General features: G+C 48.0%; 2 protein-coding genes, 1 long non-coding RNA gene and 2 pseudogenes across 8 annotated transcripts; 3 read left to right on the forward strand and 2 right to left on the reverse strand.

Annotated features, from left to right (window-relative positions):
* Window positions 1–5,208: 5,208 nt before the first annotated feature.
* On the forward strand, window positions 5,209–7,014 carry LOC136463134 (uncharacterized; annotated as a pseudogene).
* Window positions 7,015–15,814: 8,800 nt separating this feature from the next.
* LOC136463137 (uncharacterized) lies at window positions 15,815–17,330 on the reverse strand (annotated as a pseudogene).
* Window positions 17,331–17,434: 104 nt separating this feature from the next.
* LOC136463135 (uncharacterized) lies at window positions 17,435–20,778 on the forward strand. Of its 4 annotated transcripts, none has more exons than XM_066462166.1 (4): window positions 17,435–17,631; window positions 18,384–18,925; window positions 19,004–19,517; window positions 20,487–20,778. In XM_066462166.1, the coding sequence occupies exons 2-4, from the start codon at window positions 18,389–18,391 to the stop codon at window positions 20,537–20,539; spliced, it is 1,104 nt and encodes a 367-aa protein (XP_066318263.1). In that variant the 5' UTR covers window positions 17,435–17,631; window positions 18,384–18,388; the 3' UTR covers window positions 20,540–20,778. The 4 variants fall into 4 exon arrangements, with proteins under 4 accessions (XP_066318263.1, XP_066318262.1, XP_066318260.1 ...); XM_066462165.1 differs by lacking the exon at window positions 20,487–20,778 and adding an exon at window positions 19,617–19,878 and having other exon boundaries at window positions 17,436–17,631; XM_066462163.1 differs by lacking the exon at window positions 20,487–20,778 and having other exon boundaries at window positions 17,440–17,631; window positions 19,004–19,878.
* Window positions 20,779–27,211: 6,433 nt separating this feature from the next.
* Window positions 27,212–37,602, reverse strand: LOC136463138 (uncharacterized). 3 transcript variants are annotated; one of them, XR_010760920.1, is made up of 5 exons: window positions 37,360–37,602; window positions 37,138–37,269; window positions 36,605–36,694; window positions 35,042–35,137; window positions 34,561–34,898 (listed from the first exon to the last, which is right to left on the reverse strand). It is a non-coding gene; the product is annotated as an uncharacterized lncRNA (long non-coding RNA). The 3 variants fall into 3 exon arrangements; XR_010760921.1 differs by lacking the exons at window positions 34,561–34,898; window positions 35,042–35,137 and adding an exon at window positions 27,212–28,175 and having other exon boundaries at window positions 37,360–37,601; XR_010760919.1 differs by lacking the exon at window positions 34,561–34,898 and having other exon boundaries at window positions 34,907–35,137; window positions 37,360–37,600.
* A 14,923-nt stretch (window positions 37,603–52,525) lies between these two features.
* LOC136463139 (heat stress transcription factor C-2a-like) lies at window positions 52,526–54,099 on the forward strand. The gene is made up of 2 exons (XM_066462167.1): window positions 52,526–52,954; window positions 53,051–54,099. The coding sequence occupies exons 1-2, from the start codon at window positions 52,721–52,723 to the stop codon at window positions 53,648–53,650; spliced, it is 834 nt and encodes a 277-aa protein (XP_066318264.1). The 5' UTR covers window positions 52,526–52,720; the 3' UTR covers window positions 53,651–54,099.
* Window positions 54,100–71,015: the final 16,916 nt, after the last annotated feature.

Raw genomic sequence — 71,015 nt, forward strand, 5'->3', positions numbered from 1 at the left:
TAGGAAGTGCTAGTTTCCTTATATGCAAATCCTCAAGTAATTTGTTACAGCCACAAAGAAAAAATGTTCATTTTATAATTATTCCTCTTAACCACTAATATAATGGACTTTTGTAGGCTTGTTAGTTAGACATTATATTTTATAGGCACAAATGCTCCATTAACATGTTTGTCGAATGAAATACGTGTTTTTCTTGGTACACCAATCCAACAAAAGATACAATTTGAGTTGTTATGCATTAGAGAATGCGTATTAGCACTTAGCTTGAGATGTCTACACTAATGGAAATGCGAATTTCCTTATCGGCGGAAAACATATAGAAAAAATACCACACTGATAGAAAAATATTTTTGTGATGGCGTACCGTCAGAAACCTATCGATGACGGCAAAGTTTATATCAAATTTGTAGAGTTCGAAGAGATCTACATCTTTGTGTTTGATGACCTTTTCATTTGAAATTATTTAGAGTCCAAAAGTTACATTTTAAGTTATCAGAGTTTTGAAATTCAATTTTTTTGAATTTTTCAAATGACCTCCCCCCCCCCCCCCCCCCCTCTCCTGTGTGTGTCCTTGGTGGTAGGTAGAAATACCATAGGGTCATCAGCCCTCAAGAAAATATATACCCTTAGTGGTTGTCATATTTCCTTGACATTATGAAAAACATGACTTCGTCTTTGGCGTCTAAACTCCTAAGAAAATCATTTGTGGCGGCTGCCTCCAAGGTAATTGAATTTTCTTGCTCTCTAATCTTAGAGGTCCTTCCTTGAGGGTTGTTCGATAGAAATAATTTCCTTGACGGTTTTCATGGCTTTCTTGATGGTTTTTGGCCCTCAAGAATATTTTGTTTTCTAGTAGTGATAACTTGGTACAAACAGAACTCCAAGTGTCATGTCATTAACTACTCAAATTAATTTCAAGTGCCCTATTTTTTTTATCTATATCGAGTCAATTAAAAAGTGTAAAGAGCTGAGTGAAGTTACACAAATATTTAATAAGTCTACGAAATCCAATCGGCATGATACATAGAAAGTTTACACGCAAGCTAGGTCTGATATAAGTGAAACACTAGTACAATATTGATTTTAGGGGAGACAACTTATTTATTTACATAAATGGTCTAAAATTGTCCATGTCTCCTAAAATATCCAGTCAACTTTAGAGGTGTGCACTCTGTTTACAGAGATAGTCTAAAATCAATCGTCTCTATAAACCTATTTGTAGAGGCAGGCCACTTAATAGGATTGTCTCTAGAATTGGAGCCTATTTTCATAGGTGAGCCCCTTAAGAGGCCCGTCTCAAAAAATAGGCCTCAAAGCCCAGCAGGCCAAGGGCCAACCTCACATACATAAACACAACACTAGGGTTTGCGTTGTCATTCTCTCACCCTCTCTTCTCTCTCTTCATCGCTCTCTCTCTCACTCTCACCCCTCTTGGCTTGACTCTCTTCTCTCAACACCGAGGGCGCGACGACGCGCGCGGTGGTCTAGACGATAAAAATATGAGATGCACCAACATGAAATGCAACATACATTAATGTTGAATGTATTCATGCTGTGCATTTGTGCTCGTTCTTATATGCTTTTCCTTGCAAAAAAAAGTTCCAAAACATATTTATGTATCAATTATAATGTTTTTTTTGGGAAATTTCTTTATTTTTAAAATATATTTTTCTCATTTCCTAGAGCTAAATCCACTTTTCTAGAGTATCTAGAGATATTTTCATAGGTTCTAAATATATTGATGGACTTGTCATATTCCTATCTATCTCTAGATTTTTTATGAAAATTTTTAAAGCTTAGAGACATTTTTTATAGGTTCAAAATCTTATCAAGTACTTACTCTTTTATAACTAAAAAAAGGATAAAACTGACTTCAAAACCACACAAAACTAGGGCAAGAAGTACTTTGACTGGTTTTAAAAAATTAGGATATAGAATATTTAGTTTTGGGTAAAACCGGACTACGACGGTAGTTCTTCGGTACCTTGAGTGGGCGGCCCGATTATAATTCCATGTTCTGACTTCAGAGTTGTTTCATTTCTTATATACTGTCATCGCTCCAAATTATAAGACGTTTTGACTTTTCTAGATTTATAATTTTCTATGCACTTAGATGTACACTATATCTAGATATATAATAATTAAAATCAATGTATCTTGAAAAACTAACACGTCTATAATTTGGAAGGGAGAGAGTAAGCTGCAAAGCGGTGAATTGATAACTATGCTATTACATGACCCAAATATCTAACGAGACCAGTCTGGCCCAAACGCTCTTGAGCTCGTCTTTTTCCACGAGCGAGTTTCTGGGCCTAGGCTTGACTTGTGGGTTGGTAACACACGTGCCATAGGGTACGGTACCTGGGCTGGGCGGCACGGGCGGCCTTCCTCGTAGCCGCTGTGGCGAGGAACACGTGCCTGTTTCTTTCTGACCTCTCTTGTCTCTTATGCATGCACAGACTGCATAGAGTTGCCTTTGCCTGTACGTAGTAGTCAACTTTATTTAACCGCAAACGTGCATTGATCAACCAATCTGGGAGAACGGGTCACGTTTCTTGAGGATCAGAGGACATATATACATGCTAAATTCTCGCATTGCTTCAAAAGTTTCAAGGTCCAAGACTGTAACAACACGCCACTACTGAGTACTAAGCACGAAGCTGCTCAGTAGTGTGCTTGTGATCGAAAGTGTGCGCTAGTATGCTGGCTAAAGTTCCAGCGTTTTGTTGACTCCCAACTCTCAATTTTTCCTTCTCGCACGCAGTGGCGGGTAGGGGGGCCATTTGTCAAATCCGAAATAATATATAGAGAAGTTCCATAGAAATAAATTTTGGTTCTAAACTACATGATCTATGAAACAGAGCCGAACGAGCGTGGGTGTGGGGGCGCCGCCGCCCGCCGGGCGGGGCAGATGATGAGTCGGCGAGTCAACTGGGAAGGCCACCGCGAGGCATCGACAGCTCCAGCCTCTGGCTTCGGGCTCGTCGCCTTATCGTTGTCTGTGAGCCTCCACCGGGCACCGGCCGTCTTGGGCACTCGGTGGATGTGGATTATTTTTCTTCTCCTTTGCTTTGCATGTTGAGCAATGCCAGGTCCCAGGTGCCACCAGTCATGTGGCTCCTGCATGCATAATGGGCTGGCTTGCATGTGGCCGGTGGCCCATCGCCTATGCCTTGTGGACTAAATTAGCTAGCCTAGCCATCCAGACTTGCACAACAACACAGATACGCTGCACAGCGGCATAGATCTTCATTTCTTTTTTGCGTGGCAAGGGGGGGCCGGAGCCCTCTATGGCCATAACGTGGCTCCGCCGGTGCTCGCACGTATAGGTCACTAAATGCCAAGAGATAGTTTGAATTAAATCATTCTCCACAGGGATTGAAGAGATTGTCGGTGCCAAGCTTGCGGAGGAGAGAAGGGGCGTCGATAGAGGGGGAGAGGACTAGGACTCTAGGAGGCATGCGCTAGCGAAGGGAGGCCGACCTGCCGATGGGGTACCGCGCCAATGAGAGAAGAGAGGAGACAAAGCACGGCGGCTAGGGTAGGGCTGTGGGAGGCACGCCGATGGAGAGAGGGGGCGGAGATGCGCTTGCAGGGAGTGGGGGAGGCCCGTTGGGGGGCGCGGGTGGCAACATGATCTGAGATCTGGCATTGGCAAAGTCGGAAGATGAGGGAACACGCTGAGTAGAAGGAGAAAACAAAGAAAAATATCAAAATATATCATCTCCACCGACAAATAAGTCCCACGTGCAAGAAGAGTTATTGGAGAGAGTTTTCACTCTATGGCAGGATAGCTCCCTCAAACCTCGAAAAGGCACTTGAGGCGGTTCTCTAATATCTTTTCTTAGGCAAAATCGTCAGCAAAGTACTGTCCTTCTACTAGAGATGCTCGAATTTCATTCCCCATCGTTCATGAGAAAGCTCCATGACCGGAAGGGTGAAGGTAATAAAAAGCCTCATAACCCAAAATGTCAGTGAAATATGACTCAATGGCAGCATTATTCAGAGAAAATCATTTTCCCAGCATTTAATCAACAAAAACCTGGTGATTAAAATCTTTAGACATGAACAATAACAAAGTTGCTACTACACGCCGATTTACAGTTCATACAACCCTCAAGTAGAAATTTAATTATATATATATATATAAGAAGTCACCGCTAAAAGAGAGACAGAGAGAGAAATAATGCATATATAGGATCCTCAATCACTTTGTGAGTCTCAGCATGCATCTGCAAAATAGAATGCACCTAGCGGAGATTGGTGTACGTACGTGCTCTCTAATCGTCGGTACACGAGCTGTCTATATATGTAATTTAGGCGTAGATCACCGTGTGGAGCACACTGAACACGCCTCGGTTAAGCGTAGCCGCACATGCCGTAGGTGCACGGGAGCCCGCGGGCACAGGCCCGGCCACACGCGCCACAATTCTCCGCGTCGTAAGCCACCGCGACGCACCGCCCGCCGCAGCACAGCCGGCCGAACGCGCACCGCTTTCCGCACGCGCCGCAGTTGCTCGCGCTCGCGAGCACGTCGGTGCACAAGCCGCCGCAGCACTTTAGCCGCCGTCGTTCGCCGGCGGCTGCGCCACCGGCGGCGCCGGAGCACGCGCCAGCAGGGTACCCACGGCGGCACGCGCGACGGCCAGCCGCGGTGCCGAGGAACCGGCTGGCGGACATCCCGCGGTTAGCGCCACCGCCAGCCTGATGCTGATGAACCGAGCCGCCGCCGCTCGCCGGTGCGTTTGCGGTGGCGGCGACTACTGCGCACAAGCTCGTGGCCGCCGAGGCGGCGATTAGGACGGCGAGGAGCAAGGAAGTTGAGATCACTCGGGCGGTGCCGCCTGGCGCCATGCTACGTGCGTGCTCCGCTTCTTCGCTCGTGAGTGACCTGTCTTGTTTTATGCACTGCACAGACTGCATGCCAGAGAGTTGCCTTTGCCTGTACGTAGTCAGCTTTAACTGGGAGTAGTTAATTAGCTACTACAACAAATGTGAGGCTTTTACCTGTGTACCCTTAAAAAAGATGCCACACTCCTGCGTACCCCTCAAAAGTTGGTCGTCACCTACATGCCCTCGCTCGAACTTTTCTTTTCCCTCACGCCATTCCGTCGGCATTCTGTTAGGTTTTGGCCGTTTGGCGGCTCTGACATGTGGGACCGGGCTAGAAAAATATCCTCTTTGCCCTCCGGTGCACTGGTACGGGCTCGGGCCTCGGCGTTCCCAGCCGCCTCTCGTCGTGCCCCCAGCTCGGCAACTCCCCATCGGCTGTCTGCCTTTCTCTACCTCGATCTAGGGTTTGGGCACCCTCCGCTTGCTCACGGCGCCGACCCCTCACCCTGCGCCTCCATCCCCCAAAGCGGAATCTAGGGCCCGCGGCGTCGTCTCTCTTCGGGCGCCATGGCGGCGACGGGGCACGAGGAGGATGACATCGACCACTACGAGGTGCTCTGCCTCCCGTCGGGGGAGGAAGGCGCGGCGCTGACCATCGAGCAGATCGAGAAGGCGTACCGGACGCAGTCGCGGCTGCGCCACCCCGACAAACGCCCCGACGACCCCAACGCCACCGCCGACTTCCAGCTCCTCTCGAGCTCCTACAAGCTCCTCCGCGACGAGTCCCTCCGCCGCCAGTTCGACGCGCGCCTCCGCGGACGCCGCGAGGCCGCCGCCCGCGCCGCTGCCGCGGGCGTCAAGCGCCGGAAGGCCGTCTCCGACCTCGAGGAGCGCGAGCGCGCCGCCGCCGCGGGCCATCCCGCTGACCCCGAGGAGCTCGCCAAGCGCGAGGCCAAGCGGATGGCCGCCGACATTGAGCGTGAGCTCGCAGCGTTCCGCGCCGCCAAGCCGGTTTCTGCATCAGGTGCCGCATCGACTTCGGTAAGTATCTCGAACGATTTCTCCTTCGTATTTTCCGTGCTCTGGAAAACTGTTCAGTTAGTTTGTTGAATGAATTGGTCAGGATGCATAGCGTCTTGCCATGCTAGATTAGAGGGGAAATTGGTTGTAGTTGTACTTGTACCTATCTGGTCCATGCTAAGATGTGCAAGAGGCTGGGAATTGGATAGAATGCAGTCTTGCCATGCTATTGTTTTTCCATTTCATTGGATTAGAAATTAATATGTTCTGGATCCTGGGTGTCGGGAAAATTCCTGAATTGTGACTCATTTACATTATGGTTCACCTGAAGCATCACATTTCTTCAAGGCTATTGGTGAGTAGTTTGATCAGAGGGGAAATTGGTTGTAGCTGTACCTATCTAGTCCGTGCTAAGGCTAAGCAAGAGGTTGTCCAACAGAGTCATTGATATTTATTGGTTAACAATTTCCACAATTTGGTTATGTGTTCAGGCGCATGGAGATAAGAAGGGTGGAACCATTTCTCTCTGTTTCCATTAAATGTTGCTCCTGTTCAAGAACCATTTCTCTCTGTTTCCATTAAATGTTGCTCCTGTTCAAGAATCGGGTGGATTATCAGCGAGGTCAACACAAACACATGAATCAAGGACAAGCAATATTGATGGAACTGGATTTAATGATTTGGAAGCGTCGGTGTTCCGAAAACTTCAAGAGGTAATTAGCTATGACTTGTGACTGGTAGTGTGCCTCCATTTGTGGACAATAAAGGATCCATTTTAGAATTCACTAGCTTTGTATTTGCTTTATATGATAGACAATAACGTAAAATGTTTCAAATACATGGAACTAATATATGCTTTTCCATTTTGCAGGCCCAGGAAAGGAAACAATGTGGTTAATTGCTTTTTTCTGATGCATGATTCGGTACTATGTATATGACATGTCACACAGCAGAAAACATCTGAGGATCGAGATGGTTCACTGAGTTATAGAAATCTGAACTACACATTCGTTTAGTTCAAGTCTCGTCCCAGATAATGTTCTCTGAATCATAGCAATGGCAGATCATTTTTTCGGTCGCTGTACAAACTGTACCATGTTTGTATGAATAGTTTGTAACCACAAATTCATGCATGTCCTGTCAAGACATGGTGCAACACATCTTTTGCTGAAAATTGGCCCCCTCACAAGTCCTGCGTAGACCCCGAAGCGCTCAGGCAAGGAAACCAAATACACAACCGCAGACAAGAAATAATCCCAACCGCAGACGTCAGCCAGGGCACCGACGGAAGTCCGGGCCCACCTGCCAGCCAGTGTACAGCGGCAACTGGTCCTTCGGATGCTTCGTCGGAGGTCCCAATTGGCCTGGCAATGGCACAGAGGAAACGAAAAAGTTCAGACACCCATACAAGTCCAAGGGCAATTGAGTCATTCTCCAGAGCCGTTACCCACCGTTAGGAGCAAATGCCGACGGAATGGCGTGAGGGAAAAGAAAAGTTCGAGCGAGGGCATGTAGGTGACGATCAACTTTTGAGGGATACACAGGAGTGTGACATCTTTTTTAAGGGTACATAGGTAAAAGCCTCAACAAATGTGCATTGATCAACCGATCTAGGAGAACGAGTTACGTTTCCGTGAGGATCGGAGGACAAACACGCTAAATTCGCGCATTGCGGAAAGACTATGACAGCACAGGCTACTGGAGTACTGAACACGAAGTAGCTAGGCAGTAGGCCAGCAGTGTACTTGTGATCAAAGGGATGTGCATGTGCCCGCTGAACGACACGTGTACAAGTGCGCGCAAGGGCTACGGCCGGCCAAGCTTAGAGGGAGGAATATTAGAAAGCGAAATGCTAACGCTTGATGATGGCGGAGTTCCAGAGTTTTGTTGAGAGCTTCAACTCACAGAATTTTCTCTTCCTCGCACGCGTCCCTACTGCAAAACGGAGAGGGAGAGGAAAATGGAATTTGCCTGTTAGTTCAGTGAAAAATTAAGTTTCATGTCGGTCCTTAATAATTTTCATCCAACACAGAACATGCGCTCATCAGAGTGATTCAAATGATGTTATCAAGTCGGTTGGCTCGCTCGCCAGGTGTGCCAGTAGTCGGGCATGAGTTCGATCCCCGGGATTGACCCTCGCGTGCCTCATGGGGTTTTTCCCCGATAATAAAGTTGCCGGTCCTAGGTATCTGCAGCCTCACACGTGGATGCGCCACAACGGTCAGAGTGACGTGCCCGTCACGTGCGAAACCCGAAAGACTTCGGATATCTCTCAGCCACGTGCAGCCTCTTCGTGTAGGTATAGGTCTAACTTACGTACTAGTGTGTGTGTGAGTTTATGTGCGTGTGTTGGTATGAGTTGATGCGTGAGTTCAAATACTACAACTTGTACTCGAAGAGTTGAGGCATAAAAAAAAGTCAATCAGAGACACCAATACCAACAATGTCGGTAAACAGCCAATGCTGGTAAGATATATACTACGAGTGTGCGTGGGATTGGTTCACGTACAAGCCTTACCTGCCTCGCACATGAGAGCCAGGCCTTCCATCAGCCAAGCTACGCGCATGCAAACCAACCCAGGACATGCTAGCGTCCGGACGTCTGATCTAAGGCGCCAGCATCGGATGGTGCCGCGCTCGCAAGAGAAGGAGCCCACGCCGTCTATTTTTCGTCTGCCCCACCGTGTGGGCCTCACTTCTGCGCTTGGTTTCTCATGCGCCCGCTCGGCAGCGCCCCAGCAGCGGGCCCGCACAAGCCCAGACATCACCCAACAGCTCTAGTAGGTGGCTGCAATAAGTGGGTCCCATTGCAATATATGCAAATATCATATCTATTTTTGCAACATTTAGATGAAACACTTGCAACATACGTCGGAAAATAGCTGAAACACTTGCAACATACATCTGAAACACTTGCAAAACACGTGGAAAAAACACTTGAAAGTCATTGCAAACATATGCAACATCCAGATAAAACACTTGCAACAGACATATAAAACACCTGAAACACATGAAACATACGCTTGCAACATGCATGTATATGCAACATCTAGATCTACTTTTGCAACATACAGATGAAAACACTTGCAACATACGTCTGATACAGATGACAAATTTGGAACATACACTTGAAACATACGTGTATAGCTATTGCAACATGTGCAACATTCCGATCTACTTTTGCAACACCGATATAAAACACTTGCAATATACCTCTGAAACACCTGAAATACTTGAAACATGCGTTTGCAAAATGCTCTTTCAGCGCAAACATCTCTTTGCTGCTTCGACGGATGGAGGTTCGTCGGTGCGGAGGTCACTGGTGTGGAGCTGGGCGGCGGCTCACAAAGGGCATGTGTGGGGGTGACATGGGCGGCGGTGGCACAGAGGGCGGGTAGGTGGCGTGTGGTCACCGGTGTGCTCGCTGGTAATACGGAGCTGGGCGATGGCGCAAAGAGAGCAAGGTAGGAACGGCATAGGCAGCGGTGGCACAGAGGGTGAATGGCACAGAGAGTGGGTGGAGCGTACATACGTCGGACGCTCGGGTTAGAGTGTTTCGGTAGCAACTATGTATGGCTGCCTAGATCGACACACGCTAACGCTAAAAGGCGTTTTTCAGCTAGCATGGATTGTTTTGGTATCCAGCGAGCCAGGCCTAGCAGTCACTTTTGCATCCTCTTGGCCTGATATGCTCCCTCGTCTTGCCAACCAATCAATCAAACGATTTTTTTGCATCCGTAGAGCCTGGACTGACCGCATACAATATATTAACACACGCTCTAATGAACTGGATGCTAGATAAACTACTAAACTAGAGTCCCCAAAAGGAAAGGACGCAGAAAAACCTACACCAAGCTTGAAACCTCATTCTGCTCAAAGGGGTTTGAGTCAGAGGAGGCCGTAGAAAGGAATTAGGAAAGCATTACATTTCCTAGTTTCCATTTGTTTGCACGAGGCACGTTGCTCTAAATTTTATTTCTAATCTAAACGAGGGCTATGTTTGGATCATGAGGCTAAACTTTAGCCCAGGGCTAAAGATCAGCCCTTAGAATGAAGAGGCTAAAGATTAGCCTATAGTGCTGTTTTGGATCCAGAGGCTAAAGATTAGCCATGTACCCTATAATAATTTATTTGCTCCTAATTAATACTCATGCACGGGACTAAAAGGGGTGGGTGGGAGTAATATACGTCTTTTGTTATAAAGGGACTACTTTTAGCCCTCTTTAGCCCACCTTGGAGAGGCTAATAGAAAAGGGGTCGGCTAAAGTTTAGCCCCCCACTTTTAGCCCTTCTGTTTAGACATGAGGGCTAAAAGGTGACTAAAAGGAATGTGTGAGCCTAGGTTTCCCGAATTTGGATCCAGGTATCGTGCACCAAACATCCAAATCGAAAACATCTTCTTCTTCTTTTTCCTTTGCACCGAAATCCAAATACCCATCGCTATTTGTTGTTCTTGGACGACTTGCACTACATGCCTCCTTTGAATGCCACAGCTACCAAAATGGGCTCATAATAACTAACAGGACTACAAGACCCACCTACCACCGACAAACTACACCCCATCCGTAGGATCACCAACATGAACTTCAGCTGAAATAAGCTGCCCTCCAGGCGTTCACCCCACTCACCGAAGGAACTGCACCGTTCAAAACTGGCGGCCACAGAGCAGCAGCAGCAGCAGCTAACGCCGTCTGTCCCCGTCCCTGTAAACTCTCTGTCAGGCTCCGGCAGATCCACGAGAGATCACATGGCATCTCAATCCCTTTCTCAGCGCCAATCCAATCAGCTTTCACGCAAGTACAGCTGCTGCTGGCCTCGCTGCGCCCTTGTGCTTGGCTACCTCCCTGATTGCAAGGCAATCTGGTGTCAAATCAATTTGACTTCTCATCCAGTTGTGCTTTCATCTGCAACTACTGCAAATGTTTCTGAAGTTCTCACGTGAACAGGAGCAGGAGCTTGCAAATTGTTCCCATGTATACTGGCGGTCATTTCTGAGTTCTGCATATGAGTTGGTGGATGGATGCGGCAGCAGTGCACTGCTAAAGCATATACGCACTAAAAGCTAGGCAGATGCAATCAGAATAATGAACAGAAACGCAGAGGACTAGGCAGCACTATTCTGAGTGAGCATATTTGACCATGCAACAATAAAACTACAGCGAAAATCGGTTCCAAAGAAATTACCAGGTACACCTCTGAAGATACTAGACTAGTGACATCTGGCCAAATCCTGTGCATTCCAGTTGGACCACAAAAAGCTTCCGCTGCTCCACAGTATCAGAAGAAACTCAAGTTTTATGGAATCTCTCATGTTTCCATTAATGAGTTTGACAGATTCAGTATTTCAATTCAGGCCATGTTTAGTTCCCATCAAACTCCTAACTTTGACATGTAGCAAAAAGAAGATTCCCCATCACATCAAACTTATGGTACATGTATGGAGTACTAAATGTAGATGAAATCAAAAACTAATTGCACAGTTTTGTTGAACTTTGCGAGACGAATCTTTTGAGCCTAATTAGTCAATGTTTGGACAATAATTCACAAATACAAACGAAATTGCTACGACGTTTGCCGTCATATCAAACACTGTGCAAATGCCGATTCCGGCGCCAACTAAACGTGGCCTCAGAGATAAGATCATCGGATCCAGCTCGAGGTGTAGGTAAGTCAGTAAGTGCACAGAGTAGGTGGCAGGCGCCGATTCCAATTAACTCTGCAGGACTGCAGGGAAGAATTCACACTCTGTCCAAAGGAAGCCATTCCAAGATTCAGAGAAGCTCTGAGACCCTGTTTAGATTCTAAAAATTTTCACCCCAAAGTGTTACATCGAATCTTATGGCACATGCATGAAGTACTAAATGTAGACGAAAAACAAAACTAATTGCACAATTGGGTGAAAAATCGCGAGACGAAACTTTCGAACCTAATTAGTCCATAATTAGACACTAATTGCCAAATACAAACGAAAGTGCTACAGTAGCCAAAACCAAAAAAAGTTTGCCAACTAAACGCGCCCTAAGCTACCCCAACTTTAGTTTCCTTTCAATTTTTTGGCACAAGATTTTGAAGAAAAATATTTGTGTTTAAAATACTCACAATGTAAGGACTTCATTGCCTCGACAATCTGGACAAACCAAGATCATTAAATGGTGGTCAACCACCTAAGCAGTGTGATGAACATGTACAGAACTTTGCATGCATTAGCATAATTGTAACTGTACAACACCCCCTCACTCATGTGTATATATATGAGCCCGAAAGGAGCTAAGTTCAACAACACAAGCATCTCAAGCTTCTCGGCCAGTTCAACAACACAAGCATCTCAAGCTTCTCGGCCTGTCTTGTCTGTAGACGATTTTTTGAGAGCAAGATGAGCAGCAGCAGGGTTCTTCTTGTCAGTGCTGTCCTGGTGGGGCTCGTCACCCTGAGCTCATGCAGGAGCCTGGGAGGGTTTTCTGAGCTGAAGACCTACTCTTCTGCTCCCAGCTGTAATAATTTGCTCTGACCCCAATGTTTTTAAGGCGTCGCTTTGGCGTCGCCTAATCGGCAAGGCGCTACAGGCGGGACGACTTGGCGGACGACTCGCCTCAGATTGGTATGGCATCCACCTTCCTACCATGGCGTCCGGAAGTCGTCGATTTGGCGTCCGATTCATCGAAATCGAGCAAGGCGGGCGCCATACGGGGATGGCCACGGTAGGAAAACGCGGGCGCGGGAGAAAGGACGGGGAAAGTGCAGGCGCGCGGGAAAGCATCGCGCGCGCGGGAGATTAGGCGCGCGGGGAGAGAGGAGCGCAGGAGAAATCAGAGAGCAGAGAGAGGAGCGCTCGCAGGGAAGACGGACCTACCTGCTCGCCCGCGCGAACGCGTTGGCCCGCGCCGCCGAGGCTCCGCCTCCCCCTCCCCGCGGGACGCCACAGCAGACAACTCGCGTTATGGGGAGGCCTCTGTTCTGGGCGACGGGAAAACGCGTGAGAAGGATTGGAAACGGCGGGGAAAACTAAGAGAGAAGGGGTGCGCAGGAGAAACAGAGTGCGCCGGAGGGAGAGAGAGCGGGCGCGCAGGAGATTCACCAGCAGGAGAGCAGGAGGGGAACCAGAAGCCGCAGCTCGCCCGTGCGGACGCGTTCTCCCGCGCCGACGGGAGAAGTTGCTGCCCGCCCGCCGCCGAGCCGTGCGGCCGCCTGTGCGGGCTGCGGCCATGTTCCCCCAATCGGCGCTGACCTACAACATCTTGCCTCCTCTGTTCCTCCATCAAGCTGCAGCGTCCAAAGCCCTTCTGTTCCTCCGTCTATCAAGCAAGACGAGCAGCACATCTAGAGGTTTGAGGGAAGCAAGAGGCAGAGAGGGGCGGAGGCGGAGCGGCAGTGGAGAACGAGAGAGAGAGAGAGGTGCGGCGGCGCTGGAGAGAGAGGATTGGGAGTTCGAGAGATGAAGCAGGAAGGTCAGAGGAGGGCTGGGCCAGACTACTTGCTCCTTCTCCTTTCTTTTTCCTTTTTTTGTTTTTCTTCATTATCTACCACTCTAAGCTGTTCTTTTAAGATTCCCTTAAGATGTTAAGGCGTCGCCTCGCCTCACGCCTTAGTCGCTTAAGCATAAGGCGGTAGTCAGTCGCCACGCCTCGCCTTACCGCCTTGGAAACATTGTCTGACCCTATTCCTTTTGTCCAGCATATATTTATCTGATCAGCTTTCTTAGCAGGCCTTTTCAATAATGTGAATTAGTGAAATGCTGCATTCCAAGTACTTCACGAATCATGGATGCCAATATTTTAGCTAACACAGCATACAGCACCTGCTAGATAATGCAATTACCAAAAAGATTAGTTTCTCAAACATAAACTGCATGCTTTCTGATTTCTGAACATCAGAGTTGTGGAAAGTAAAAACAGTCAGCAACATTATCCTTGAAATAACAGCTGCTGAACTACATCTTATTACCAGATGGTGGCTCCCCAACTCCTACGTACGGGTCAGGAAGAGGCCACGAGCCAACGCCAACGCCAACACCATCTTACGGCACAACACCAACACCATCTTACGGCACAACACCAAGCACCCCAAGTACACCTACTTATGGGGTCCCTGAAATTCGATGGTGCTGCTTCCTCCTAGGCTGGGACTTTCAAGGCAAACGAATGCCACTACTAGACCTGTCTCCTGCCTAAATTGTTTTCTTCAATTGATGTTATCCTTTGTTTCTTATCCTTGATGAATTTCATGTTTTCTATTTTGGGTTCGTAGTGTAATATCACCTCTAAAACATGTTGACGAATTTCTTATAATTTGTTGGATTGTAATGTAAAATAAACACCTAATATATATTGATATTTTTTTTCATGTACTACCACTGTCTGAGATATGCTGGATATTGTAAACCCTTTGCTGTAATCAGGGCTCGAATTGAAACTTCTTCCTAGTTACCACAGTTAAGTATACAGTAATCAGGACAGCATAGCAGGGTAAGTAAGTTTGATCAGAAGAACAGTCCTGCCCCAGTTTTTATAATACTAGATTTTCTTGACCACTGACTGTTTTGTTGTCTATACACTGATAAATAATTAGCTTAGATCAGCAATGAACCTATTAATAAGTCAACAATGTAAGAGAACCGAGCTGGGCTCGGGTGGCTAGCTGAGCCAGGTGTGCTCGCTGCCGGCGTGAGTTCGAATCCTGGATTCGACTCATGTCTCTCACCGGGATTTATTCCCAGAAATTATCTACAGCCTCTATCGCTTGGAGCCACAAAGGGATTGCGACGCGCCCGTCGCCTACGATGCCATTGGTGGTTCCGGTGATCTCAAGAAGGACGCGGTCTTCCTATCTGCGTGTAGTTGTAGACCTGGTTGTGTACGCGTGGTGTGTGTGGGGTGTGCGTGGTGTGTGTGGGGTGTGTGTTCGTGCATGAACAGATTCTACAGCTGTACCCAGATGAGAGGCTATCAAAAAAAAAAAAACAATGTAATCGTCACTTCAAATAACATTTTTTTCGAACAGATATTAACCAGTCATGCAAGTTGGGGAATCACAAATGTGTCTTACTAGTCAGTTGCAAGTGGTGGCAGGTCACAGGAGCCATTACCAGCCTATCAGCCTAATATTCGATGTCAGGTTCCAAAATCCAAATATACAGCAGTTAGCTAATTCACCAAGCAGCAAAGGCCCTTATGTCGAATGAATATATTAATCTGCTGCTCTGTTTTCTTCAAACATCTTTGAAAGTAAACCCAGTACCAAGTTACTAGAGGCAAAACATTTCAAGCAAACATCTCAAAATTATCCTGTGGTGAATTGATGCTGAAGAACTCAGTTCTACTTCTAATCCTCTATGGCTCTACCAGCCATTCTAGTGCATCCTGAATTATTGTATAGAAGTATGTTTAAATTAATTATATTAAAGGCAAAAACAAATTGGCTAAAAGCATTTGAGAAAAAAAATGCACTGTGGGTGCTTGTTCATAGTGTATGAGACCTAACTACTCCATAAGTCACATGGGAATGGGATGATTCAGCGTCAAAGTTATTTTATCACAGATTGCACATATAACTTTTGATAACCAACTTAATGCGCATTTTGGTGATGAATCATGAATGCAAGGATTGTTAGTTAGCAATGAAATGAGGCGCTTATATGCAGGATATTTCAGGGTATAGAGCATGGCTGTTGGTTAGGACTACTTCATACTATTTATTAGAACCAAGCAATACAAGATGTCATACATCCCTTGAAAGTCCTAGAGAAAAAAAAAAGTCCCAGAGGAAGTGCTCTGCTGAGTAGTGACCGAGTATTTGATTAACCAGGGTCTTTCTCATAAAATACACCCATGATCCCTTGAAATACAAGATGTCGTACATAGTGAGGTTTTTAATATGTTCTACACTTAGCCAAATCAGATTAAAGATTCAGACACTAATCACTATCACATGATATGCCAATCTATGCAAGTCCAAAGGAAGTCTGGAATCGCAGATTTACACATTTTATTGCTTTCCAAAAGAAAAATAGTACAAGTACAACAATAATGAGTGTAATCAACACATTTTCTTGCTTTCCATAATTTGCACTAAGAAGTAGTAAAGAGAAATACAATCATACCAGAAAGGCAGAAACTACGAGTGGAAGTTGTAAACTATAAGCTGTGAGCAGAAGTCTTACACAAGGTCTTGCTCTAACTTTCCGCTATTGTAGATCATGGTCAAAAGTTAATCTTCAAATAATCAGCAAATTACTCGGTTCACTATGGTATGCAAGCCAGTTGGGCTTCAGTCCTAATGATTCATATGGGACTCAAACCATTGGAAGATTTCAGTATTCTTCAGGCTGGTGAACTCATGGTACGCATAGGCAACATTAAGCTCCTCGGTGACATGCCTCTCCAGACCGAACCCCTCAGGCAGCACCTTAGCCTCCTCAGCCGCCTCCTTCCACAGTGTTTTCCTCCCGTCCTTCTTCAGGAACCCCTTCTCATCCACGAATCCCTTCCGGCGAAGCACGTCCACCAGCGCGTCGGCGAAGGTCCGGGTCAGCCCCGGCACCCTCCCCGCCAGGAACTCCGCGCTCACGGCGAAGTCACCGCACTGGATCTCCCGCACGTCGACGTGCTTCTCCCTGAGCTTGCCCATGCTGTCCGCAACCAACTGCGCCCTCTCGGTGTCCTTGGGCATGTGCACGAACAGCGCCGGCGGATACCCGGTGGGGATCTCGGCCATGGCCCCGTACACGCCCTCCGCGATCATGACGGCGACGCTGCTGAACTTAACCCTGGCCGCGAGCGCGGAGAGGAAGTACCCGCCCGAGGACGCGCCGATGCCGACGAGCGGAAGGCCCGCGAGCTGAGAGTACTTCTCTGTGGTCCACCACTTGATGATGGACTGGACGGCCGCGAGCTCGCTGCCATCCTCCCCGCCGCCTCCGCCGGCGTCGTCGAAGGGACCAGCACTCGGCGCGGCTGGAGACGGCGAGGACGGCGTACCCGCGGCTGAGCGCGGCGCGGGTGAAGCGGCGCTCCTCGGGGAGCCCCGTGCAGCGTGGGCAGCCCGGGGAGGCGTCGAAGAAGTCGGTGGCGCGGATGGTGCACCCGGGCGCCGCGAACAACGCGGCTCGCAGCGGGGACGACGGGGGCGGTAGCTGCCACAGCACCTCGTTGCCGTTCTTTCGGGTGACGCGCGCGTCGAGGCGGACTGCGTCGGCGTCGGCGTCAGTGGTCAGCAGCGGCGCCGGGGTCGGGGCGCGCGGGAGGAGCAGCGCGGTGGCGAGGAGGAGCAACGCGCACGTCGAGGCGATCAGCACCGCGGGCCGGAGGGACTGCGGGATCCCGGCGAGGATAGCGTGCATTTCGCGTGTCATTAGTCGGCGCCGATGGATGGGGATTGGGCAAGGGGAGATCCGAATCCGAGAGAGATTTTGGGTGGGGATCGGCGGACGGCATCAGAGTGAAGGCGATTTTGACTTGTCGTGCTACAGTGCAGTGAGCGCCGTTGACTTGGTTACAAAGATGAACTAGGCCCATTACAAATGTGGGCCGTGGGCCGCACCTGTAGATCTTATTGGGTTTTCTGTAGCCACTGCTGCTTCATTCATCCTCATCTTGTCTTGGTTGCAAGCCGCAAAGGTTTGCGCCGCGTGCCATCCGTCGTCAGCTCGTCGCCGGCGTGTAGGCTTCTGCCTTCCCCGTCGGCCGTGTCGATCCCTCTCCTTCGGCGAAGGCTCGCTGGGAAGTCCCAACTTCATCACCTTCGCTTCCTCCCGGAAAAGGCGGCTTCGGTCAGCCATCTCAGGTAGCTCACCACGCCTCCACGATCCCAAGTTCCCAACCACCAAATCCTCCCCTCCTGCTTCCGGTTGGGGATGTTTGAAACTATTGCTCGATTCGCTTTAGTTTTTTGCTGTGTATTCATTGCTACTCACCGTATTGCTAGTTTTCATCTCATCCATTCCGCTGTATCGTCCGATGTCCGTTAGATGGCAGATTGTTGTTGCTAATGCTTTTTGCCATTGTGCTAAGGACTGCACTAACTTATTGGCAGGAAAAAAAAGGAATGCACAGTTTTTTGCCTCGAACTATGAAATAGCTATTACGAAGGATTATTTGGCATTTTACCTTTTATTCGAAACCCTGAAATGCACCCTTGTCCTTATTTCTCCCTGTACCTTGCCGTATGCCCCTATGTTCACATATCTTACAAGAGGTTTGGGTTGTGCAAACCATGTCTAATAAGGCAGGAACGGAGAGAGAACATAGGAACCCAATTTGTGCCCTGTATCATAAATTGTGCATGTCAGATATGAGGTTTTAACTATTTTTCGCGTGAAAATTACTTGTAAAAGCGGTATTTTACCGATGTGCAATTCTAACACCTGTGCTTACTTTAGCAATGATGGAAATCCCTGATAGCATTCTAGTAACACTGATTCTTCTCAATTTCAGCCTAATTTTCCTTTTCAAAACTGCACTTGTTCTTTTAACATGCATATTTTGCCTGCAATCCTTCATTTAAATTTGGTTTTTCTTCGTTGCTACTACATTTAGAGAAGATGGATCCAGAAGACTCTAGTGAGTTTGAGGAGGACGAAGAAGAAGATGATGACTTGATGCTATTCATCTTACCAGCACTATATCTAGCATCTACTGGAATTGGAACTCTGGATCAAAGATCGATGGTTAGTGATGGTACTGTAATTGAAACTCCAAGTCAAGTATCAAAGTTTAATGACGCAGAATGGATTTGTAAAGTGCTCGAAGATGACCGAGGCCAAGGCTATGATAAACTTCGTGTGGAGCCACATATTCTCCTAGAACTTTCGCGCTATCTGAGGTCAAATGATCTTTTGAGAAATACCAGAGGTGTTTCTGTGGAAGAGAAAATTGGCATGTTTATTTACATGCTATCTCGAAATGCTAGTTTTCAGAAACTAAATGACAGATTCAAGTACAGTACAGAAACTATTCATAGACATATCAAAGTATGCTTTGATGCAGTCACACCAATGACTGCTGAATTCGTGAAGCCACCTTTAATTCAAGCCCACCGGAAAATATCATCTGATACACGTTATGGGCCTTACTTTGAGGTCAGTGTAACTTTTGGTCATATACATTAGGATTTTCTGCCCTTTTCTGTTACCTTGAGGGTTTATTTTCCCTTGCAGAACTGTATTGGAGCAATTGATGGAATTCATGTCCCTATGACAATATCAGACAGCGAAGCAGCTCCATACCGAAATAGACAAGAATCCCTTTCCCAAAACGTGATGCTTGCTTGTGATTTTGATTTGAATTTCGTCTATGTTTCTTGTAGCCGAGAAGGGTCTGCATCTGATGCAGCAGTCTTATACTCTGCTATAGAATCTGGATTTGAAGTCCCAAGAGGAAAGTACTACCTGGTTGACGGGGGTTATGCGAACATGCCATCTTTTCTTGCTCCTTATAATGAAGTCCCTTACCATACTGAAGAGCAAGATGAGAGCAATTTCCAACCAATGGACTACAGAGAGCTTTTCAATCTTCGTCATGCACAGCTGCACAGACATATTAAGCGTGCTGTAGGCCTACTGAAGATGCGATTTCCAATTCTAAATGTCGCAACATCATACCGAAAAGACACTCAACTGAAAATTCCTTCAGCAGCAGTTGTTCTACATAACATAATTCAGAGACAAGGAGGTAATGAAGAGTTGTTATGTGAGCAAACAATCCCATTTGCTTCCCATAAAAGAGTGAATCTTCCTAGTGGTGATGATACATATGGTTACGATGTTTCAGCTTTCAACAGTGAATGTGACATGGGTAATGCTTTGAGAGATGGTATTGCACTGAGGATGTGGGCAGATTATGAAAGTAGCATGTGTCTGATTTCAGAATAGAACAGGCTAGCCTAAAAGAATATTGAGGCAAGTAGAAGACTGCTTACTTTCAAGCTGCACTTGGTGTTGGTCGTTACATGCTGCATATGGTTTTTTATGACATCCAGATCCTTGCTCCTGATGCATTTGCTGATGTGATTATTCAAGTTTTGAACTGTGAATTAAGACTTCTATGGCTTCTGGTTGAAAACAAAAGTAGTTATGCTTTGTTGCTTACCGAGTTGATTCCCACCTTTAAGTTGGCTGCTTCATATCCTGCATCTGTTAACTAAACTAGATGTCTAGATATATGTAAATGGGAGAGCTTTATTAGGAGATGCAGTTGCTGTCGTACTTATGATCCATAATCAGGTGCTTGTATTAGGATTCTATGTTGGTACGGAAATCTAGTTTTCTTGTGCCATACAGAGCAACGATTTTCTCCATTTTGTGAATTACGTACTATTTTGTTTGAAAGTTCAGGTAACCTGCTGTTTTTCTTTCTTTGGCCAAGTCAGAAGTTAGGCTTAGTTCGGTTGAGTTCAGTTCCTGTCTGTGTGGAGTTCAGGTTATTTTATTTGTTACAGAGGTATTAATAGTGTTTCTTTTCTTTTTGCTGATCATGTAGTAAGACAACGGAATTAATCCCTGTTTGGAACAGTATGTGTAAAGTTGTTCATTTGTCTGTCAATTTGTCAACGCTTTGCTACACGGAGTGATCCTTTGCTTTTCTCATTGTTGGTGCACTTTTTCTCCAGCGTCTGAAAAGTGGACCATCCATTTTATGTAGCCACTTCGCCTGCAAAGCATAAAAGGGCATCATGGCACCCTTCTGGAAGATAGAAGCGACTCGACTTCAAAGTGCTGGAATGGCACATTTCCTACACGCCACGTGAAGAAATCCACTACCCCAGCTAGGAAAACTCACGAGTCTTGACGGCCACCTATGGCACGGCAGTCGGTTGGTGGAGTCTAGGTTCACGAGTTCCCTCATGTCTGCTCCTTCGCTTCACCACTCCAATTACCCTTGGGTTCACTAGATGGAGGTGTACTAGTACCACTTGTCAAAATAGACGAAGCCTGTTCGCTGGTTGGTTTCTGAATTGATAAGCCCGGCTGGTGTTGGTTTGTTGTGAAAGGAAAACACTGTATCGTGGCTGAAACCAACAAGCGAACAGGCTGTATGACTTCTGTGATGCGTTGGAATTTATCCTACCAAAACAAACCATGCATAGGGAACAAATGTTTATAAAATAGACCATTTTGTTTAAACAGACCATGGAACTAAGACTAGAACTTGTAGGGCCCTATTCTACTGGGAAACATCTCAAAACAGTAGTAGTTTCTAAGAAAAAATAGTTACCACTAGTGCAAGCCTAGGGGTTATATTTTTAAACCCTTATAATATCTATAAAAAAACTGAATATTTTGGGACAAATTTGTATTAAATAATCAGGGTATATTATTTTCAGCTTGTTCGCTTGGTCGTTGTCGACGAAATATGGTCGGCAGTCCACCGAGGGGGGTGCCCGTGGTGGTAGATTATCGGTAGACGGTGCGTGTAATCAGGAATCAGATGGTGACAAAAGGCGCAGAGACAGCGATTTAGACAGGTTCGGGCCGTCTGATCGACGTAATACCCTACGTCCTGTGTCTTTGGTGTATTGTATTGAGATGCATACAGATTAACTTGTCCTCTAGGAGACCTTTGTCTCTCCTTATATACTCCGAAGAGACAAGGTTACAAGTAAAGTATCCGATTTGGTACTATTACAATATCTAGTACAACTTATAATCTTACTATGCACGCCTTGATCTTACGGGCCGGGCCATCTCAGATGGTGCGGCCCATGTACCATCTTGTGGTACCCGAGGGTATATCCCCCATAGCTAGTCCCCAAGCGCCATGTATTCTGATGCGACACGCCATTTTAACCTTATCTGAACAGTGAGGCTTGAGTTCTTGACATCTTCGACCACCGTTGTCGCCGGAGAAGTAGGTTGTCCGAAGAATGTAAGGTGCTCTTAAGAAGAAAGAAAAAGATTTCCGTCCTGGGAAGTGTGCCCACTTGTATTTCTGAAAAGAAATGTAAGTGCGTCTTGAAGCGTAGCGTCCTTGATCATCAGAGGCGTAGGGGTCGAAAAACAAACACATTCACCGCAAGGTGAAGTGCGCCCACTTAGTCCCCGAGCCTGGTAGTAGGTAACGTAGGCACGTGGTGCCAGGGTCTAAAAAGAATTCCCAGTTAAGTTGAGAACCCAATCGTCGTACAGGCGATACGAGATGCACCGGCAGGTGCATCGCACCGATGTAGTCCCCGAGCTTGCTGAAAGGCGAGGTATGAGCCTTGTAGCAAGGTCTAAGTGAGAAAAAATATCCCAACTATATGCGAGTTGCCAGTCACATGTAGTCGAGACGCAAAGTCCCCGAGCCGTGGTCGGAGAGTGATCGAAGCAGTCCCCGAGCACAGGTCGAGGAGTGAGCGACGGAGTCCCCGAGCTGTGGTCGGAGAGTGATCGAGACAGTCCCCGAGCGAAGGTCGAGGAGCGAGCGACGAAGTCCCCGAGCCGTGGTCGGAGAGTGATCGAGGCAGTCCCTGAGCGTAGGTCGAGGAGCGAGCGACGAAGTCCCCGAGCCGTGGTCGGAGAGTGATCGAGGCAGTCCCCGAGCGTAGGTCGAGAAGCGAGCGACGAAGTCCCCGAGCATAGCTCGAAATTCCTGCAATATAAATATGTAGAATGGTAGTACATGATGTATAAAATAATAAATTATGGAGAAAAATCAGCGGTGAAGAAATAGCGTATGACGCTCAGCAGTCATTTGCAAATGAGCATGATGTGATAAAGCAGTTGGTGCTTTGTAAACATCAGTGTTAATGTGAAGTTTGTGTTTATACTTAATATAAATTGCCCGACTAGTTAGTATGTAGCTGAGTCTCCAGCCCTAGCTAGCCCGTTAACCATAACACGGGGCGCGGAGCCCGTGCACGTGTAGGAAGAACAAAGCGTAGCTAAGGAGCCGCTGCCGACCACCCATAACGCAGAGGGCAGACGCTCGTGCACGTGTAGGGAGGAGCCGGAAACAGGACCGTCTCTGGAGGCATCGAGCATCAACATGACTGGTCGAGGATTTGCATTAAGTATAGTTGTATGTTATATTTAAGATAGTATACATGGACAAACGTTATTTGAAGAATAACCATGACAAGGACGTTGTGGAGAAACGTCGTAATGAAAATTGTATTAAATATTAGAAGTGTACTTATCTTTGGATAGAAATCTGGTCGGTGGCGATGAAGTTGTCCGGTCCTCGAGCTTTTCGGCCTGTTGTGACGGTGGTCGCGGTTGTCATAGCGCCGTTCTTCGTGGCGATCATCATTGCGGCGTGGTCTGGTGGTCGACGTGGTCGGAACTCAGCGGAGCCGCTCGGGACGTGGTCGACGTGGTCCGTGGTCGGAGCTCGGCGGAGCTGCTCTGGATGTGGTCTGGTGGTCGAGGTGGTCGGAGCTCGGCGGAGCCGCTCAGGACGTGGTCGACGTGATCTATGGTCGACGTGGCTGCTCGATCAGTTCAGTGGTCGGAGTTCAGCAACGTGCGGAGTCGTGGCGTAGCTTGACGAAGTCCAGAGCACGGGTTGAAGTTGTCGGCGTCGATCCCGTTGGTGTCGAAGTCAAAAAGCGTCGAAGTAGAACTGTGTTCCTGGGGCGAAACGCATGGCCTCGACGTCCACTGGTGGAGAGACTTGGATAAAGACGGCTTGCTTGTATGATCCATGGTCTTCGTATGCATGGTGCTGTAGATGCACGTACATGCAAGCGTTCATGTATGAATACATACAACTCCTGATACTTGCATGTCGGATTGGGTCATGTCGTGTAGACGTCGGAGCAGAGGCAATCATTGCAGAAGCCAAAGCCCCCGTCGTGTCTGAGTTGGAGTCGGATGTGGTTTGGATCTTGGCGATGTCAATCCGTGTGGTGCTGTCGTAGAGGTATATAGAGCGTCGCTTGTATATGGACTCTTCGCTGCTTTCTTGTTAACAGATGGAAACGCACGCACCCTGGGACGTGTACATCTTGGATTTGGATTGCTCAATAGCTTGCTTGCCTGCTGAAGGTAGACTGATGCGGCAGTGCCCGTGCAGAGGCAGGCAAGCCGCTGCATGGCGCCGTACGTGCCTCACGTACCCATGAAGTCGACCTCAATGAAGTTGTGCTTTAGATCTTCCACAGTTTTTACCGCCGTTTGTGGATGGATTCCGTCACCAGGAGTTTCTCGGAACGACGACCGGATCGAGACGTCAGTCCGCAACGGAAGTTGCCGAGTTGCCGTCGTAGCAGATTGATTCCATAGCCGGTTGGATCTTGTAGATGCGCATGTGCTCTTGATTGCTAGCTGGTTGATTAATCGTCTTGCCTGTATGGTGCATGCATACATGCAAATTGGCTTGCATGCATGGTCTTGTACGAAAGTATCAGATGCTATGTAAGAAAACGGTGACATATACATGTATACGCACTCCATTGATGCATGGCCCTGTATACCACGTATATGCTTCCTTGGTTGCATGGGCATGGTTCGATCGTTGATGTGGCCTCTGATCGATGTGGCCTCTGATCCTTCTGGTGATGATGCACGTAATGACCAGCACCGCCCGCGATGTCGGATCAAGGCCTATCACGTGGCAGCGGTTCCGTCGCTAGATTTGTTGAAGTGCAGGCGCCACTCTTCGTCGCGATGCTGATCGTCGAGGCCACCTGTTGATCCCGCGACAAGTTACCTGGAGACACCACAGTCCCACGACAGGAAGAGCGCCGCCGTCGGATATCATTGTGGGACGACGCTCGCAGGACGTCGATGGTTGTTGCCGCGATCTGACGAATTCTCGCGGACTATGTTGATGATTTTGAGGTCCATCTGGTTCGCCACAGATCAGCGCGCACACCCTCTACCTGGCACGCCACTGTCGACGAAATATGGTCGGCAGTCCACCGAGGGGGGTGCCCGTGGTGGTAGATTATCGGTAGACGGTGCGCGTAATCAGGAACCAGATGATGACACAAGGCGTAGAGACAGCGATTTAGACAGGTTCGGGTCGTCTGATCGACGTAATACCCTACGTCCTGTGTCTTTTGTGTATTGTATTGAGATGTATACAGATTAACTTGTCCTCTAGGGGACCCTTGTCTCTCCTTATATACTCCGAAGAGACAAGGTTACAAGTAAAGTATCCAATTTGGTACTATTACAATATCTAGTATAACTTATAATCTTGCTATGCACGCCTTGATCTTACGGGCCGGGCCACCTCGGATGGTGCGGCCCATGTACCATCTTGTGGTACCCGGGGTATATCCCCCACAGTCGTAAACGATCGTAAATTTTCATCTAGAACAATATTTTTCTCTCACACCAAATCAGCCAGCAGTAATAATACATGATCGTATACGATCGTTTCAGCCCCAGCCGAACAGGCTGTTTATTCATAGCATCGTACTTAATATTTTGTGAAAATAGGCCTGCCCAAACATTTATAAGGTAAACAGATACCCTATATGCATGTCCTAAGGTCGTGTTTGGTGAGTTTGTTAGAATTTTTTTTAAACACATTCGAACATAGGTCTCACAGGTCCAAGTTTAAAAATCTGTAATGGAAAACCGTAACGTATACACCATGGGCTGTTTTCACTTCCTTGGCCCGTTGCGCCTCTTCCATCTGGCCCATCCATTTCTGCCCACCGTCTCCTGTGCCTGTGTTCCTCTGAACGCTATGACGACAGATACCCACCGGAGTCCACCATCTCTTCCTGCTCCTTCTCTTTTGATTCCTAACTCATCTCTCTTTGTTTTGTTTAGACTCTGTGCTTTTATACAAAGGTCGGGATTGTATCAACTTGGTGTAACAATTGTAAATTAAGAAAATCCTTCCTTTAAAAAAAAATCCTTCTCACACTTCACCACACTTAGTTGTCGAGGTGCTCTTGACTAACATGTCTTTCCTAGGAGATTCAATTCTTTGGGATGTTTTCTCTTGGTATATTAAAGAAAATGTTTCTAGTTAACGTTTAAAGAATAGCCCTCTAGTCAGCTGGAGCACGGGAAATTGGAAGAAATCATTGAATTGAAGGTTCACGCCGTTTTCGCACTCGTGAAACCGAGCTCTACATATATACTTGCCTCCGTTTGTATTTACTTGTCAGCAATTTTTTATTGACCATCTATTTTTTCTTATAAAAAATTCTTAGATACTCCAATGTATATAACACTAATGAAGTATGTTCAATAAAGAATTATATATGTGAAAACTTGATGTATCTAAAAATCTTTTGCTGAAAAAAACATATGGTCAAAATTGCTACAGTTAGTTGTTCCCTGTACAACTCTTGCTATTTCAGGTTTCACCTAAGGATTGCATAGACTATACGCTCTTTTCAGATCACTCCTGCTGCATAGTCCACGCCTGCATTGCGACTCCTTCCGTAGCAGGTAATAGTTTTTCCATCCATGATTGCTTCATAGTATCGTCCACACCATCTAACAATACAAGACTCTGTTGGTTCCTTTTAACTTTTCAAGGACACAGACCCAGTTCCTAAACCTTTTGGTAAATACATATGTACTGTTGGTGTTCTTGCCATTGTCATTTGTCCTTCATAGTGCTAATAACATTATTGTTGCTCAGCCTGTTCGCTTGTTGGTTTCAGCCAGGGCTTATCAGTCAGCCAACCGTGTTTTTCTCTCGCAACAAACCAGCACCAGTCGGGCTTATCAGCCCAGAAACCAACCAGCGAACAGGCCGGCTTAATGAAACTTTGGTGACGTCTAATTTGTAGTAGATGCCTTCCTCATAGTAAGGGTTACACAGGTTTAGGTTTCCTGCCCTATTTATATAATCATGTTCCTGTTTGCTCCATAATCTGTAGTATTGCACCACTTTGTCATCAGGTAATATGCCCCCTACCCACCCAACCAAAAAAAAAAAACTTTTCTCGGTACAATGTTGTGTTTGTTAATCTCTGTTACTTTTACTACCAAGTCTTAAGCCTCCTTTTCCATCTGCACACAGGTTTCAGTTGCTTCAAGTGGAAGGAGTAGGTTTGTGTGCTTTTGTTCGGCACATATGCAAGATCAGCATCTCCCCACCATCGACTGCCATCGAAGCACCAAAACTTCTTACTTTCATAGTCCTATTGTCCCTATATAAAATATGCCGTTATTTTAATCTGTTTATACATGGCACAAAACTAAGTCTGTTGGGCACGGCATGTTTGCCCGCGCGCGGGGTTACGTGCTAGTCACATATGGCTGTGGTGGGTGCAAAAAAATTGGAATCATTCATCTTTCTTGCACACGCGTCCAATGCAGCTGGACAGGTTCATTTCTCATAGGGAACAAATGCATGTTCAGGGAAGCAAGGAAAAGAATAGGAGGATGGACCCATGTTCGATTGGGCCGAAAGGGTAGTGGGCCGGTGTTGGGTACGAGCCGGTGGTAGGCAGTGAACGTATCGCGTGGGTGTGTGACTGAAATGTGTCTTGTGGGCTTCTTCAGGCTGGTACACGAAGTCACGAACTCAGTTTCATAAATTCACTAGCAGGTAAGCAAGCCAGAATTATAGTACATCATATGATTATACATGGAACAAAAAGATTAGTAAAATTAGTTACAGATAGGATGTTATTTGAGCCCTTCATAGGATAATGTTACCATAGTACGGGGATGGTTCAGTTGGATCTGGAGACTCATTTCGCCATGGGCCAAAGACCTGAATTGTTACATGGGGACAGCAGACACTGGACTGAACCTGACACGGTAAGACCTGAATTAGAGTATAACAAATTAGGGGCGACTAATGGTAACGAAAATTGAGGGTAGTGAGAAGATCTGGCCAATCTGAGTACATTGGTTGCGTATGTCCTCATTTGTGGAACAGTGCCTACAATGCATGTAGCAAACAAATAAATAAATTAATTATTAAGAGCAGATAGCCAATTTTAGGCAACTGGCTATATGGTTATGAAGAACCGATTTGCTCAATGATCTTATTCATTGTGGACAATACTCTAAAGGCGTATAGTCGTATACTACCATGGTTAGGTACGGAAAGCTGTACGGCAATATATAGCAATGGATTTAGCAGCGTAATGGACTCAGCGTGTTGACATGCAGCAGGAAACCTGGTCTTCCACGAAGTGATAAGAGATGGATACAAACATCGTTGAGTCAAGCAGGATTTATGGTTTGCATATTCAGCACATCATAACCCTAAAATAGTAACTTAAAGGAACATATTGGCACGTGATGTCTTTTCATGTGTAGAAACATCGAGGGAAATATAGGGCTTGGCTAACAATTGTGCATACCTTGGGCAGGGCCATGTAAAAAAATCTGAATAAATCGAAAGGTCATAAATAATCATTGTCATTGATGGGGCAGTAGGTGTACCGGATGGTAAGGCATTGAGAACCATCACCCCTGCCTGTTGAGAAAAATGAGGAAGCCAGGTTCAGGATAAAACCCACTGACCAACACAATTACATGGATTTTTTATGCCATTCGATCAGTCATAACATTTACAAAGCCTACAATTAAGGTACATCTAATGATGTTCAATATGAAAACTATAGGTATAGAAAATAGTATGGATTGCATTAAGTACATTGTAGTCCTGAGATGATAACTTAAAAGGAACATGTCAGCAGGAAAGGTCTTTGCATGTCTAAAAACAGGAGGGAAACATAGGTCTCATAATAGAAAGTTAGACGAACAGCAAACAGAGGTCTGATATATGTGGAAAAATATGAGTAAACAACTATGCAGGGGAAATATGTTTGTCGTTACAGATTAATATAATTAATGTAGCAATAGAAAATTTTTATACCAATCCAAATTACGCATTAGGGCATATGTAGCGTGGCTCTTTCATGGACGAAACACAGATTTAATCAACAAGAGAAAACTGATTGTAAGACGCCAGCAGTTCAAATTTTCAATCAACTTCATTGTGGATCAGCATTTCTTACTATCAAAGCAGGGAGGTTTGGCCGTCGCTCAGGCTGGCCACGTCGCCACAAAAGTTTACAGCCCTTCGATCTTCGATTCGACGTCCAGAGATCGTTTCTTCCACTGTTCGTGTCCGCGGCTTCTGGAGCCTTCGGTCCTTCAGTTATTCTCCGTCTCGGTGCTGTGCCTGTCCTCATCCTCTCGCCTCTACGCTCCTTTCCTCGCTTTGCGAGTCGCCACGCGACTGAGGCGACGGCGCCGGCCGAACTCGGCGGTAGACAGCCCTCCGCGCGGCGGCGGCCACACTCCTCCTCCTCGTCCTGCTCCTCCTCCTCCTCCACCAACACCACCGCCACGCCACTTCCTACTCGCGAAGCAAGCCAGCGGGTCGCGCGGCCTAGGGTTTGGCCCCTCGTCGTTGATCGTCCCCACGGCCGCGCGGCCATGCACCTGAGGCCCTGACGCGGCGGACGGCTCTGGCGGTGGAGGGGCCTCCGTGGTAGCCGTGGATGGACACGGGGAGGTCACGTCAGCAGACTCGGCGGTGGATCTGAGGCGGCCGCTCGAGGGGCCCCTCCCGGCGGAGGATCTGAAGCTGGAACACGGCCTGGACCTCGCGCCGGCAACGGAGGCGGTCGATCTGCGCCGAGCAGGCGGATCCGGCGCGAGGCGTCCCCGTCTCCACTGGATCCAACTGGTGTTTTCTTCGCTGTTCTTTTCAATTTGGCTCCAGCTTCAGCAAATTAATCCTCTATTTTCCAGGGCATACCGTACGACGCTAATGCTTAAAAAAACAGTGAACGTCCGAGGCTTCTTCAGGATCAGTTGGAGATTATAAAAAGGTACTTTCCTTAGGTATCGCTCCTATGTGTCTTCCTATTGCCTCTACTTCCATTCTATGTGCGAACTTTTTCCAAGTCTTGTTATGTGGGTTTGCTCATTACGAATAGGCAGGAGGAACATGTGGCCAGTAAACTCCATTTCGGTCGGACGGCGAATTATTAGAGTAATACCCACCACCCCTTTAACTCTTCGACAGCTTGCATCAGGTGCAATTCGCTGACAAGCCATGAGTCATTTTAAACCTATTAATAGTAGTCATATGCAGTATGCGATTGCTCAATGAATGAAAATTTGTTAGGCAGTCTCTTTCATCAGATTAGCTAGTTTGTGTACTTCACCGTTACAGTCTTAGATTATCTTTTGTAGTGCTATACTAAATCAAATTGTCAGCGGACGTAACAACATGAAACATTACATGATATTTTAACTTCTCAGTCATGTGCTTGGGAGAGATGGCTACTCACCCTGATGAAAACTATGTACGGATCCAATCCCATTGGGAATTCTGGAAAGATGGACACAAATATTTTCATCCTATAACTGGCTTGGCGTATGTACCTGATTATGTATGTAACCTAAAAAATAGGATGTTAGTGTTTGAGAGCGAGTTTTTTTAGATAGCATTACAGTTTGATGAGTTCTGTTGGCTTGACAGAACCCTTAGGTTTGGATTTATGATTCCATGCATGAATACCTTTTATGTATCTTGTCCAATTTCGCCTTTGTATTGCATAGCTTGATTTTGGCTCTACGTGTGCATGGGTTTTGTTGCAGTTGTCATAAAAGGATCCTCTGTGCCACTAATTTATGCTTCCCAAATCTCTTCCATGCAGGCAAAGTATAGGACAACAATGTTGACATAATTCACGGTCGCTGCATCCTCAGGTCTCCAATCCCAGCCCCAAATCCAAATATTATTGCAGCTAGATTTTACTTACTATTTCTATGTTTGGTTCTTGGTATTTTCTAAAATAATTTGTAATTTTAGGACTAGACCTACATTTAAATTGCTCTGTGCTTTGCCATCTGCTGATAAAAAAAGGTCTAGTTGCAACAGTGATGCCCCTACAAAATAGTTAGGGCAAACCCACGGCTTCCAATTAAAATTAATATAGTTGGATATGAGCAGCTTTCCACTGCACTCCCATTTAAGATGTCCAACTGATTAAAGAAACTACTCGCATGTCTGCCTCTAAATGACATTAAAGAAACGTTAGTAACTAAGCTACAAAGGACAGCCCTTGTCTATATCAAAGTAAGTTCCAAGAAGTTCAATGAGCTACAGCGAATCCTGCCTTATTTCAGCTCACGATGTTTTGCCTCGCTGCTAAACCCTACAGGTCTCGCAACTTAGAAGCTTTGGCCCGATTTACTTTCTACTGCTCTCGACTGTTGGTTTTGCATGCAGTTTAGCTTCTAAGCTTTGGCCCAATTTAGTTTCTACTGCTCTCAGCTGTCAGTTCTGCGTATAGTTGTTTTGTACTTTGTTATCGATGATATTAGTATCACAATGAACTCTTGTTTGGTATATTTGAGTCTGGTTGCTTGGACTACCCAATAATATAATACGTATAGATCTTTGAACGTGTCTATTTTATAATCTTTGATTCTATATACATGTATAGGTCAACTAATGATACACTTCTTATATTTGGATAGGATGCACAGTTTAGATCAACGTTCAAGTTATTTGATCAAGCATCAGGGTGATCGACTTTTATCAGTCAGCGGCGTTGATGTAAGAGGTCAATCTGCATTTCACGCCTCATCCATGCTGCAAGGTCCAAACGAGAAGTTGGTCACGATGAAGGTAATGGACAATCTAAATAAATTCTGTCTTCTGGATTATCTCAGGATTCAGGATCTTTCTTAACTATCTGAGTATTGTGATCTTCCTTATGTTATCTGTAGGTTAAACATGGTGACTGCGCTCCTGTTAAGACAATGAAGATGCAGACACGACTGGTTGTTACAACTACAGCTTTCTGTGGTTTGTAGAAAAGAGAAAATGATGATTCATCTGTTGGATATATTCACATTAGAGTTCAATGCAGTGTCCAGAAATGATTTTGTTAGTGCTGTGTACCTGGTTTGTTGACCTTATCTTCTGCCCTTTTTTCCCTTTTCCATATCCTGAATGTAGTAATTGAGTTCGTCCGTGCCTGCTGCAATCTATTTTTTTTTTCTACACTCCCAGCTGCTCACAGTACAGTTAGTAACTCCCTAAAGGGCATAGTCTTTACCTCTCTTAACAAAGGCAAGGAGAACTATCTCCTTATGGTTAGGTTTTCTAAATGTCTAAACTCAGAGATCTATGTTTACAGCTGCGATTCCATGCTCTGGTCTTGAAAAAATATGTAGACATGTTTAGATCTGCGATTCCATACTCTGTTCCTTGTGAAAGTAAACTTATATGTACTGGAAAAGTGATATTCTATATTTCAATGTGCTGAACCATGCCTATCAGTTGATGAAGGTAGGGATCGCATTTTAATCTCTGACAGTAACCAGCATAAGATCATCCTTAGCAACAGCCATGGGATAATTCTAGATTATGCAACCATAGCTTCCTGTTACCTTGAGTTATGATTTTATTTATATGACCACAAGGTTTACATCCATGCAGAGTTATGAATTGCCATTTTCCTCCACTTTGCAGATTGGATCTTCCGTGAACTTTGAGGATTAGGAGTTTGAGTCAGTCAAATTCTTGCACCCACCTTCAGCATTTAAGCATGCTGCCGAAGGCTGTCTATTTATTATAGATTCAGAGGTATTATCCTTAGTAGATTGCCTTGTCCTGTTATTTTTTTAACTGTTTAAATCTCCATGATATTTTCTGATCCAATTATGATATGTCTATATTTTCTAGGTTGGCCTCTCTTACTGATCTAGGGGTAGTATTTTCTCAGTCCTGTAGAGAACACCTTCCAAGTTCAATTCATTGTTTGACTCAGTTATCATCTTTCTCTGCCTTTCTTACCTGTTATCCTGGGAATGACAATGATTTCTGCTACAAACAACACTGATCATGTTCCTTGGTCATTGATATGTCCACATCCTTCTTTCTCAGTCCTCCCTATTTTTCAAGACATTTGTAAATTTAAGGTTTTGTGGAGGTGTTTCCTGTCTAAAATGATGCAACGTATTTCACATATTAGATAATGTGCATTTGCTGTCCGAAAAGAAGATTGTGAACAGATTTACGAGTAGTTAGTTCTTTCATCTATCGTGTGTCCTAAAAAAACATAGTGAAATCAGAAGAGATTTATTGCTCCATGATATTTTCCGATCCAATTATGATATATATGTCCGTATTTTCTAGGTTGGGCTCCCTTGCTTATGTAGGGGCAACACTTTCTCAATCCGTAGAGAACAGCTTCTAAGCTCAGTTCATCGTTTTGGTGAGTTATCCTCTTCCTCTGCCTTTCTTACCTGTTATTATCCTGGAAATGGCAATGATTTCTGCTACACACAACAGTGCCTCTACATTGTTCCAGTTAACCGGTCACCGCATGTCCAAATCTTGCTGCCTCTTTTAACTTCAGGCATGTATGAACCGCGTTATGGATTCAGTGCTACACATCTTTGTAGACTGTAAAACATAATAAGTGTTGTCCACCTGCATTTTTTCAAACTTAGGTACTTCCTCTCAAATCACTAATTTAGTCTCCACTTATGCTTTGTTTCACTACATTTTATTGAAACATAGCCCACATGGAATCGCAGCTGAACCACCATCTCAGCCAAACAAAAAAAAAGCGCTCCACTCTCTTGTTCTGATATTTGTTGGCCATATGTTCCATACCGTGCTATGTCAGCAAATCTAACATTCAGCATATGAATTTGGTGTCAACTTTTCAGGTTTGCCTTCCTAGGTCTTAAGATCAGGAATACAGTCAACATACCCAACGCTTCTTTCTTCACTGTAGCAGCAAGAAAAAAGAATAGCCTTCAAATTATTTTCTGTACATTGTTTCTATCTATGCCTTTAAATGACGATGACGTAATATTATTATATGCTACATAGAATTTCTATTTCAAATATATCTTTTCCAACTGCTCCAAAAAAAAGCCACATATTGGTTGTTGTGTCATAATAGCCATGTATTAGCTGCTGCTGTGAGGGTTCCCAAAAAGATACAGGCCTCCTAATTGTTGACGAAAAGTTAAATACACACATCTATCTTCGTATGACAAGTTAATTAAAACTGTGGCTGCTCTATAGCTAATGCTCTTGTGTTCGAACTGGCATATTTGTGGGGCTTTCAATCATATATATATATATGCTGGTGCATATAGTTCGTTCTACTTTTTGTTACTGCCCTTGCATAGGATATGTATACCTGCATAGGATATTCTTTCCTGATTTCTTAAAATAAATAGTTATACACCTGCATAGGAGATGTGCATCTGCTTCTAACCTAAAGTGTTTTTTTTCTGGTTTGCTATGTACTTAATCTATTCTGATTGGTTAAGGACTATGATTCATATTGCATTGCTACAATACATGATTCAGAAGGTACATCCTGATCAATGTCTACTGGCTACTGTTGCCTTGGCGATTCTTATGCAGAGTCCGCAGTCATGAACAAAACGAGAGTGCTAAATTTTTTTGTGATTATTTGGCATCACAGTTATGATTTAAGCTATGCAGCACTTCTAATTGTCCATCTCATCTTTTCCAGCTGTCCAAGAAATAAAAAAACACAGATGCGAACTCTGCCAAAAACGGACTCATCTGACCATAGGTACTTGCATTTAGTTTACTTTTGTTGTGCTTCCTACAACCTTACAATATGACCAGTCTCGGCTTCCTTCCAAGTTTCACTCTGTACTTCGTTATCTGCAGTCCAAACTTAGGCGAAAGAAAGGCTTAGCTCCCTATATGTATCATCATTTTTTCCATTCACTCAGATTATGAATATCCATAAGTACTTCATGGTATATCTCAAACCAATGGCTTAGGTTCCTATATATATCGTCATTTTTTCCATTCACTCAGATTATGAATATCCATAAGTACTTCGTGATATATCTCAAACCAATTCAGTCTCTACATTTGTAACTGCACGTGAGCGCGATGGTGCGAGCCCTTTCACCAGTCTATATTAAACTCCTAATATTGTTTCCATCCAAAGATTAAACATATTTTTTGCCTGCGCCTTAATCAGATGATTTGCCGGCGCGCGCTTTCACCAGTCTATATTAAACTCCTATTACATTCAGTAAGTCACAAAAAAAATTACTACAGTTTTCCCTTACTGCTGGTCGATGCACGTTGATAAATTTAGATCCTTGTACATACAACCGCCATTTTCTTCTGCTCACATGAAAGTAGTAGTATTCTGTAATTCTGTTTATTTCATCACCACAATTAGTATAGCTTCGGATAATCTTATATCACTGCCACGTTGTTCTATATTGCTCTGTTATGCAGTATTGCTTTTGAATATTATACATGCCTGCTGTATTTAAAGTACTACAACTCACACTTACCACTGATTAATTATTCAAACATTACTTGCCAATTTGCAAATTCTGATGCTATGTTTTCCAGCCTGCCAAAATCGTCGACCCATGTTGAAAACAAACCTGCAAAGAGGAAACTATTTGAGAAACAATCTACTCATGAGGAGGTTTATCCTGTTTGTATCCACAAATCATATCTTTTTACCACGTACACTGTACACCGCACGACCTGATGCATTCCCACACATACCAAATATGACTACAGACTTCCTGTTAACTATACTCAACTACCTCTGTCGATCACATACTTTTCCTCTCAGGAACTCAACATAGACGTCCAGATCACCGGACATGATGAAAGTACACACGAACAGCATCCGGAGGACCACATAGACAGCCGAACAAAAAGGTATTAAACACAAACTATAAATCCAAGATTCCAGATTTTTGCCAAACTGTTTAGAATGATAAATTAGAACATGACCATATAATCCTTCTGTGCAACTTCTCAGCAATGATAAGTATCAACTACTTCCAGCCCAAGAGCTCAGGACACTAAACCGCAGGCCAAGTCTGGTGGACGCAGATCATCGTCAGGCAATCAGAAAAAGTGATACAGGCTTTTAGGTACATACTGGCATGGTATTTTAGAGCCGCCTTCTTCAACACTGCTATTATCATCTCAAACTATCTAATGTTTTGTACAGATTGTAAAACCTCTTGATGCATCGCCTTGTCAATGGCTGTCACAACGCGTACACCCAAGCTCATCTTCAACACAATGTACATTGGTATTTAGAACACCGGTTCAAAACTTGCCTGCCTAAATTACTATGCCACCACGCAAACTGTGCGCTTTTGGGACCGTCTTCAGCGTTCTTTTATAGTCCAGGATCCCACTATCCAATGTTATGAAAATAGGAATACTACTTGCTACTAACTGTACTCTACCACCAACTATGACAGGCTATAACCTATGACTGAACCCATGGCGTCAACTGTTGTAATATATCAGTAACACTACCCTAACCTTCCAACTCGAAACATTGCCGGCTTCATGACATCCATGTATGTAATATAAGTACAATTTGGATCTCTGCGCTCTTATTTGATTTCCCGTTTAATTACGCGGCGCGCGCGATGGCGCGCATGATGTACTAGTCTTCATTATTCCAAATCGTCAGCATTCAAAGATGCAGAGATGGACCAAAATTCAGTGGTGGAAAGGAAATATATTTTTGCCATGTTCATATGGAGAATTTTATGTTCAGATTGAGCATTTGAAAATTGCATCAGTACATTCATCCAGGAAAGTAGGTAATATTTATGTTTTGACATGTTAGAAACAAATTAGCGCTCGAGTCATCATGTATGCTAATGGGAAAATCACATGGTAACTGAAATGCAGATTGTTTTTATAACCCTAACAAATTAGTCTGTGGCTCTAATGTCTCGTCATTTTCCAATTTGACAGAAACATTCTGTAGCAAAGCAATTCATTGATAAATCACAGTCATTTTGGTCACTAAAAAATAAGATGGTCAAATTCAAAAGTACAACACCAACCCTGAGAAGCGAGAAGGAACAAACCTTTGCTGTAATATCCCATGATAATTTCAGAGTGGAGACACCGTATGTGTCCGGAGCTGCATTATAAGGCCCCAATGCAATGGTCCAGAGCTGAGGCAGAACAGTAAGAATGTGAATCAACCGCAAGCAGTAGATAAATGAGTTTAGCGGTTGCTAATACTTAGAAACACAAAGCACTGACAAACATGTTGACACCGAATTAGGACTAATGAGCAGGACTCAAGAAGGCAGTCCAAGACATAGAGGAAGTATACGAAACTAAAGTAATTTTACGTTTAGGAAAAACTATCTGAAATAACCAGGGTGGAAATAGGACGATTCCATAACAAATATGACTACATTGCGCATGAGACAGAGAAGGCATATGATATTTATTTAGTTCTTATGCGCCATGGCACAACCTACGTTAGCAGTGTAGGTCAGGATTTAGTTTAGAATAACTTGGGAAGTAAAATTTGCGCAACTAAGCTAGTGGGATCGGAGAACACTGAAACACGTCTAGGCCAAGATTGGCTGTTGTCCACCAAGAATACCTGGATTTTTGGGGGGCGCAGCGTGAGACAACGTTGAAGGCGATAGGCATACAGACCTGCGCAAACAATCAAAAGAGGAGTAGTTTTTTCCCCACCTGGGCACGCACGCAGCCGTCAAGGTGACCTTGCTCGCTGCAAGGAAGAGGAGAGAGGAGGGCAGATCCCCGCAGTAAGGAGAGGAGTTGAGGGAAGGGGAGCGGGAGAAGGAGAAGGAGAGGCGACCTTGCTCGCTGCAACGAAGAAGGGAGGCGGAGACCGCAGTCATGGCAGAACAAAGAGGAATGAAGGGAGCGGCCCGGCGGCAGAACCGAGGCAGGGCGCAGCGGCGCCCTGCGAGGCCTGGCCGCGCCGGTCGGCAAGCGGAGGGCGCAGGCGGGGCGGCGTTCCGGCGGCGGAGGCTCGAGGCAGGTTTCTTTTCTTTCGTTGGGGACGGTATTTTTTTTTGGTGGGCGATGCGGACGCGTGGATAGGGCCATTGGGGCGCGCGCTCGATGGTGGCAGGCATCACGCGGCTGGACGGCTGATCGGACGGTCAGGCGAGGAAGACTGTGGATGAGCAGTGATCTGAGTGTAGAAAACGGGAGGGCACTATTAATCAGCAGTGGATTGGAGATGATGCGCCCGGTAGCTACTTTTAGGCACTGTTCGTTTCTCCTGCAATCTATTTTTTTCAGTTTTTTTTTTCAGACCGGACTTTATTTTCTTGGTAAGCCCTTCCATCCTAAATTTTCAAAAAGTGTTATAGTACCTATCATATTAAATGTTTGCGGCTCGTGCATAGAGCATTAAATGTAAACGAAAAAAAAATTATTGCACAGTTTGGTGGGAAATTGCGAGACGAACGTTTTGAGCCTAATTAGTCTATAATTGAACACTAATTGCCAAATAAAAACGAAAGTGCAGTTTGGTGGGAAATTGCGAGACGAACGTTTTGAGCCTAATTAGTCTATAATTGAACACTAATTGCCAAATAAAAACGAAAGTGCTACAGTAATCCTAAATTCCAACTTTCTGAAATTAAACACGCGCTAAAAAGATACGCTCATGTCGTGCATAAACGTGGACACTACACGTAGTACGCCTCAGTCCCTTTCGTGCAAAATACACTCCGACGTGACAAAGCTAAATGCAGCGAAATGCCGTGGTCCGTAAGATAGTAGAACTTTATTACCGTCATATTTATTTGGACTTTTATGACCGAAAGTATCTTTCACTGATTTGAAGTACGACTTATAAGTCGTCGTTGTGCTCGATTTTGTTTGAGAAACAAGATACTCCGTTGTTGCCCACCAAAAACGTGCTTGTAGAACATCTTATCTCGGCGGTACTATTTTTACACGCAACTCATCAAGTTTTGCCCGCAATAACTTCATGAGTTTGCACCCGGTTCACTGAACTTATAAGCCGTATTTTTTTAATCAATGAATAATATTTTTTTTATAATAAATCGGTCAACAATACTTTCAGCCATAGTTTATCGACCAAACGAACCTGACAAATAATTGAAGTGTATGGTGTGTGGACCCGCCGCAAAAGCGTGGTATGTACGGACAGACACATTTCGAAGAGAACGAGAATGAGACCCTTCCCCCGAGCATTCCCTTTGGGTGACTCGGGGGCCACACCCTGGAGCCGCTCGACCCACACCACCACGTCTTCTCCCGCCACCGTAGCTGCCCTCCTGCGTGTAGCGGCAGCTCGCACAACCGATCCCATCCTCCCCCACTCCACCACCATGCCTCTTCCTCGAGCTCCTCCAGCGAGCCGGCCGACAGGAGGGCTGGATCCGGGCCCCCCATGGTCGGATCGGGCCTCTCCATCGCCGGATCTGGGCTTCCTTTCACTGGGGACGCTGTCCTTCTTCAGCGTGGTCGCGGGTGGATTGGCCGGCCGGTTGGATGGCCGAATCTGCCCCCCCCCCCTCGTCGGATCTAGCTCCTCCTCGTAGGGCCCCCCTTCCTCTTCGCGCTCGAGCGAAACAGGCTGGCTGCCTGCGTGCGGTCTTTTCGTGTGCCCCTTGCACGGCTTCATGTGTTCGGGAGGTCGCCACCGGTGCGCGCGTGGCCGCGGCCGGCTCATAGCCGCCGGAGGACGGGGCCGCTCCCCGCCGGCGGCTATGGTCACGACTCGTGGGGCTCGCAGGCTCACCGGGGCGTCGGAGCTGCAGTGGGTCAGCTCGTGCTGTGAAAGACCAAGGGCAGCTAGTGGCTACCGTAGCAGTGTCCAGCTTCACCCTACCCGTGTCGGTGGCGGCCAGCACCCCTGCATGCCGGTGTGGCCGCCCAGACACCCTTGCATGCCGGTGTGGTCGGCCAGACACCCCTGGCAGCCAGCCTGGTTGCTGGCACGGGGCGTTTGGCTGCGGGGGTTGCTGGTGGACAGTGATATGTGGGCCGGTTCTTTGGTGGTGTTGAGGCTGTCGCGCATTTGGTGCCGGTTCTGGTGGTGTGGAACCGTCGTTGTGGGTGCCAGGGGGTGGCCTACTCTTGTGGATGTACGGTCTCAGGGTAAAAACCTTGCCTGGTTCCCCCGGGCCGGGAGCGGTGACGCAACCTGCGTCATCCACCTTCTTGAAGGCATCATCGATGATTCTGTTCGTCGAGGGTAGGCTAGGGTCAAAAGACCTACTTGGGTGCTTCTCCAGCGTTGTTGGGCAGATGTCAATTTCCTTCATGAAGGCATCGCTAGAGCACTTCTGCGGCACGCCTCTCGCCGGAGCCGCTCTGTCGTGTGCTGCTCCTATGCGTGCTTCAAGCTTTCTCTTCGCATTGGTTTGTTCAGCCTGTTAGATGTTGTGGCGGTCGATTGGTTCTTAGGGCCTGTTCGGCTGGTATTAAAGCCGGCTGATAAGCCGGCTAAAGCTGTTTTATTGTGAGAGAAAAATACTATAGATTCTAGCTGATAAGTCGGCTGATAAGTTTAAGCGAACAAGCCCTTAGCAGTAGATGCTTTGCCACTGTCGCTCTTCCTTGATGAATGCTTTGTCGTTGTTGCTACTCGGGCAGATACTTTGCCGTCGATGTCACTTCAGGCTCCCCCTCATGCGGATGTAGTTGAGTGCGTGTTGAGCCTCCTCACCTGCGGATACTTAGCCACGTGTTTGTCTTTGGCGGGTGCTTGGCCATAGTGTTGCTTGGGCAGATACTTTGTTGCCGTTGTCTTGTCTCTTCATGTTAGATGCTTTGTCACCGCGGCTTCATCTTCTACGTTGGCAACTGTCGGTACAGAAAGTGACCAACTAGTAAATATTTGTAGTTTTGCTGTACGTTGTGATCGGAGGTGGCCTAGCACTCAATGACACAGGATTAATACTGATTCAGGCAACGTGCCCTACGTCCAGTCTGGGTCGGTCGGTGACTTTATTCCCGAGTCCAGATGCTCAAAGTCTATAGTGGGGTTACAAACGAGAGAGAGAGATGGGGTGTCTGGTCGGTCCGGTCGGAAGGGCCAAGATCGACAGGAGCTATGCTAAGAACGAAGTGTCTAACCCTGAACTTGAACTTAAAGAGGTCGACTTGGGTGAACTACCTGTGCTTGGAGGGAGCACATCCCCTTTTATAGAAGAAGGGGATGGCTTTACAAATGAGAGGGAGAGAGAGTACGGATGTTTCTAAGCCTTGTCGCCCACGTCGATGGGGATGGGACAATGGTGGGTGCCCGCGATACTGTTGATGTCACTGCAGAATGTCAGGTACATGTGGGAGGTTGAGCTGCTTTCTTCAAGACTGGAGGACGTCGGTACCTACAAAAATGATGTCTCGCCGACTGGAGGCATGGCTTTACCACGTTCACCTGGTATGGTGAATTCCGGCGCCCACAGGTCTTACCGTACGGGTGTTTTGACCGGTGCCTACAATACTATAGAGGTAAACGTTGGTGCCTACAATACTATTTATGGCAGGGTGGTTGTAAAGTACTGTTCCACAGGGTATGGTCCCTGGTGCCGTGGTTTGACTTGCGAGCCCCGTCTTGCCTTCCTTTGTACGCCTTCTGGTTCCATCCGAGCGGGCGTCCCCAGTCGGCTCTGGCGTGCCAGTCGGAGAATAGCGATGGGCAGGGTTATCTATGAACCTCGGTCGGAGACATGGGTCGGAGTCGGAGGCGGTCCTTGGGTCAGGCTTTCCGAGCGGAGGCCGTGCGAGGGCGGCCGGGGCCTGACGCTAGCGCTCTGACCGGAGAGGCCGTTCGAAGTTGGCCTGAGCCTGAGCTAGTGCTCCGGTCGGCAAGATGGGCCGAAGGCATCCAGGGCCTGAAGCGAGTGCTCCAGTTTGTAAGATGGGCCGAAGACGGCCAGGGCCCAAAGCGAGCGCTTCGGTCTGTCGAATCTAGACTCTCGGGCCGGTACACGAAGAAAAGAAGTCGTCCTCCTGGGCCGAGCCCTGACGTGGAAGCCGATCCACGAGGGACCTCGGATTTATGAACCCAACAACAACCTTGCGTCGATGTTTTTTAGTTGCAGCTCCAGTATGTTAGGCTTGTGGTGGAGGGTCTCTTCTTACCGTCTTTCTTTCTATTTTGTTGTCGTTTAGGTTCACAGCCATTTTCTCTGTGGTTTTGTAACCTGCGCTACGAGTTCTTCCATGATTGTGTTGTGTAAGCCGTTTTATTGTACTTTTCTTTTTTTAACGAAATACACGTGAATTCGTGTTCTCGGAAATAAAAAAAAATCTGAGAGGAAAACCTGTGAATCTTGCAGTACAATACACGTGAAGTCTGTTGCATGCCGTACGTGTGTCCGCCGCTGCGTATAAAAACAAGAGAAGATGAAACCACACTACTATAGTGTATCTGCTGCTTTGTTTAACGAAGGAGGTTACCTTAAATATGGACGACGGACCGCTATGAAACCTGTAGGGATTCGCTCAGATATGGTCTCTCTCTTTTTTTTTCAACTGCTAGAGCATTCTAGCTGACGAGGTGACAGTGACATGCGTGGGTGAGACCGTGAGATGGAGCGAGCCGTAAACGGGACAGGTGCGTTGATCTTGGGCTCCCCAGGCCTTGTTTAGATCACCTCTAAATTCTAAATTTTTTCACTCTCTCGATCACATCAATTTTTAGCTATTTGCATGGAGCATTAAATGTAGGTAAAAAAAATAACTAATTACACAGTTTAGTTGGAAATCACGAGATGAATCTTTTGAGCTTAGTTGGTCCACGATTGGACAATATTTACCAAATAAGACGAAAGTGCTACTATTCATCAGTTTGAAATTTTTTGCAATCTAAACATGGCCCCATTTACCTGCCGGCTGCCGCACCGGCGGCGGGGAGGGTCCAGCCCAGCACGTGGCCGGTGAGCGCGTCGCCTACCGTCGGACCGACCGATTTTTTTATTATTTTTAGCCTTTTTTTAAAAAAAAATCATAAATATATATCTAGAGGTATGCTTTTAAAATCTGAATCTTTAATTTAGCGTCATCGTTGGTGGCGCCGAGCTTACACGTCTCGGTGTTATACACTCTGGCGCCTAGGTCGGGGCCACGTTGGCGGCGTGGACGCTGACATGGCAGCTAGCTCAGCACCGTGGATCTTGGAGTCAAACTCGACATCGTGGATCTTGGCGTCGAGCTTGGCGCCTAGCCCTGTCTCACGTATGGGCCTTCCCTTCCTTTCTCTCTTCCTCTCTCTACCACTCCCGAGCCAGGGCGCCGCCACTACTGCCACACCGCCGCGCCTGCAACCGCGCATTGCCCCCGCCGTCCGTAGCCCCAGCCCGCACCCGCGCCGGCCCCCGCCGTGCCGGCCGCCTGCGGCCCTAGCCCGCTCGCGCTGCCTCGCCGCGCGGAGCGCCGGCCGTCCCACGACCGCCACGCGTCGCCCCTACCGGCCCACGCCGCCTCGTGCGTCCCGGCTCGCCGCGTCCGCCGCACACATATGATGGTTATGGATCAGATACCCTAAAAGAACGAGGCGTGGGAGAGGAACCCCATTTCTTACTGACTCCGAGCAGTACGAGTGCGGCAAGTGCGGTAGACTGGTCCATAATTCATGCATTTGCCATTGGCAGATTAGTGAGGTGCGACTATTGGTTGCTTTCATTATTTCATATTTGTCGTATTCATTCAATTAGTTATGCATGTCTCAATTTATGCTTGTAATTGTGTCAATTACTTGTACATTTCTAAGTTTATGTTTCATTGTATATTGAATTTCTATTTTATTGATTTTTTTTATAGGATGGCACAATTCCACCTGCTTGACCCCGCGTACGAGGATACCCACCGAGGACGTCTTATAGCGGAGGGGCAGGTAATAATCTATACGTCTTGTTCAAATTTTTGTGTGCGTACATGTGTTCGTGAAGTAACGGGAGACTATATTTTATTTCATGCAGGACCTTCCGCTCCTTCATCCTAGAACCCACAATGGGTTCTTGGACATGCAGTACGACAATAGGTACACTCCTTTCCTGCAAAGAGCTGGCTTAGATGTCATCTCTTTTCAGGTTCGTCGTGGGTTACCCAAGTTTAACTCGGCGGACATAACTGCGTTGGTTGATAGGTATTATCTTCAATCATTGCCTTCATTCATGACTATTTGTTCATGCGCTTACCTTTTTAACATGTAATCTTGCTCCACATCCACTGCCTCACTGACTGGGATCAGACGAGTCAGTACAGCTGGGGCTCTGCATTTTGGGTTTTCTTTATCGGCAGCTTTGCGAGGCGTGTCGTCGGACTTCGTCCTCATCGTCACTTGGTGGATGCGTGTACCTGCTCCAGTTGTGGATGTGGGCTCGTCTACCAGTTAGCCGTCCCGAGATTCTATCTCGTCGTGAGTGGTTCCTAGGTCAGCCTCCACGTCGGTAGCCGACGTGGGCGTACCTTTGGGACCAGGTTAGGGTTCCGCACGCGAGGTTAGAGCGGATATACATTGAATTCACGAACGAGCTAGACACGCTCACGGCGTCTAGTGTAAGTAAATTTTATTTTCTATGCTGGTTTGAAATAGTTTAATATAGCATCTAACATCTTGTTTGAACATGTTGCAGGTGTCGTGGGAGCCGTACGATGGAGAGGGGGGTACTTCCTTTTCAGTTGAGCAACATGCGTGGGTGCGATGACTTCTATAGGATAAGGTGTCCTCTAATCTATTTCTATGATGTCGAGTTCCACCTGCCAGATAGAGTTGCACGTCAATTTAGAATGAGACAGCTGTGGCCAACATATTCGTTCTCGACTGGCGTTGACTTACACAAGTAAGTGTTTTGCTATTTCAATTGTCTCGTGATGGTCCATTTCCATTAATTCCTATATAAGATGAAGTAATGATGACATACGTGCACTTTTAATATGGTGACATATACATGGATTGAGATGAATGTGTGTATGATCATTTCTTGTTCTCATCATTATGACAAGTTATAGGACTATTGGTTCAACCCATGTCGTGATCTATTTTCTCTTCTTTCTTTTGGAACCCACATGGTAACATTTCCATAGTGAAGCTTACATATGATGATACTGTTACGTATGATTTCTTCAATCACTCTGCACCTTTCTTGAGAAGCTTACATCAAATAGTCGCATCATATAGCTTAGGCGCCATCGTTTTATAGCATCAATTTCATACCTGCTAGAAATTAACATCTTACGTGACGTGCAGGTTGGATCGTCAAAAGAATAGGAAGATTTTTTATTGGGAGAAGCACCACCAGTACTACATTGAACAATGGGAGCTGTTGCATGACAACGTGGATGAGAACAACGAGCCGCACACGAGCCGTGAGTACGGACACTACTAAGCTTGGTACCAACGTGCGACACGTTGTAGGCTAAGGCTACAATAGACAGAAGATGACTACGCCGACATCGAGTCCTCCGATGATGAAGACACGGCGTACGACCAAACTACTCGTGTAGGAAGACAGGTGAAGGTAGGACCAATCTTGAACAGAGTGGTAAGTCAATTGTTTTATTTTTCTATGTTAAGTTGCATACCGATACATTCTACGTTTGTGGTCTCTATTTTAGTTAGTAGCACCTTCGAGTCGTATCATCCTTATAAATCAGTACAACAGATGGAGTTGAGGAACTGGTCAGAAATTAACTAGTACTCCGTACTAGATTAGTAGTGCCCTCGTTTTTCAATGTCCACCACAATCTTACTGTGAACTTTGTTGCACGGCAATACCCTCAAATGCTCGGTTGAAGATATTGAGCGCTTTCGTCCGAGAGTCAGGGATGACGACACGCGTAGCTTGCTAGACATAAGATTCAAAATATTCTTTAAAATATATTATTAATACGTTAAATTCTTTCAATTAACATTATTTTGTACAACAGAGACTGTTACGTTGGCTACGTCGTGCGGCTGCTCGTTGTGGTTGCAGGACAGCCACGACGCAAGACATGCACGTTCCTTTCGCAAACAGAGAAGGCTTAGGTTCGTCTAGCCAAGCACCTACAGGGTCCATAGGCATTGCGTACGAGGACGAGGATGAGCACCTATAGTTTGGTTTAATTATCAAAGGCATGTTAGGTTTAGTCGAAGAAACTATGTACTCTTGTTTGGTACATGTTTTCACATGTCATTTCTTGTGCTTGTTGTTCGTTTGAATTACCTAAGACATGTTAGGTTTAGTTCAGAACCTCTGTACCCTAATTCGGTATATATTCTCACATGCTATTTCATATGTTGTGTGTGTTGAATTATATAATGCCCTACTTCGTTAGGTTTTATTTGCAGCACGTGATGCAATTAGATTTCACTACGTCCGCAATATTAAACTGAATATTATGTCCATAAATAATGAAAATAACTATATAATAAAAAGTCCAATACTATGACATATTAAACAACACAATAATACTAAAAATACGTGCCGACAAACTAAATAACGTAGTACACAATCTAAGCATGCCCATACTTAAAGTACATTATATGACAACAAATGAAAAGTCTAATATTAGACAATATTGTTCATGAATAAACCATAGAACTAGCAAGTAATGTAGACTACTGAGTGCAACAAGGCCACTTTTCATTCCTCAGGGCATCGGGATTCTCCTCCATCACTGCTTTCGCTCGACGTGCACGCTCAAGCTTCTTCTCTATCTTCTCCCTGTACGCAGCAACACGCCTCCTTGCCTTCACTTCCTTGTGCTCCTTTTTTTTGTAGCCTCCACTCAGCGTCTCTTCTCCAACATCTTCTTGTCCTCTGCCTCCCACCGCAATAGTTCTGTATCCATTTTTTGTCTTTAGACTTGATCTCAGTGTCGATCCACTGCTCAAAATCACAGAGCGGTAGAGGGGCCTGCAACAAATGCAATTGTTACAAAACAAAAAAATCATGCAAGATGTCATATGATACAAAATAATTATTACACAACATCAATTCGTCACCATCTTGTTAATGCGGCGCTGACGAAGTGTAGGCTCAAACGCAAAATTGAAACACATCCAATACCTCTGCCTATACGTGTCCTCTTCATCGAATTTAGCTACCTTGTAAGGATCGTCGCAAAAGCAAATGGACACTGGAATACCATTAGGCAGAGGCAATAGGTCGAAGGCTTTTTCAGTTATTCGGCCATAACTACAATTTAGACATTTTCGTTCTAAGAACCAAATACAATTAATATTAAACCCTACACCTATGGTTTTCCATTTGATCCACAACAATAAACCCATATCATAACAACGTGCGCTGAGGTTACTTTGGTTTGATAGCTTTTCCACGCATTGGAATCCTACGGTTGTATAATATAAATATTAAAATTGCATGAAACCCTATGTAATGACGATCCTTAAGTTGAAAAATTCGACTAATATATATCGAATCGATTTAAAAAACTAGGAGGGAGCGATGATACCTTGCTCTCAAAGATCTACGAATCAAATCAAAGTTTCTAAGGTCCAATATGCCGATTCGTGAGGTAGGACGAAGTGGGGAGAGAAAAAAACCGAGAGAGAGGAGAAAGAAGAGAAAAGAAGGCTCGGACAGAAAGATTGGACGCTGGGTTAAAACACAAGCTCGGCGCCAGAATCTTTAGCGCCAAGCTCGATGCCAATAACCACGGCGTCAACGTCAAGATCCACGACGCCGAGCTTAGCGTCAAGATCCACAGCGCCGAGCTGACTGCCATATCATCGTCCACGCCGCTAACGTGGCCCCGACCTAAGCACCATAATCTATGGCGCCGAGACGTGTAACCTCGACATCAGGACGTCGAGCTAAGGGTCCAGATTTTAAAAACATACTTCTATAAGCATATTTGTGATTTAAAAAAAAGGCTAAAAAAAATAAAAAATTCGGTCGGACCATCGTGAGAGCCTGAGAGGCTAGAGCGCGGCGACCGGCCGGCAGCTGACGAGGCCTCAGGGGAACGGGCAACTCACCGCGCTCACCTGGGGCTGCTCGTTTCGTTCGGGACCGCGCACAGCACACAAGCGCACAGCCATTTCGAACCGAGCAAAGAGTATTACTCCTCCTACACAGTTCGGATTTTTCAATCAACGACGCCGCCGATCTACTGCTCGTAGTACGAGTCTGTACCAGTACCACTGATCTAGCGTGATGGCACGTGGGAATTAAATTCAACGCGGCTCTGTCGCTGTGCGTGGCCCGCGGGTCGGAGAGTGCGGTCGGTCGGCAACGCGCGCGTGGCGAGCCGCTGTGGACGGCAGGCAAAGCAAGAGGAGGCAGCGCCCTCTAGCGCGGCGTTGTCCATCGGCTGTTCTTCCCTCAGGCGGCCCTCCCCTCACGTTGTGAATTTGTGAATGCCTGTTCGCCCGGTGCCGTTCCTTGTTCTGCCACGCTTTCTCATTGTTTCATTTCATTCACTGGCTTAAGGTTTACGTATCGTTTTTTAATCTGTCTTTTCGTGACTATTAGCACAAGGCTAATGGTAGTCCGAACGTATGTTCTATCTAGTGTGCACCGTGCAACAGGTCCAGGGGCGGATCCATAGTCATGGCAGGGGTTGACCGCACCCTCGAAAAATTAGAAAAAAGCTGTTATGTTCAATTTTTTGATATATATGTACCCACGCTATAAAAATTATACGCACCCGTTCGATTTTGCTCTAGCTCCGCGGCTGAATGGACAGGGTGATGACGCTAGGGCCTTGAAATACAGCATGTTCACTTGCTTGTATATGATCGTAGATTATAAATTAAAATAGTATTTTTCTCTCATACTAAACTAGGTCAACAATAAATAATCCACGTTCATTTACGACGAAAGGAACGGGCTAATAGTAGGCCCGCCTGCCCGCGACGCGTGCCCCGTGTTGATGCAGACATGCGCACCGCGCTAGAACGTACGGAGTAGAGCCCGTCGTTCTCACTTCTCACTTCTCACTTCTCACTTCTCACCGCGACAGCGACAGGTGAAATGAAGATCGTTGCAGAGAAAGGACGTCAACAGCTAGCCATCGTCCAGTGCGTGCTATGCTACGGACATTGCGTAGTACGTACACGTGCTGGCGTTCTGCGCCTGCGTGGCAACGTGTGTCCCCGGAAGGGCACGGCCCCTACACTTGCTAGGCCCTGTTGAGTTCACTCCAAAATGTCAAATTTTTTAAGGTTCTTCGTCACATCAAATTTTTAAACGCATGTATGAAACATTAAATATAAATAAAAAATAAAATTAATTATATAATTTAGACGAAATTCACGAGACAATCTTTTAAATATAATTAGACTATGATTGAACATTAATTACTAAATAACAACGAAAATACTACCGTGACATTTTGTCAAAAATTTTGCCATCTAAATGGTAGCTAATAAAGAAGAGGAGCAGTAGGACCAGCAGCCATGACCACTGCCCTGCCGCTGCCGCCTGCGCGGAGAGGACGTGTGCGCACGGGAGAGGAGGGCACTGCCTAGTACCTGCGGCCACGGGCGCGGGTGCCCAGGCACGCGTGGCGCGCTCCGCGACCGCCGAGCCCGAGATGACCCGCAGCTATCCATCCCCTCGCCGCAGTCGCACGCGGCGCCACCTGGCCAAGCGAGCCAGAGCCCAGAGGCGCTGCAGCTGGCACGTGACTAGTCGGGCTAGAGTTCCGCGCCGGGACCCAGGACGCGGTGTAGCGCCCGGCAGCCGGCGGCTGACGAGGGCCTCGACGGAATGGCGAATGAGCCCGTGTTCAGTTAAAAAAAAAAATCCAAAAAAGTGTTAAAAACTAATCACACAGTTTGGTTGGAAATCGCGAGACGAACGTTTTGAGCCTAATTAGTCCATGATTGAACACTATTTGTTAAATAAAAAAAATACTACAGTACCTAAATTCCAACTTTCCCTCCAACTAAACACACTCGTCCCATAATAAAAACACGTTTAGGATTTAAATGTATAATATACCATAGCTGTAAAATTACATTTTTACCCCTAAAAAGTGCTATAAAATTACATTTTTACCCCTAAAAAGTGTAGTGCAGTGATCGGTAGTGCAGTTGCAGATGGAGCAGCCTGTTGTCGCTGGACGGGACTCCAGTGGAAACGGGCAAGCAAATGAGTGGTCCAGACACTTCCACGTAGCTCCCGTCAGAATTTTGTTGCTCCCAACGTGAATGTCTACAGCTGTTGAGCTGCGGCAGCTGCCAGCTAGCCCCAGTACTGTTTCTATATTTACCTTCATTTGTGGGACAAAATTTAAACTCTAAGACGTGCTTTTATTCTGGGACAGAGGAAGTATTGAATCACCTTGCTATAAAAAATACTATTGATAGAGTAGTACAATACCGTACTAACGCTACGATAACATTTAGATATATATAAATTAGAACTAAAATATATGTAAACTAATACGAATAAAAGATGGTTTCCTGCATAAAACTTGGCCATTACAGCTTAACACATCGCAACGAAAACAAATCGTATGATTTGGGAAATCCTTTTTAGTAACATCGACTTAAATGTATTAAAAAACCAAAAAAAGAAAATGTTATGCCTCGCTATAGAAAAAAGTATTTCACAAACTACCACTCTCTAAAATTACATTACGATGTTTTTCTTTTTAAACTATTATATTACAACTCCACTAATTACCATACAACGAACAATCAGATTCATTATGATTCACGTGTCTATGGAAATAAATCATATAAACATTAGAAGAATAATAATGTTATGTTTTACAACTATTCATTGTCCTCCAACAGTGAAGGACCTTAGCTCTAGATTCACTCTCCTATTATTTTATCAGAGGACTACCATCTGCTTGACAATGCCATTTCTAGTGGTTTTCTTAAATTTTTGTTGGACAAACAAGCTGATGGCTATGAAAATTTATGGTTTGCTTGACGAAAATGGACGATGTTCTGAACAATTGCCTTCCTGCATTGAGATGCATCTAGCCTTGCTAAGTGCTAAAGGCTCATTCTTCAGAAAACTCCAATGAGAAAATAGATGCATTTAACCCCGATGGGAATCCCTTCGTGGTAAATGCAAGACATATTTGTAGTATAAAAAATAAATTTCATTTCAGAACTTATCATTCCATATTTTTTTAAATTGCTTCTTAATTTCTAGATTGGCAAATAAACCTAGGATCAATTATAACTACTACATCAAGGAAACATGTCATGTAATAAAAATATTCTAGCACCGATCAGACTATCAAACCATAATCTACATGGCCAGGTAGCGTTCTTCATGTGACTACAATCTGAGTGTCATGTAATTTGATCATGGCATTATTGATGAACAAGGGGCCTTCCAAAAAAAAATATATAGACAGCCCGCATTAGAAGAAGTTAATTTGATGAAATATCGAATACCAGAAGATCAATGCTTTACAGAAAATAATAAAATAAAACCATAAATCCTAAGGACAATGTTTACAGTTTGGTATGACTGGGTTCGTTTTGAAATAAATCTGTCCGAGAGAAGCTGAAAAAAGATCCATAAGACAGCAATTAAAGGAATGGATGAGATAACTGAATTAAATAAACAAGCTTGTGACGCATGAATGAAAAAATAGAACATGAATGAACTATTGAATTATCAAATCATTGAGATCATAGTGGTTTGTGCGCAACACAGATCAAAGAAGATGGATATTGTTGCTAATCGCACGGATAGCTGCGCCTGGCATAGCATATGGCCATTGTTCACATCACGCACCTGTCTTCCCTGTCGCTAGAGCTCTGGACGGCAAATTTTTCGTACTTTTCACATGATGAACTAACGAACTGAAACACATCGATCGCTTTCCACGCAGAGACGATCTGGGAATTGCCCAGATTTTACAAGAGGTAGCGGGAGGGAGGGAGTCAGGGAGTGAAGGGAAGAGCGCAGATCACCGTAACCAGCGGCGACGTAGGTGGCCTCGCCGGTCGCTGTAGACGTAGCAGATTAGCAGGCTGCTCTCTTGGCCGTCGATGGCTGCTCCAGCTGATGGTGGACGTTTTGCTGACTCGGCGACAGGCCAGACGTGCGTTGAAGCCTAGCTGGGAGACCAAATAACACTGCCCCATCGGATCGAGATGAAGCATGTAAGAAAGGACAAGGAGATATAGATTTTAATAATGTTATAATCTTTGGTATACTTTTATTGGTGGTTAGAGTCTCTCATAGGGGTAATTTTTTTTTGGTAAAGTACAATTTCCAACCCTCAACTCACGTCGAAGTTCGATTTTCAACCTTCAACTATGAAATCGGTCAAGAAACACTCTCCAACTATCAAAATCGGACAAATTTGGTACTCGGCTGGTTTCAAAAGTGGTTTTCTATTTTAAGCAGGCGCCGAAATTTTATATTATTTGTTTGAGCATCTTAAAGCCAAAAAACTCAAAACTGAGAGCTACAACTTTGGTATAAAACGTATTTTTATTTAACTTCATACAAATAATATATTAGTGTTCTAATGTGGCAAGTGTTAGTAGGTGATTATTACGGTGCTGAATTTTTTTTTTACTTTTTCGAGCATCTTACTGTCCTCAAATGAAAAAAAAAATTAAAACTATAAAGTTATAGATCTCATCGTGGTCTACAATTTACATATAAAATTATCTTTATCCAATATCGTATTAAAGTGTTTTCTATTTTTTTTAATTTAAGTATCCTCACACGACAAAACAATACTGGCGAGACTCAAATTTTACCGAGAGATGATGAGATCACCTGGTTTGTCTTGCGCTTAATTCTTCACTGCCGGAGTAGATAGACCCTGCTGTCCGGGCCAGACGTGTCCCAATGCGCGCGCGCCAGCAAGAACGGGATCCGGCCACGAGAAAAAAAAAAACACGGCCAAAGGGCCCCGCGGCACCGGACCGTGCGGCCGACGAACGGTTTCAAGCTCGGCGAGTGCGCCACGGATGGCTCCAGGCCTTGGACACGCGTCCGGCCTGACTTGGCAGCTGTCCCTCTCGCCCTCCTGATGAAGTGACAAGCACCCACCCCACCACTAGTAGTATATGATGCCGCTCGTCACCCTCCTCGCCTTGCCATCTCGGGCTCCGGCACTCGCCTCCCCCTTACCCTTTCCGAGCCCACCACCATTGCCACAAATAGCAACCAAGGTCGTACCCTAGCCTAGCCACCGTCGGCGGCGACGAGAGTATACACACACACACACACACCTGCTGCTGGGATTGGCGCGGCAGTGTGTGACGGCACTGTGTGTGATTGATGGATAATAACAGATCCATGGCGACGAACGGCGTGGACGTGGCCGGTGTGGCGCCGTTCGTGGCCAAGACGTACCGCATGGTGGACGACGCGGCGACCGACGCCGTGATCGCGTGGGGCAGGGACAACAACAGCTTCGTCGTGGCCGACCCCTTCGTCTTCTCGCAGACGCTGCTGCCCGCGCACTTCAAGCACTCCAACTTCTCCAGCTTCGTGCGCCAGCTCAACACCTACGTACGTAATTTTTTTTTCTCACTGACATCAAGTGGTTTGTTCAGTTCTTGATCCGTGAACCTGATCGATCTGCTGTTGAATTCTTGCACACTGCAGGGCTTCCGGAAGGTGGATCCGGACCGGTGGGAGTTCGCGAACGTGTCGTTCCTGCGCGGGCAGACGCACCTCCTCAGCCAGATCGTCCGCCGGAGCAGCGGCGGTGGCAACGGCGGCAAGCGCAACAAGGATGACGGCGGCTGCGCCGGAGGCGCTGGAAACGCCGTGGACGAGGACGACGCGCACGCGATGGCCATGGAGGTGGTCCGGCTGCGGCGGGAGCAGCGGGCCATCGAGGGGCAGGTGGCCGCGATGTGGTGCCGCGTGCAGGAGACGGAGCGCCGGCCCAAGCAGATGCTCGCGTTCCTCATCAAGGTCGCGGGCGACCCGCAGGTGCTGCGCCGCCTCGTCTCCGGCACTGCTGGGGCTGGCGGCGCCGGGAGCGACGCCGCCGGGTTCGCCGCCGCGGAGCCGGACGACGGAGCGAACATCAAGCGGGCGCGGATGCTCCTTGATGCCGGTGGCGGCGGCGGCGGCAGCGACGGCGCCGTCGACTTTGGCGGGTTCTATAGCACCGGCGCAGGCGAAGACGACGTCGGGTTCTGCGGCGATTACCTGCAGCCACCGCCGTGCGTGTTCCCCGTCAACAGCGGCTACTGATGGCGGTCGGGTCGGCAATCCGAGCGGTGGTCGCTTGTCGTCGTGTGCGTTCTTCGTCGTTAGCTACCCGCCTACCCCTCCCGAATTGCTTGGGTTGGACGTGCCAACGGCGGACGCCACGGAGGCCTAGACAACCCAAGATAGAGAGCTCTCCGGCCGGGCTGGTAGCCTGGTACAATACAAGCCGATCGTGTCCGTGCGTGCCTTGTGACTCGTGGGTGCCGGCGGCGACCGCCGGAGCACCCCCGTGTGTACAGGCACGCGTGCAAGCGGAATGACTAAGGTGGTAGAAAGTGTAAAGCCTGGCAGGTCCGTCTGGTGATGTTTGCTTTTGCTTTCCTTGCGTGCCCCTGTGAAATGTGAATACTACGGAGTACCTGCCTGTCAAAAACATATGGAGGCTTTTACCAAACTTTAGAATTCTAATTTTAGCTCGGTTTTTATCAAAACTCTCTTAAGGCCTTGGAAGGATTATGGTCTTGTTGGCTTGAGCAGTCCTATTTTTTTTTAACTATGAAATAATATTTTTCTCTTATAACAAATTAATCATACAATAAATTAGTTGTAGTAGCAATAAGTTCTATCGAACAGGATATATATATATATATATATAGAGGAGCTCTATGTTATAATTGCTAATATTCAGAAAAATAAAAAAAATTTCTTATTTTTGGTGTCTATGTGTTCTATTTTCGTCTATTATGTTATCATAAAAGACAGAGAGAAAAAAGTTTTAACTGCTGGTAACATATTTTATAACATGTTATCAGTATGAGAAGCTCTACGTCAACATCGTCGCTGAAGTTGCCGCTGATCTTCGACGTCGACATGTCCCTGCCGTGACTACTTCGACGTTTCCGACGTTGTTAGTGGAACGAATTTGCTACCTCTACCTGTAACTAATCTACACTATACTTACATGCACCGTCGCTGTCAAGTAGACAGATCTATGACAAGGCCAAACGATCTACGTTGTATGTATCTACTAACCACTGTCCTATGCGGTATATGAGGTAGATCAAATTAGCATTCGTTCTACACGGTATATATCTACTCACCACTGTCCTACGTGGCATATGAGGTAGCATTCTCTTTAAGTATAAAAGAATCATATCGGTGCAGAAAGTGATCAACACGTAAATATTTATAGTTTTGTTGTACGTTGTGATCGGAGGTGGGCTAGCACTCAATGACACAGGGTTTATACTGGTTTAGGCAACGTGTCATACGTCTAGTTTAAGTCGGTCGATGACTTTATTCCTGAGCCCAGGTGTTTGAAGTTTGCTGTGGGGTTATAAATGGAAGGGAGAAATATGGGGTACAAGAGGTCCGGTCAGACTCTAGTCTGAAGGACCAAGAGTGATGGGAGCTCCGCTATGTGCTAAGTGTTCGAGCGTGTGCTCGAGGTTTGAACCTGGTGACTCTGTTGTTGTGTACTAGTGAACTGATTCACCTCTCTATTTGGGAGAGAGCGCATCCCTTTTTATAGATGAAGGGGATGGCCTTACAAGTGAGAGAGAGAGAGTGTACGTATGCTAAGTCTGGTTGTCCACGCTATCGGGTACATGATGATTATAGACGCCCATAACATTGTTAATGTCATATACATGTGGGAGGTCACGTCATCTTCTTAAGGTATGGCAGACGTCGGTGTCTACCATACTGTTGATTGCCAGAGGCATGTAAGGGGTTTTACCATGTTCGCCTCGTACAGTAAATGCCGACGCCTACAAAACTGTTGATTCCTCAGAGGCACGTTGGGGAAGTCTTACTGTGTTTGTCTGGTATGGGAGTTGATGGCGCCCACAACACTGTAGGGGAAAAGTCGACGTCAACAACACTATTTGGATTCTGTTATGCCAGGAATGTCACATGGTACTATCCGGCAGGTGTACAGGGTACGGTCCTTGGTATTGCAGTTGACTTAAGTGCCCTGCTTTACTTTCTTCGTCCGTTTCCTAGTCCTTACCAAGCTGGTGTCCCCGATCGGTTGGTCCCACTTGGCTCTGATTGCGCCAGTTGGAGAGGAGCTACAAGCAGAGGTCCGACATATTCCCGGTCGGAGAAGCGGATCGGAGTCAGAAGTGGTGTTTTGGCTAGGCCTTTCGGTCGGAGAGGTCGTCCGGAGGTGGGCCGGTGTTGGAAGCGAGCGTTGTTCCTCCTTTGTGAGGCCTTCCGGTCGATCAGGCGGGCCGGAGTCAGAAGCGGACGTCGTTCCTCCTCGGCTAGGTCTTTCGGTCGGAGATTGGATTGTCCTTCTGGCCTGTCATTTAGGTGTTTGGGCTGGCCCATGAGTTTGCGTGTCGTTTGCAATGTTGTCTGCTGGGCCGAGCCTTTGTTGGGAAGCCGATCCATGAGGGACCCTGGGTTTATGAACCCGACATGAGCCCTCGAGCCCTCGGGCGAATCGGGTAGAGTCGTCTGGGGGATTTTCGTCTTGACGGTAGGCGTGCGCACGCACATTCGCGGGTGTAGCCCCCGAGCCCCGAGACGATTCGGGTAGAATCGTCTGGTGGGTTTTGTGTTGCCAGCGGGAGAAGTTTCGTTTCGTCAGCTGGTGCGCGCGAGCGCACTCGCAGGTGTTGCCCCCGAGCCCCCTGGTGATTCAGACTAAATCACTGGGCGGTTTTGTCAGCGGACAATTTTAGGGATTGGGCGAGACGGAGCTCGCAGATCCTGGCGTCGGGTGCACGCGTCGGGCACAGCTGAGGCAATTTAGGGATCGGACGAGACAGAGCTCATGGATCCTGGCGTCGGGCGCTGTCGAGGCAATTTTTAGGGATCGAGCGAGACGGAGCTCGTGGATCTTGGCATCGGGCGCACGCGTCGAGCGCAACCGAGGCAGTTTTGGGATCGAGCAAGACGGAGAGCTCACGGATCTTGGCGTAGGGCGCACGCATCGGGCGCTGTCGAGGTAGTTTTTAGGGATCGGGCGAGACGAAGCTCGTGGATCCTGGCATCAGGCGTACGCGTCGGGCGCTTCCGAGGCAGTTTAGGGATCGGGCGAGACAGAGAGCTCGCGGATCTTGGCGTCGGACACACGCGTCGGGCGCTGCCGAGGCAGTTTAGGTGTCTCGAGCCCCTAAGCCCTGTTTGGGCTTGATAGGAGTCGGTTGAGTTTTGTGTGTTACCCCATCTGCGGTTTCTTGCAACCGGTGGGGCTAAGCTAACGTCGCTTGCCTCGATGGCTCGGGCTCAAGTGACGCGTTCGGTGAGCTCGCTAACGGGGTATGATCGAGTAAAATCCGGGTCTGTCGTTCGTGATGGGGTCAGCATAGCCCTCATGTGACATTCCACTGCTCCTTAACCTGCAACCTAGCAGATACCTAGGTCATTCCGAAGACCGACCCAGGTGGCCCGCTGGCCTCCCCTCGATCGAGATTCTGTGAGTTTGGCAGAGGTTTAGGATCGAACGAGAAGGTTGAGATGACCCTATCTGCTTTGGGGCAGACTAGGTGAGGGCCGCTCGGGGCTCATCTGTGTTTTCTCCCCTGGCTCTATTTGACGTGAGGTGGCCTCGAGCCCTTCGTGGGCTGGCCTTCGAACCCTGGTCGGTCGTTGCTATTGTTTAAATGAGGCAACTGCCGCTTCATGATGCAACATGGAGTGTTGTGATGCATTTAACCGCATATGCGATGCCTTAGCACCCGAGCCCCTGGACGACTCGAGTAGAATCGTCTAGGGGGGTGTGGGTGTATGGAATGAATGAGTGTATGGTTGTATGAATGATTATATAAAGAAATAGTGAGGGTTGGTAATGTTACCTTGATGACCCAAGTGACGAGGTTTGAAGAGCTCCAATCGAAAATTTCCAACCATGATCCATGCTCGTCGTTCGTGATGGAGTCGGCATGGCCCACATGGGGCGTCCCTTTGCTCCTTACCTATTTCTTGGTGTTTTTCTGAGCCGTTCGATTGACTTAGGAAGCCCGATGGTCTCTCTTGGGCGGAGATCCTATAGTTGGGCCTTTCCAAGTTCCGCTTGGGAAGGCGAAGGTCCGCCTGCACATGATGGCACTTTGTTTCTCACGCCCGGTCGTGCGGTAGTGGTGGGCCATACCTAGGCCACGTCTCGTCTAACTAGGCATTGTTCCATCGGGCAGGTTGTGTCCCATCGGTCAGGGTGTGTCCCATCGGTCAGAGCGCGTCCTGTCGTTTCCTATCCGCATTGAATGGGGGAAGGAAGAGGGTTTTTCGCCCTTCTTCAACTGCTGTATCTTCTCCTTAAATAGGGGAAGGGGGAGGGAAAGGAGAACTCACAGACCCATTCGTGATTTTGGAGTGTGATGTCGAGCTGGAGTCCATCCAGCATAGATGAGGTGGTGCTGGCCGCCTTCGCTGAGAAGGTGTTGCTTTCGTTGAAGGAGGTGGCGCACTGGAGGGTACTACACGTCGCTAGCTTCGTCACCGTCTACGAGGCTTTTGTTGGGATGGAGTCGCACGTGGACTCCTTCCGGCGAGTCGTCTTCGGGCGAGCCTTGTCGGAGAGGAAGACGCTCGGGACTACACCAGTGGGATGTTTCTCCCTTGCAGCTGCTCAGGTTGGCCAGTTCATAAAGTTTGATGAGATATCTTCTAGCCATGGCGGCCATACCTCAACGGGCAGCGTCCCTACCCAGGAGCTGTCTCGATTGCATGAGAAGGTCAGGAGCTCCATGCTCTTCTGCTGAGCATCTATGGGTGCGATGCCCTTGAGGTACCCGTTGCACTCGCTGAAGTCAAGGGAGCGGAACCAGGCAGGGCCCTTAAGGTACTCGTTGTGCTCACTGAAGTCGAGGGAGTGAAATCGGGTGGGGCCCTTGCGGCGGTGGTTATGTCCGGCGGCGTGTGCTGTGGCCACAGTAGTATTCAGGGTAGAAGTAGTTAGTAAATGTAATCATTAAGTTAGTGGGGGAGCCCCCGTGTGAACAATTTTTTTGTATCAATGAATACATTAGTTCTGTTTTGTGATAGAATCACTATCCATTCTTTGTTTTTATCCTAGCATAGCTTTATTTTTATCCTTTCCTTTTCGCACCTACCCGTTCGTTCCGTAGGCTACAGCTTTTAAGAACTCGAGCATGGCCTGGGAGGCTCAGTTGCTCGTAACTATAGGTCATGGCGGGGTGCGCTCGGTCATTAGTAAAAACAAAGTCACATATGGTAATCGAAGGAATGTAATGCACTTTAGTTTGGGCAAAAAGTTTTATACCATGTGATAGTAAAAAGAGAGGTAGTATTTAGTATTGTACCCTCATGGAGCCCCCGAGTGACCCAGACTAAAAGTGTTTGGGCTGGGGTGCTTTACAGGAGCAAGTGTTGAATAAAAATGGTAAGACCGGATTTAGGGGAATAAACAACGTAGCTGTTCAATGTTCCAAGTGTTGGTGAGAACGTTGCCATTGTCGTCCTTTAGTCGGTAGGCGCCCAACTAGATCACTTCGGTCACCGTATAGGGTCCTTCCTATGGTGGTGAAAGTTTGTGTTTCTCCTTCATTGATTGGGTCCTCCAGAGCATGAGACCACTGACATCGAGCATCCTCCCCTTGATCGTCCTTTCGTGGTACCTACGGAGAGTTTGCTGGTAGTGAGTGGAGCGGATGATAGTCATCTTGCGGGGCTCCTAGAGCAGGTCGACTGCGTCTTGCTGAGCCACCATGGCTCGGTCACGGTTGAAAGCCTTCACTCTTGGGGCGCCGTGGTCGAGGTCAGAGGGAAGCACTGCTTCTGCTCCATAGGCCAGGAAGAAGGGTGTGAACCCTATGGATAGGTTTGGGGTCATTCTCAGGCTCTAGAGGATCGCTGGGACCTCTGCAACCCATCGCCCGGCATACTTGATGAGTCAGTCAAAGATGCATGGCTTAAGTCCTTGGAGGACCATGCCATTGGCACGCTCGACCTGACCGTTAGTACGTGGGTGTCCGACCGAGGCCCAGTCAATCCTAATTCCGTATCCATCACTAAAGTCCAGGAACTTCTTCCCGATGAAGTTAGTCCCATGGTCAAGGATGATGCATTTTGGAATGCCGAACCAGTAGATGATGTCGAGGAAGAATTTGACCGCCTCTTTCGAGCGGATGTTGGTGATGGACTTAGCCCCTATCCACTTGGTGAACTTGTCGACCGCTACAAGTAGGTGAGTGAAGCCGCTTGGGCCCTTTTTGAGGGGTCCTACCATGTCGAGGCCCCAGACCATGAATGGCCTGGTGATGGGGATGGTTTAAAGCTCCTGTGCCGGCAAATGAGTTTGTCGAGCGTAGAATTGGCATCCCTCACACCTGCGGACATCCTCCTCTGCATCTCGTATTGCGGTGGGCTAGTAAAAACCTTGGTGTTGGTGTTTCGAACAAACACCGGCTAGTAAATTTATAATTGTTGCGTGTTAGGGCCAGATGGTGCACTAAAGGACACAAGATTTATACTGGTTCGGGCCGAATGTCCCTATGTCCAGTTTGCTGCTACTCGTATTATCAGTACTGAAAAGGGTTCAAGTAGGGGGTACAAACGGTCGAGAGAGGGAGAGGTCCCAGGTCTCTGATGGAATGGTCGAAAGGACGCCAAGAGCTCGGTCGCTGCTTGGCTGTATGCGTGATGTGTTGTGTGTGTTGAACTGATCCGTCGAGAGTTCATCCCCTTAGTGGGGGGCCTTGCCCTCCCTTTTATAGACCAAGGGAGAGCAGGGGTTACAGATGGGAGAAAGAGGAAAATGCCGAAGGTATAGAAGGTCCTTGAGGGAGCCGGGTCTTTCTTTTTCCCTGTGCCTGCCCTGCTTAACACGGTAGACCGTGTCAGAGGTGGCATGTTCGTTGATCCTCGTAGGCCATGCCCTGGCCTCATTTAGCAAGTGGGTTCGTCCCATCCTACGCCGGCGGACGGTGTGGCATGCCGGAGAGCCGAGCTGTGACCCCTCGGGGAGTAATCGGGGAAGTGACCATACGTCCATCACTGTAGATGATGTGATTTCTATCTTGGACCATAGTGGCTGTCGTATGCCTATGTTAGTATCCGCGCCCGAGGACTAAAGGCAACGCCTACTACACTATGGGACAAAAGTCGGCGCCTACAACACTATTTAGGCACTGTTATGTCGGAAAGGGCTTAAAGCGCCCGTCCCATCGTATCCTGACGGTACCTTCCTGCAGGCATGTAGGGCATGGTCCTCGGTATTGCGTTTGACTCGAATGTCCTATCGTACCCTGTGCTTGTCATCATGAAGGAGCAGGGTGCAATCGTTGGGTGAGGTGGAGCTCGCCCTTGGACGTCAGGCGAGGCAGAGTCCAGCCCTCGAGGGTCGGGCGAGGCAGAGCCCACCCTTGGACGTCGGGCAAGGCGGAGCCGTCCCCTAGCTATCGGTCGAGGTGGAGCCCACCCTCGGACATTAGGCGAGGCAGAGCCAGCCCTTAGCCATTGGGTGAGGCGGAACCAATGTTCTGTCGTTCGGGCAAGAAGCATAGTAGTGCTCTTGTCTGACTGGAAGTATCAACGTTCGATGGTTATTAGTCCCACCTCATTTGGTACCCTAGTATTACATCCCCGACTATAGTCCTCAGGTGATTCAGATAGAATCGCCCGGGGGGTATTTCGATTCGCTAGAGGGTGCATGTGAGCACACCCGACGGGTTAGCCCCCGAGCCCCCGGGTGATTCGGATAGAACCGCCCGGGGGGTAATTTTGGATCCTTCACGGGTAAGGCTGTGGGATTTAGTTTTTGTGAACTGGATAGTTTTAAGGGAACCCTGGTATCCTGTTTGTGGTGATTTCTTCTAGGGTCAGCCTGGCTGGGACTCGATTGTAGATCGAGACCTCCCTACTGCTCGTGTACCTGAGTCCTGGTCACTTACGGGCCCATCCCTCATTGGGACGGCCATCAAGAATGTTGGGCTGGCCCTTGGACCCGTATTCCCTCGGTGGGAAAAAGAGTCCCGATTTGCCTAGGGAAGGCGAACCGTCCGGCGCGATTTTGGTGGGAAAGGATACGGATCGTGGGTGTGTATCCCACGACGTGACACGGCGGTGTGTTGGGGTAGGCTCGGAGATCGAAGTGGACGGTTGCCCTTCTCGCATCAGTCGCCCCTATAAAACCACGGGATTCGCCCCCATGGTTCCATACTTTGCCTTTTCACCTTCGCATTGTCAACCTCTGCCACCAATCGCCAGAGCCTCCCGCACTCACATCGCGACCGCCATCAAGCTCGCATCCACATTGCAGCTGCCATCGAACTCGCATCCGCCCCCCTCCCAGACGTTTCAATGGAGCCGTGGAGCAGATCCAACATCACCCCTCATCACCTGGAGGGCCTCATTTGCCGTGGCCTCCTTTGCCCGCTGACCACCACCGAGGAGTGGCGGCTGCCCGGTAATGAGGACGTGCCATCACCGCCCGAAGGGTATGTCGTGTCCTTCACTCACTTCCAGGAGCAGGGATTCGCCATACCTGCTCACAAGTTCCTTCAGGAGCTATTGGATTACTACCAGGTGGAGCTGCAGCACCTTACCGCCAACGGGATCCAGCACATGGCAGCGTTCATCGCCCTGTGCGAGGGGTTCTTGGGGATTGATCCTCACTTCGACCTGTGGCGACATCTCTTCGTCGTTAATCTTCTAAAAAAGCGGGTCAGGAAGCAAGAGCTGCACGTGCCGGTGGGATGCGCCGGCATTCACCTCCACAACAACCGGGAAGAAGCATACCCATTAATGCGTCTATCGACCTCCAACAAGGGGTGGCATTCACAATGGTTCTATGTCAAGGATGACGCTGCCGCCCCCTGCCAGTTTTCTCCAGGCGCGTCATCGAGGAGACCCCGGGGTCGTGGAAGTGGGGCGTCCCAGTCAAGGAAAAGAAGAACCTCAACGACCTTCTTGCTGCCCTCCAAACTTTGAAGGACAGGGGCGTGAAGGGATCGGGGATCATTGGCGCTTACCACACGAGGAGGGTGGCGCCGCTGATGGCGCACGTGCTTCCCCTACACCAGATGGTGCCCGGGGCATCATTCGAAGGGACAGTGCTTGTCGACGAAGCACTCCCTCCCTCTGAAGTGGCGCAACACATCAAGAAGGCGATGGAGCCTTCGAAGGACACCGCTGGCGTCATCCTTGATTTTGTGTTTCCGGTGTTGGGGCATCCCCCAATGCGGCCGGAACCGGGGTTTATTGACTTCATAAGTTTTCTTTCTCCGTACTCCTTTTTACTTGAATTTCTGACCCCTTGAAGCTGACCTTGGGATGGCAGGATTAGCCGAGGGCACTGTTCTTCAAGGAAAGCCTGGCTCCCTTGCTGAAGGATCGGACCCTGGCGAAAGCGAACCGTATTGCAGCCGAGTGGGACAAAAGGACGAGGGAGCTCAGGAAGAAGGAGCTGCTACAGAAGCAGCAAGCGCGTGATTGAGGAGAGGAGACATGCAGTGATGATGACGACGACGACGAGGTAGCTGCCGACGTGGATTGGGATGTCCTAGAGGACGAGGATACACTAATAGACGCCCACCAGTCCATGCAGGGACCCTTCCCGTTCCACGCGGAGGGAAGCGAGTCCATGAGGTTGGCGGAGCCAGGCCCGTCCTTAGGTCCGGTGGGAGCCGGTGGATCCGCCGCCACACCCGGGGTGCTGACGGAGGATCGGTGGATGGGAGGGGGTGGATCTGCCGCCACCTCTGAGGTGCTGATGGAGGGGGTGGCTCCATCACCGTGCCCTCAGAGACAAGGGAGACGAGCCCCCCTGCTCGGGAGTACGGGGCAGGCTCGAAACGGTCCCGCCCAGATGAGTTGGGGCCAGGGTCGGGGGTTCATCCCCAAAACGTTCCCGCCACCCAAAGGCGTTAGAGTAGGTCACTGATTCCCCTATTTTCCCCCCTTTTTATTTTTCTGTTTTGACCCTATGCCTTTTACCTCTTACATGTTCTTGCGATGGGGCCGCTCTCTAGGGCTGGCACCCAAGAAGAGCCTTGCCCTTTAGGCGGGACGAACATCATTGCCCGACATCGCTCCTATTTTGTGCGGGAGCAGCACTGATGCTGCGGCCTCGTTGGACGATCTGGCACCGCCTGCAGTGGCGCCCGCACCCTCAGTGGTTGCCGAGCCAGCGGCGGCGGGGGTGACTCCACCATCTGTGTTGGAGCGAATAGAGCCGTCGCCCATGCCAGTGGCGTCCTCCATGGCGGGCGTGGCACCGCAAGCCAAGGGTCTGGCGTCGCCGGTGGAGGTGGTCGTGACCCAGCCAATGTAGGAGTAGCCGAACGCAGCTGCGGTGGTGTCTGAGGGGGTGGTGGAATCTGCGCTACCGGAGGCCCAGGCGGAGGTGACCGTGATCGTGACAAGCCCAGCGCCGCTAGATGTAGCCACGGTGGCATCCAATGAGGCAGCGCAATCTGCGCCACTGGCGGCCTAGGCTATGGTGACCACGACCACGACAAGCCCAGTGCCGCTGGATGTAGCCATGGTGGCGTCCTTGGGGGCGGCGCAATCCGCGCCACCGGCGGCCTAGGCTGCGGCACCTGAGGTGGGTCGGATGGGGGAGGACGTGGCCGTAGGATCTCTAGGTTTCATGGTAGTGGTGGAGAGGGCCAGCGGGGGTCGCCCTCGGCCCTGGTGTCGAGGGGCAGCTGCTCGCCCGCACGGGGTGAGTAGCCGCTCCACTGGATGGATCCCCAAGACCCAAAGTCAACTCTCTTCTCGTTCGACGATGCTGCCGAGAGCATAGAGTGGGGGAGTCTTGACGAAGGGATCTCAGCGATGATGGGCATCCTGGATCAGGCTCGGGTCATCCTACATGATGTCATCATTCCCAATGGTCGAGTATCCGTTTGATCTTTCGTCTCGTTTTCTTCTTGTCTTCATGTTTTTTGTATTTTTGACACTGGTCTTCTTTTTAGTCCCTCATTGCTCGTAGTGGGGAGAAATCCCAGTTCCTCCATGAGTAGAAGGTGGAATGGGACCGCCTCAATGAGGAGGCTCAGCTGCGCGGAGATTTGAGCACCCAGCTTGCCGCCGCCCAGCAACAGGAGACCGAAGCACGTCAGGACGCAGAGGAGATCCATGGGATGTTCAAGGACCTATCGGTGAGGGTGAAGCTGGACGAGGAGGTGGCCACCAGGGTCTGAAAGGAGCGGGATGAGCTACTCCAGAAGGGCGCCGATGCCAGCCAGCAGGTCGTCGAGCACCTAGAGGAGCTAGAGACGGAGCGGGATCTCAAGCTAAAAGCCAAGGACAAGTCCACGACGCTGTAGTAGAGAGCGAACTAGGATGCCGAGGTGATCGCCCGACTACATAGGGAGTGGGATGAGCTACGCTGAACCAAAGAAAGACTTCGCTCAGAACGCAGCACGACCTGCGAGGAGCACGACCGGGCCATCCGAGAGCACGATGAGGCACGTCGAGAGGCCAGGGCCCTCCGGGCAGATCTTGGAGACGCGGTGGCTCAAAGGTTGGAGGCTGAGGAAATTTCTATCGGGCTAGGCACGGAACTCACCGAGGTGCGGGGGATTCTTCAGGTCAAAAGCGATCAGCATGATCTTCTGTGCTCTACCGTCGTGGTGGTCTATGACGACTTGCAGGTGGCGTAAGAGGAGGGGACCAGCTCCCTTATGACTCATGCCGCTGGTATCACGGTGTGGGTGGGCTAGCTTGAGAAGGACGCCTTTCATGTCGGGATCACCCAAGCCTTCACTGTTGCCTGTTCTCATTACGATCGGGAGATCAACTTGGAGGTAATGAGCCAAGGCTTCACACCTAGCTATGAAGACCCTGAGCTGGATGAGATCGAGAAGGCGGTGACTCCCCTTGTAGAACCTGGCGAACAGGCTAAAAGACATGGTTCTCCCTTCGAGGAAGTAGTTAGTCGAATAAGTTTGATAAACATTTATCTGTAATATGTGGACAAGCATCGGTACTTTTGTGTCCGAAAACAGATTTGTGACTTTGTTTCGCAATTTCGTTTCATTTGTTTGATCTTACCTTCTTCCCTTTTTGTAATAAAAAAAGATTTATGCGATCCGACCCTTTCGCTTGTTAAGACTGTAGGGCCCGAGGTGTTTAGGGGAAATTTTGATTTGTGCTGGTGAGCAAAATTGCCATAGCTGTCTGGGCGTGGGCTTTTTGCAGTCTTACCTATCTGTTCCCCCCAAGCTTGCCACCAGTCCCGATGCGAGGAAAAGGTCTGATGTAATGACTGTTTCGAAAAAAGAAAGGAGGTACTCATACCTTTGTCAGCCCTCGAGTGAGATCCGACCCCTTACGGTCGCTGGGGCCATATGTTACTAGAGACCGGAGCGTGGGTAGCGAACTTAGTCTTGCATTCGCACGTACCCCTTACTTAGGATTTTGGCGATCGCTGCGTGACCGTGCGTTTGGTCTTATCGCTGGCCCGGCCTTCCCCGAGCCCCCGAGCATGGTGGGGATTCGGTCAAGGGCTGGCTCATTTTGTGACTGTCGCCCCATCCGCGGTTTCTGTAACTGTAGGGGTTAAGGCAACGTCACTTGCCTCTATGGATCGAGTGACGCACTTTATGAGCTCGCTAACAGGGATGTTTGGACGGAATCTGATCCCATTTGCTTTGCGACATAGTCGGCAAAGCCCTCGGGTGGCGTTCTGTTGCTCCTTGACCCACCTTCCAACAGATTCCTCCTCAATGGTGATTCTATGGGCTCTGCTAGAGGCTAGATTGAACTAGAAGGTTTAGATGACCCTTCCCGCCTTAATGCGGGTTGGGCAAAGGCCACTGAGGCTCATCTACGTTTTTCTCCCCTGGCTCTTGTTGGACGGGATGTGGCCTTAGATCCTTCGTGGGTCAGCCTTCGAACCTTGGTCTCTCGATCACGAATCAAGCGGCTCGAGCCCCCGAGCCCCTTAGGGTCTGATAGGGGTCGGTCGTGTTTCACGCATTACCCCGTCCTTGGTTTTCGCAATCAGAGGGGCTGAGTTGACGACACTTGCCTCGACGGCTCGAGTGTCGTGCTCAAGGAGCTCGCTAACGGGTATGTTCGTGTGAAATCTGGGTCCATCATTCACTAACGGGGTTGGCAGAGCCCTCATGTGGCATTTCACTACTTCTTAACCCGTCTCTCGGCAGATGCCCGAGCCGTTCGATAGGCTTAGGTGGCCCATTAGCTTCTCCTCGATGGAGATTCTGTGGGTTTGGCTCAGGGCTAGAATCGAACGAGAAAGGTCGAGATGTCCCTGTACGCTTCTGAGTAGGGTCGGGCAAGGCCGCTGGGGCTCATCTCGGGTTTTCTCCCCTGGCTCTGTTTAACGCGAGGCGACCTCGAGCCCTTTGTGGGCTGGCCTTTGAACCTCGGTCAGTCGCCGCTCATATTGAATGAGGCGGCTGCCGCTTCGTGACGTGACACGAAGCGTTGGAATGCAGCGATTTGCATATGCAATGTTTGGATGTATGGATTCAATGTATAACTTAATTGAAACGAAAGTGGGGGATCGGTAATATTACCCTAGTGGTGTGAGCGATGGGAAGCTCTTACCAAATATGTTAGTTTGTGGTTCAGGTCCGACGTTTGTGACGAGGTCGATGTAACCTGCATAAGCATTGCCATTTTTTGTTTCTATCTCTCGGCGGCGATCCGAGCCGTCCGATTGATTTTGGCGACTTGACAGCTTCTCCTCGAAGGAGATTCTACAGGAGGACCCCCCCAAACCCTTCTCGGGAAGGCGGGAGCTAAAGCTTGTGGTGCGGGGAACTGTGAATTTGATTATGCTGGTGAACAAAAACATCGTAGGTGTCGGGGCGTAGGGTATGACGGTTCGTCTAGTTGTATTCAAAGTTTTATACCCACACGCCGTGCTTTCAGTTTTAAACATAAGGAGGGGTCGAGCGAGGAGGATATCTAAATAGGTAGACACTCTCGGTAGCCCCCGAGCAATGTCTATGCCCCTTCCATTGCTGGGGTCAGAAACTCGGTAATGAAATTAATACACAAAGTAAGAAGGCAGAGGTGCTCATCTTTCAGTGGTTCGTTCGTTCGTTGTTTTACTTGGGCCGTCCAATCAACCCAGGAGGCCCGTTGGGCCCCCCTGGATAGGGGTTCGGTTGTCGGGTCATTCCATGGTCTTGCCTGGGGAAGCGGAGAGTCACCTAGATGCGGGTGCCCCCTGATTCTCGCGCCCGGCGCGCGGTAGTGGTGGGCCATGCCCAAGCAACGTCCTGTTTGACCAGGCGACGTCTCGTCGACCAGAGCGTGTCCCATTGATTCTGGCATGTCCCCTCGGGCACCCGTCGGCATTGATTTCCCATCTGCATTGAATAAAGAAAGGAAGAGAGTTTTTCGCCCCAACCTTTCGCCTTTCCTTAGCTGTCGTGCCTCTTCCTTAAATAGGGAGAGGGAGGGAAGTTCTCATCCCATTCTCTCACCTGTTCTTGGGCCGCTACCTCTTCTCCTTCCTTTCCACCAAATGCATTCGTGCATCACGGCGGGTCCTAAGTGAGAGATGGTAATGCCAGGGAGAGAAAAACTCACAGATCTGCTCATGAATCTGGAGTGCGATGTCGAGCTGGAGGTCATCCAACGTAGATGAGATGGTGTAGGCTACCTTTGCTAAGAAGGGGCCACTGCTACCAAAGGCGGAGGGGCACTGGAGGGTGCCGAGTGTCGTCGGCTTCACCGACGTTCGTTGCGACCTTTCCTCGGTGGGAGACGCCCCGTGCCCAGACACCGTTGTCAGGGTTGTGGCTGATAACGATGGCGTAGTCCCTAGATGCCCTGGGGAGGGCACTAAAGTCACCGACATGGTGCTCGACATTGCAGATGATGATGCTCTCAAGGATCCCATGGAGCGGTAGGGCGTTGCCGATGGAGAGCATGGCGCGGCGACCGTAGCAGTGCTCGTAGTAGGGCTGGTCAGAAACTGTAATCGAATAAGTTTGTTGGGAAGCCCCCGAGTGAACAGTCTTTTGTATTTATGAATACATTACTCCTTTTCGTGATGGGATCACTTTGTAAGCAGTGAATTTGTGCAAAAATGAACAAATTTTCATCTTTTGTTACAGCAAACAGTTTTTCAGCTTACTCTTTTTTTGTAGAAGGGGTTTCGGTACCTTCCGACCCTTCCCATGGTTCAGGTCACAAAAACTAGGAGTGCGGGTGAATCAATTTTGATCACGCTGGTGAGCAAGAAGGTCATAGCCGCTGGGGCATGGGTTTCCTATAGTCCTACCAGTTGTACTCAGAATTTGTTCCTGAAATCTTTGCCCTTAGGACTTGTTATGAGAAGAATGGAAAACTTAGAGAATGTTTGCAAAGGTAACACAGGAAGTGTTTGTAAGATAAACATACTTATATCACTTATATCAGCCCCTGAGTGAGGTCTGACCCTTCGCAATTTGTAGGGGTTGGATGTCACTAAAGATCGGGGATTTCTGAAGACAAAAACTGATAAGGGAAAGTATGTGTTTATTTAAGGGAAAAATGACATAGCTGCTCAATGTTCCAGGCGATGGTGAAGACCTCGCCGTTGATGGTTTTCAACTTGTAGGTGCCTGGCCGAAGTACTTCTGTGATGATGTACAACCCCTCCTAGGGTGGGGAGAGCTTGTGGCGGTCCTTGTTGCTCTACATGAGGCGGAGAACTAGGTCCCCGACATTGAAGGCTCGGCCCCACACCCGTCGGCTGTGGTACCAACGCAGCGCTTGCTGGTATTTGGCCAAACAAAGGAGGGTGATGTCGCGGGCTTCATCTAGTTGGTCCTTGGCATCTTCGTGGGATGCCTCGGCTCCCTGTTCATCGTATGCTCTGATTCTTAGCGCTCCGTAGTCGAGGTCCGTCGAGAGGACGGCCTCGAAACCGTAGACCATGAAGAAAGGCGTGTAGTCGGTGGCCTAGCTGGGAGTTGTCCTTAGGCCCAGTGCACCGTAGGGAGCTCGACGACCCAATGTGCGCCAAACTTGTTCAACCAGTTGAAGATCCTAGGCTTGAGGCCCTATAGGAGCATGTCGTTTGCACGCTCGACCTGCCTGTTCGTTGGGGGGTGCGCGACGGTAGTCCAATCAACTCGGATGTGTTGTTCATCGCAAAATCAAATGAATTTCTTGCTGGTGAACTACGTGCCATTATCTGTGATGATGGAGTTCAGTACTCCGAAGCGATGGATGATGTCGAGGAAGAATAGCACAGCTTGCTCGAACTTGATCACGGAGATCGGCCGAGCTTCGATCCATTTTGTGAACTTGTCTACGGTGATAAGCAAGTGGGTGTAGCCCCCGGGCGCCTTTTTGAGAGGCCCAACCAGATCGAGCCCCCAAACCACGAAGAGCCACGTGATGGGGATCATCTAGAGTGCCTGGGCCAGGAGGTGAGTTTGCCGAGCGTAGTACTAGCACCCTTCGCAGGTGCGTATGATTTGCTCGGCGTCAGCTACTACAGTGGGCCAGTAGAAGCCCTATTGGAATGCATTCCCAACCAAGGTTCTTGGCATGGCATGGTGGCTGCAGACCCCACCGTGGATGTCGCTCAGCAGAAGTATTCCCTTTTCGATGGGGATACAAAGCTATAGGATCCCGGTGTGGCCCGGCTTGTAGAGTTCACCCTCCACAAGAACAAAGGATTTGGCGCGACATGTGAGCCGTTGAGCCTCCGTCTTGTCCACCGGCTACGTGTCATAGAGGAGGTAGTCAAGGTACAGTGTTCTCTAGTCGTCCAGAGGGTTGGGCTCTGTCGCTAGATCCTCTTCAAGCTCCATGACACTGGGGCCCGGCGGAGCCATCGGTTGGTCAGCCCCTGGGGCTAGATCAGATGGGCCATTGTCGGCTCGCTCTGACCCTTCATAGCACACCGAGGGTTTGTGTTGGTTGCTGGCAAAGACACCCGCTGGCACCAGTTTTCGTCCGGATGCCGCCTTCACAAGTGCGTCGGCTGCCTCATTGAGGTGCCTTGGGATGTGATTGAGTTCGAGGGTGTCAAACTTGTCTTCCAGTAATTGGACTTCTTGGTAGTACACAGCCATCTTGGCATCGTGGTAGCTTGACTCCTTCATGACTTGGTTAATGACCAGCTGAGAGTCACCCCGAATGTTGAGGCATCGGATGCCCAACTCGATGGCGATGCGTAGGCCATTGACGAGTACTTCGTATTTGGCCACATTATTTGATGAGGGGAAATGGAGCCGAACCATGTACCTCATGCGGACCCCGAGGGGTGATACGAAGACCAGCCCCACGCCGGCCCCCTTTTTCATTAGGGATCCGTCGAAGTACATCGTCCAGTACTCTTGATCGATGACCGCCGGTGGTGTCTGGACCTCGGTCCATTCGGCGATGAAGTCAACCAATACCTGGGATTTGATCGCCGTTCAGGAGGCATATGTGATGCCTTGATCCATCAGCTCAAGTGCCCACTTTGTAGTTCTTCCCATGGCATTCTAGCTATGGATGACCTCGCCAAGGG

This window comes from Miscanthus floridulus, chromosome 7 (genome assembly GCF_019320115.1).
Source record: "Miscanthus floridulus cultivar M001 chromosome 7, ASM1932011v1, whole genome shotgun sequence".
In the NCBI taxonomy this organism is placed as follows: domain Eukaryota; kingdom Viridiplantae; phylum Streptophyta; class Magnoliopsida; order Poales; family Poaceae; genus Miscanthus; species Miscanthus floridulus.

Excerpts from the sequence above, each read along its gene's own strand:
- LOC136463135 (XM_066462163.1), top strand. The coding sequence starts at position 18,389 with ATGGATCCAGAAGACTCTAGTGAGTTTGAGGAGGACGAAGAAGAAGAT. Across the intron at positions 18,926-19,003 it reads GTTATGGGCCTTACTTTGAG|AACTGTATTGGAGCAATTGA; the intron begins GTCAGTGTAACT and ends TTTCCCTTGCAG.
- LOC136463139 (XM_066462167.1), top strand. The coding sequence starts at position 52,721 with ATGGATAATAACAGATCCATGGCGACGAACGGCGTGGACGTGGCCGGT. Across the intron at positions 52,955-53,050 it reads TGCGCCAGCTCAACACCTAC|GGCTTCCGGAAGGTGGATCC; the intron begins GTACGTAATTTT and ends TGCACACTGCAG.